General features: G+C 41.8%; 1 protein-coding gene and 1 pseudogene across 1 annotated transcript; one reads left to right on the top strand and one right to left on the bottom strand.

Moving 5' to 3' along the window:
* Window positions 1-7,120: 7,120 nt before the first annotated feature.
* Window positions 7,121-11,033, bottom strand: LOC118230172 (annotated as a pseudogene).
* A 5,716-nt stretch (window positions 11,034-16,749) lies between these two features.
* Window positions 16,750-55,831, top strand: LOC118229114 (prepronociceptin-like). Its single transcript, XM_035420803.1, has 3 exons — window positions 16,750-16,835; window positions 52,624-52,781; window positions 54,259-55,831. The coding sequence occupies exons 2-3, from the start codon at window positions 52,656-52,658 to the stop codon at window positions 54,865-54,867; spliced, it is 735 nt and encodes a 244-aa protein (XP_035276694.1). The 5' UTR covers window positions 16,750-16,835; window positions 52,624-52,655; the 3' UTR covers window positions 54,868-55,831.
* Window positions 55,832-60,948: the final 5,117 nt, after the last annotated feature.

Genomic DNA, 60,948 nt, shown 5'->3' with positions numbered 1-60,948 from the left:
GGTTGCCACAAGTGCGCCATTGCAGGTGGTCCCAAAACTGGGCAGAGAAACCAGACTTAATCCAAATGTTACTTGTTGGAACTGTGGGAAGCCTTGTCTAGTGTATTACTTTAGGCGATTCAATATGCAGTTTTATTTTGTTGTAAACTAACCTACATAATTATCCAAGAAAAGCAACAATGGGAAAAGTAAAAATAACAAATCAATGTAACCATGAAAATCACAGATAGTACCCATTTAGAGATATAAAGAAATTAGAAAATATTAATGTTTAACTACGGTAAAATTGGACAAATGGGTTAGAAATTTAATGTTGATCTTAAAGGTCTTTTCAGACCTAAAAACTAGCGCGCAAACATCCCACTGCTTTTTACAGTGAACAACTTGTTCCTTCAGCTTCAAGGTGCCACAAGGATACACTGATAATGCTAGCAGCTCTAATTAAAATGTTTAATTACCATCCAGTAATAGTAATTGGAATTAGAAAAAAAACTGAAGCAATTTTTACAGTAGTGAAAAGTAGCAGTTTTCAAATAAAAATAGTGTCATCATAAATCTAAATAGCCATTTGAAACTTTTTACAAAGGAAATTACAGGCATTTGAAATTTTGGCTGGAAGCTAATGCTAATGCTAATATAATGCAAATTTCAAGTGCTTATAACTTTTAAAACAATAATCGAGGGACTTGAAACGGACTGGGCATGAAGAGGGCACTACCATGTCGACGCAGTTGTAGATATCTCAAAAAACAAGGAAATTACAGGCATTTGAAATTTTGGCGGGAAGCTAATGCTAATATAACGCTTTAAAACTCATCATCTCATGAACGCTTTACCTGATTCCATCACCATCGCACATGTGCACTCTTGGGTATTCTCTCCATCAAGGGTGATATGGACAAGTCATTTGGTTAAAAATTGCATGATTTGTGGCATGACAAAGTTAGCACTTTGTTCTAATTCACATTCATGTTTCGAAGTAATGTTTCTCATGAACCGGAAGTTGGATTGTCTCACGCACGGGAATGTAGTTTGTCCAAAATCCTGAAATCTATGCCGCTTGGACTCTTTTCTCCTTCGCCTTGCTTTTACCCGGATTGGACATATTCGTAGGGCCCCGCATTGCTGCTTGCAGCTATATTTAGGTGTCCAAACAGCGAAGCTGGTGGAACCCTATTGTATCGGTTAGGATTATTAGGGGTCCAAGCAGCGAAGCTGGTGGAACCCTATTGTTAGGATTTGTTAGGATTATTATTATTATTCTTATTTTTTCCACTAAAAGTGTCTGAGGCTCAGCAACCATACGTCCTAGAGCAACCAAATTTGGCAGGTGGGTTCCTATGGCCCCCCACTACTCAGGCACTAAAAATCACCTATGTCAGCCCGATGGTGGCGCTATAACAGAGGGTCATGCGTAATAGGCCATAACTCTCACACCGTAGGTTATATCAACCCAAAACTTCATGGACCTATGCATCTGAACGTGCTCTACAACTTTGCTTTTGGGACCACCTATGTCCGCCATATTGTTTGTCCGCCATGTGGACTTTTTTATTTGGTGGGGTGCGGAACAGCTGGAGCTCCAAATCTAAGTGTTACGACATCTAGTAAACTACTTTACAGCAAGCGACATCCATGGCGACGCAAGTAATCCGACACCGTAGGGTCTAGTTTTTATCAGTGAGGGGAGGGTCTGAACGTCAGAGAAGCAATGGAAGACAGTGCCAGCCAGAGTGCATGCTAGGCTATTAAAGGTTTGTTAGTAAAAGCTTTTTGAGAGGATGAATACTTTTCTTTGGCATGGATCCATTTGAAGACAATATCGGGTGAGTTTGTTTAGTCTTTAAATCCGTCATTATGCTGAGAGAAATCGTATTCTCAATTTAATCTCGAAATTCACTGTAAGTTTAGGGTTGTAACTAGGTAGCTGTTTCGTAGGTGACTTAGATAATGCACTTGTCTTAACTATTGCTTGTATTGCTTGTATTGTATTGAAGACTGCGTTGTTGCTGTTCTTGTTTGTGTTAGCGTTAATAAGTTTAACCTACAGGGTCCAAGTTGAACTATGTGGTTTTTCTCTGCACTTGGAACGGTACTTCTCTCTAGGGTTTTCGACACACTTGTTCCTGATTATGATTATACACTTTGTTGTACGTCGCTCTGGATAAGAGCGTCTGCCAAATGCCTGTAATGCAATGTAATGTAATATTCCGTAGCAACAAGATAAACCCGACGTTAGCCCTAAAATATGCCAATAGCAGTGAACATGCTGCTCACTGAATAACGAAAAAAACGAGACAAATTTTCTTGTTAAATTATACCATGTCATTCTACAGTCAATATCTGGGACTAAACATAAATATACAATCTTACCACTGGTTTTACGCATAGAGATGTTCCTTTTGAGGCTGAGTGGTCATATATTGTCTTGGACAATCCATTTGTGAAATATACGTGCATTTGTGATCCCTGAGTAGGCTACCTTCAAAAATAGCTGTGCGTAATACCACACCTGTTGCTTACAGCGTTGTCGCCCTTTTTAGTACAATTTGGTTTGATTGACAGTTCATTTATTCAGTAGGTGAGAGTATAAGCTTTCTAACGATGTATAACATGTCTGATTTTGCTTTTGGAATAGCGTTTTATAGGTCAGCGTAACTGAAATTTTTCTTATCTGCCAATGTCTAAATAAATAATACGGTAGGCTACTCTGCGCGCAGCACGCAGGTCGCGAGTTAATATTTCGTCTTTTGTTTTGTTTTTTCTCAGTGGCGTATTTATTATTTGAAATGTGTATTTATGTGTTATTGTTCTATCTGTCTCTGTGGCGCTCTTAAATGTGCATTCTCTGCTAAGCTGAGCAATGGATTGGAATATGTGTCTGACGTAGTGTTGCACGGTATACCAAAACTTCAGCACTTTCTCTGTACTTTAAAAAAAAAAAAAAAGAAACGGTTCGGTATTAGAATATTCCGACGTTCGGTAGTTTTGAGTTAAATGTAAAAGCCAGGGAAAATTGCATTACTGCATTACTGATTGAAAGGATTTGTCAGAATCTTCGCTAGATGGCAGTAGTAACTAAGGTTGCCAAGTGAGGTGACCTGTGCTTGTGCATTCTCTTCGCTGATACAGCGCAAGCTTCCACTCAGTTGACTTCAGTAGCAATAGGTGTTCTAATTTGTAAATATTTTATTATAGGAAGATGCTGTATTGTTATTAAAATATGCTGTTTTTAGATCTATTTAAAAGTGAAAGACCTGTTTAAAGATAATTTAGTTTACAATTGTTAATTTTTTGAAATATATTTAATATATTTTTCTACTGTTTAGTGTTGTAACACTATAGGCCTATGCTTATTAATATGTTGAACAGGCTTCAACTTAAAGGTTGTTAATAAACCTGGTTTTTAATAAACCGTGAATTCGAAAATGAGGTCAACCCTTGTGGAGATTACGTTTCTGATCTATTAAGGTCATTTCAGTATCATTAGGTACCGATTATTGAATCAATATTGCTTCAGTATCGAGTATCGTGATACTAAACCTGGTATCGGTATCAAAGTCAAAATTTTGGTACCATGACAACACTAGTGTGACACAGTTGCGGCATGGAAGCGCTGCAGCTGTACATACAGGCTGGGCCATCTAAGTGTTACGACATGCCATCTAAGTGTTACAACATAGTAAAGGTCTTTATGGGAAGCGGCCAGGACACATCCATGGCGACGCAACTGTCATCCGACAGCGTCTCTTAGCACAAAATTGGCCATAAGTCATCAATTTTTTATACAATCATCATGATATTCAGTAGATACGTTGGGTGAAGGTATATGATCATGAGGACAAAGCCATTTTAAAATCGCTCCATAGAGGGTGCGATGGTGCCAATGCTTGGACCCCTCCCAGTGCTTATAACTTTTTACAACAATAATCTAGGGACTTGAAACGGACTGGGCATGAAGAGGGCACTACCATGTTGTACCATGTCGAAGCAGTTGCAGATATCTCAAAATTGTGGGATGCCTCCTTGGACTTGGTAGAGAGTCCTTTGTTCATTGGTGAAGATTAGCCCCACACCCTTTCCTGATTGGCTGATCTTAAATATTTCATAACTTTTGAACCGTATGTGGTAGAGTGTTGTGGGATGCCTCATTGGACTGTGTAAAGACACAGCAACCACCTAGAACTCCATAGTAACCACCTAGCAACACCCTAGCAACCGCCTAAAACTCCATATCAATCGCTTAGCAACACCCTAGCAAACACGTAGAAGACCATAGCAACCACCTAGCAACACCTTAGAAACCGCCTATAACTCCATAGCAATCACCTAGCAACACCCTAGCAACCACCTAGAATACCCTTGCAACCACCTAGCAACACCCTGGCAGCTGCCTAGAACTCCATAGCAACCACCTAGTAACACCCTGGCAGCCACCTAAAACTCATAGCAACTGCCTTGGACCCCATAGCAACACCCTAGCAACGGCCCACAACTCCATAGCAACCACCTAGCAACACCCTAACAACCGCCTAGAACTCCATAGCAACCATATAGAATACCCTAGCAATGACCTAGCAACACCCTAGCAACCGCCAAGAACTCCATAGCAACCACAAAGCAACACCCTAACAACTGCCTAGAACACCAGAGCAACCACCTAGTAAACCCGCAAGCGGCGTTGGGAGGGGTCCAAGCATTGGCACCATGGAGCAATTTTAAAATGGCTTTGTCCTCATGATCATATACCTTCACCCAATTTATCTACTGAATATCATGATGATTGTATAAAATATTCATGACTTATGGCCAATTTTGTGCTAAGAGACGCTGTCGGATGACTTAGTCCGCTACCCGTAAAAGCCTTTACTATGTCATAACACTTAGATGGCATGTCGTAACACTTAGATGGCCCGGCGTGTATGTACAGCTGCAGCGATTCCATGCCACAACTAAAAAAGGCGTCACACTAGTGTTGTCATGATACCAAAATTTTGACTTTGATACCGATACCAGGGTTTTGTATCACAATACACGATACTGATTCAATACTCGGTACCTAACAATACTGAAATTACCTTAATAGATCAAAAACGTAATGTCCACAAGGGTTGACCTCATTTTCGAATTCACGGTTTATTAAAAACCAGGTTTATTAACAACCTTTAAGTTGAAGCCTGTTCAGCATATTAATAAGCATAGGCCTATAGTGTTACAACACTAAACAACAGAAAAATATATTAAATATATTTCAAAAATTAGCCAGTGTGCCAGGGGGAAGATATTGGTCCAAGATATTGACTGTAGAATGACATGGTATTATTTAAAAAAACTTTGTCTCGTTTATTTCGTTATTCAGTGAGCAGCGTTTTCACTGCTGTATTGGCGTATTTTAGGGCTAATGTCGGGTTTATCTTGCTGCTACGGAATATTACATTACATTACAGGCATTTGGGGTCTTATCCAGAGCGACGTACAACAAAGTGTATAATCATAATCAGGAACAAGTGTTTCAAAAACCCGAGAGAGACGTACCGTTCCAAGTGCAGGGAACAACTGCATAGTTCAACTTGGACCCTGTAGGTTAAACTGATTAACACTAACACAAACAAGAACAGCAACAACGCAGTCTATGCAAAAATACAAGCAATATTTAAGACGAGTGCATTAACTAAGTCACCTACGAAACAGCTACCTAGTTGTAGAGCACATGTGTCGATCTGACTTACGGTGTGGGAGTTATGACCTTTTAAACATGACCCTTTGTTATAGCGCCACCATCTGGCCAACATAGGTGATTTGTAGTGCCTGAGTAGTGGGGGGCCATAGGAACCCACCTACCAGATTTGGTTGGTTTACAACTTACGGTTGCTGAGCCTCAGACACTTTTACGGAGAAAAATAATAATAATAATAATAATAATAATCCTAACAGATACAATAGGGTTCCACCAGCTTCCTTGCTTGGACCCCTAATAATAATCCTAACAGATACAACAGGGTTCCACGAGCTTCGCTGCTTGGACCCCTAATAATATTCCTAACAGAAGCAATAGGGTTCCACCTGCTTCGCTGCTTGGACCCCTAATAATAATAATAATAATATTCCTAACAGATACAATAGGGTTCCACCAGCTTCACTGCTTGGACCCCTAATAATAATAATAATAATAAGAAGAATAATAAGAATAATATTAATCCTAACAGATACAATAGGGTTCCACCAGCTTCGCTACTTGGACCCCTTATAATAATAATAATACTAACAGATACAGTAGGGTTCCACCAGCTTCGCTGCTTGGACCCCTAATAAAACTAACAATAACAATAGGGTACCTTCGCACCTTCGGTGCTTGGCCCCCTAATAAAAGTGACAGTGACAGTATTGCGGTCAGTTGAGTCAATAAACCGTGTGCATCTTACAGCTCTGTGCCTGTGTGGCTCTGTGGGACTTGTTACATGTAGCATAAGATGGTTATAAAGTAAATAAACACAGCCAGTGTGCCAGGGGGAAGAAAGTAACGCCCTGAGTGAAAAGTGGCAAGTAAGAATTGTTAGGAGGTCCCTGCAGTTAAATGGGGAACACCTTGCAAACTACAATTGAAAGTATTGGAAGATGCATAAAAATATACACAAACACATACACAGACATATACATATACAGACAAGTGATAAATTAAAGGAAAAACATGAATAAATGAGTGGAGAAACATAACAAATGCAGATGCTTCCATACAGGTGTACTGCATGATACACTTAAGCAATTAGCATCCTATCATTCTCTCTGGCATGTGAGATGTATTCACTGAGACACTTCTGTGTCGGTAATAAATACTTTATTTCAAACCAAGACAATGTGTGCCGCCATGTTCGGCTCTACATTCGGGTCTCAGCCCCCCACAGGGAAAACGAATCGAACCCCAGGTAATTGATTATCTAAGGTACTGCTGCAATCACCTATTGATTACACCTCACTCCCTCCCCCTAAAGCTAAACCATAACCCCAGGTTAAATGAACTCCACAACTGGATGAACCTTGTGGCAAGGAATAACTACCAAAATAACAGTAGCCAAGCATCCTCGGACATGGTAATTTAAACTGTCCCATTGAATAACAAAGTTCACAAGTCCAGGAGGTCAGGTGCCCGCCTTGCACGTTCTGACCGACGCAAGGGCTCCACCCCTGCCTGTACAGGCGGGACCCCCGGAGGTGTCTGGGGCACATGCAAAGGAGGATCCTCTGCTGCGGGTTTCACCTGAGGGTTCCCCCACAGGAGGCATGAACACCGCCTCCATGCCCCCCCCCACACAGTTTCCCCCACAGCACTTGAGCCAGTGGAATCAGCTCTCCTGATGTGATCCACATGGCGACGTGCTGTGCGTCCATCAGCGAGCCTGATGATGCAGGAAGACCCTGTCGTCTCCACCACAGTTCCTTTCAACCCGCGCAGCACTCCACTAAAGTTGTATGCGTAAACTGCATTGCCTACCTCAAACGACCTCATTATTGCTTGTGTATCATGCCACGCCTTCTGTTTGGTCTGCATTTGGTGGACCCTGTTTCTCACATCCGGCTGCAGCAAATCCAGATGAGTCTTCAATTTCCTCCCCATGAGCAACTCAGAGGGAGACTTGCCTGTCGTGGAGTGGGGCGTGACTCTGTACTTGAGAAGGAACCATGCAACTTTGGTATCCACGTTTCCTTCGGTCTGTTTTCTCATGCTGTCCTTAAACGTCTGTACGGCCCTCTCAGTGAGACCGTTGGAACTAGGATGGTATGGAGCAGACGTCAGGTGAGTGAGTGATGCCATTGGCACGCATGAATTCCTGGAATTCCTCACTTGTGAAACACGCCCCATTGTCCAACACAAGGGTAGTTGGAAGACCATGTGTCGCAAAGGCAACTCTCAGCTTACCGATCGTGGCCTCTGATGTGGACGATGACATTGGGAACACTTCAATAATCAAGAACATCTTTGACATGAATGGCCCAGCATAATCAATATGCACCCGTTCCCATGGGCAGCTGGGATACTCCCAAGGATGCTTTGGTGTCACGGATGGCATGTTAGCATTTCTCTGACAGACCTCAAAGCCACAAACTATGCACTCAACGTCTTGGTTCAAATGTGGCCACCACACATAGTTCCGTGCAAACATCTTCATTCGCACAATGCCCGGATGTGATTGCTGTAACATCTGTAGTACCCGTGACCTCCCTTGGGGAGGCACCACCACTCTACAGCCCCACAAAACCACACCATCCTGTACACTCACTTCCGCTTGGCATGCAACAAATACATGAAAATCTGGACCCAGCCCCTGTGGCCAGCCCGAGGAGACATAGCGAGAGAGAGTACTGGATCGCGGTCTGTCCACCTTGTCTGATTTCACCAGAGGTGACTGGAGATGAATCCAGGAATTCCATCAGCAGTACTGAGTCCAGGGGCGTTGGCACCTTAAAACTGGACACGGGGAGCGGCAATCGGCTCAGTGCATCTGCATGATTCATGTCTTTCCCGGCTTTGTAAGTGAAGGAGTAGTCATATGCCGAGAGAGTGAGAGCCCACCTCTGTATTTGGGAAGAGGCTAGAGATGGGATGCCCTTGGTTTCACCAAACAGTGCTTGCAATAGCTTATAGTCACTTGTAATCTCAAAATGTCTTCCAAACACCACCACCAAGCCTTCTTTTTCCAACTGCGAGTAATTCTTCTCGGCCGGTGCTAAGGTCCGAGAGGTGAAAGCTACCAGCTGTTTAGAACCATCTGGCATTCTATGGGAGAGCACTGCTCCTATCCCATAGGGTGAGGCGTCGCAGGCCAGGAGAAGAGGTTTCTTTGAATCATAATGGACCAGCACCCGGGAAGAACTCAAACGATCCTTGGAAGCCTGAAATGCCTTCTCTTGGGCATCACCCCAACTCCACTTGCGGTTCTTAGTCAGCAGCACATGTAAGGGTGCCAGGACGGTCGAGAGATGGGGCAGAAAACGGCCATAGTAATTGAGGAGCCCTAAATACGATTTCAGTTCGGTCACATCCCTGGGCGATGGGGCTTGCTTTATGGCTCTGACCTTCTCTTCGAACGGATGCAGCCCAGTGGCATCTATTTTGTATCCCAAATAGGATACCTCCTTCCCCTGGAAGACACATTTTTCCAGTCTCACTCGCATGCCAGCCTCGGCTAGGCGGGCTAACACCCGGTCCAGGTTTCCCAAGTGTTCCTCCTCAGTTTCTCCTGTAATAAGAATATCATCCAGGTAGACACAAACATGGGGAATGTTTTGAAGCAGACTGTCCATACACCTTTGAAAAATAGCAGGGGAGGAGCTGATTCTGAAAGGGAGCTGATTGTAACGAAATAGCCCTCTGTGAGTATTAATAGTGGTGTATTGCTTTGAACCTTCTTCCAATGGTAACTGAAGGTAGGCATTGCTTAAATCCAGCTTTGTGAAGGTTTTTCCCCCACTGAGGGTTGCATACAGATCTTCAATTTGTGGAATGGGGTAAGTATCGAGTTTGGCCACTTGGTTAATTGTCGTTTTGTAGTGTCCGCATATCCGTATTTCGCCATTCCCCTTCAAAACAGGCACCATGGGCGCAGCCCAATCCGAAAACTCCACAGGCTTTATGATGCCAGCTTGCTGTAGGCGGCTCAGCTCCCCCTCCACTTTCTCTCTCATCGCATATGGAACTGGGCGTGGTCTAAAAAACTTTGGCTGAGCCGGGGGATCAACATTAATTTTTGCAGTTGTGTTCTGCATAGTACCAAGTCCCTCTTGAAAAACCTCAGCATACTTTTCTAAGACTGGCCGGTGTGTGGGAGCCTTGCTGAGAAGGCAAATTTAAGCCCATTTCAATTTAAAAACCTTCAACCAATCCTATCCCACCAAATTTGGCCCATTACCTTCCACCACCACCAGTGGGACGGACGCTTGTTGATCCTCATATTGCACATTGACTTCAATGGTCCCCAAGACCGCAATTGGTTCACCAGTATATGTGCGCAACACAGCTCCTGACTTCTGAATGGGTGTGGTAGCGAATAGTCTGTCTTTGTAGGTGGTGGCATTCAACACAGACACTGATGCGCCAGTGTCAATTTGCATTTCATATGTCTGGTTGTTGATGTTAAAATTTTTCTCCACTCCAGAGTTCACATTGAATAGTGTATAAGCCACTCCACTCTCCTGGTCCTCCTCCTCCTCCACAACATTGGTCATCAAATGTGATGTTTTCTGTTGACTCCGCACCCGGTTTATCTTACAAGCCCTGGCAATGTGTCCTTTTTCCTGACATTTGTGACACTCAGCCATTTTGAAATTACAGTCATCTGGCGAATGGTTTGTTCCACGGCAGCGAAAACATACCCGGTCTCGCTTAGCCCCCTCCCCCTCGAAGCTGCTGGCACCAGGGGGCTTAAACGTTTGCTTACCGAGACGGTGGTGCTCTTTGTTTTGCAGTAATTGCACTGTTTCCTACCTCCGTCTCGACGTGCCTTCTCCAGCCATTGTTTGCATGTCCAGCACATTTTTAGCCACTACCTCCACTGCCTGCGCGAGTTCCATTGCCTTTTTAAAATCCAAATCACGCTCTGAAAGTAGCCGACGCTGTATGCGTTCATCGCTGACGCCGCACAATAGGCGATCCCGTAGCATGTCATCCAAATATCCCCAAATTCTTAATGTTCAGCCGAAAGACGAAGATTAGCTAAAAAAGCAGCGATTGACTGCCCCAGCTTACAGAACAAAGAATGGAATTTAAAACGTTGAACTAATGGCAAGGGTTTGGGATGGTGGAACTCCTTAACGGCGTCACATATTACATTGAACGTACGGTCCACTGGTTTTGCAGGTGAAACTAAAGTCCGTATAAGTCCATAACAAGACGGGCCACATGCACTCAGCAATATCGCCCGCTTCTTACCATCATCCTCAATGTCATTGGCAATAAAATACTGCTCTAACCTTTCCGTGTAGTGCGTCCAGTCTTCCGCGTCTCCATTAAATTCATCAATCTTCCCAAAAGACGCCATTTCCGAAACAAAAAGAAAACTCCTTCGCCTCCGCAGGGAGCACTGTAGAATTTTCCTCATCGCCAGTTGAGATGTATTCACTCAGACACGTCTGTGTTGGTAATAAATGCTTTATTTCAAACCAAGACAATGTGTGCCACCATGTTCGGCTCTACGTTCAGGTCTCAGCCCCCCACAGGGAAAACTAATCGAACCCCAGGTAATTGATTATCTAAGGCGCTGCTGCAATCACCTATTGATTACACCTCAGCAAGCATGTATGAAAATGTTGAGCAGGGCCTAAAGTTTGGATCAAGATGGCAAGAGGAAAAGAAGTGACGTTGAAAGAGGGTTCATTATTGTGGTACGGATGGCTAGAGCTTCAGTAACGAAGACTTAACTGGCTTGTGTTTCAATAGTTACAGCGACTAAAGTGACATCTGCATTTAGAATTATGGGAAAGACATCAGTAAATAGGGTTGGAATTGTGATAAAAAGCACACATTTGATGCATTTGATGATGCATGTACATTTGTGTGATATGTAAGGAAAAACAGAAGAGCAACTCATCCTCAGGTGACTGAGAATATCAATGCAGGATGTGATCAGATTATCAGCAAGAACTACATTGAGACGGATATTATAGTTGGGTTGCAGTGCATAAATCCTTCATTACAAAGATGAATGCACATTTGAAAGTAGAGTGGTGCAAAAACCATAGGCACTGGTCTACAGAGATGTGGAATAAAGTCATGTGGTCAGATTAGTCATCCTTCACCATATTCTCGACAAGTGGACGAGTACATGTGTGGCGTACACCAAGAGAACGGTACAGGCCTGAATGCTTGATTCCTACAGTGAGGGAGTATGGTGGCTCTGTTATGCTGTGGGGGGCATTTTCCTGGCATGGTTTGGATCCACTTGTCCCCTTAGAGGTAAGGGTCACTACAAATAATACAAAGTTATTCTTAGTGATCACTTTTATCCCATGATGAAACATTTCTATTCTGAAGGGAGTATAGTCTATTCACTTCCAGAATGACAACCCCCCCCCCCCCCCCCCCCCCCCCCCGCATCCACAGGGCACGAGGGATCACTGAACGGTTTGATGAGGATGAAAATGATGTGAATCATATGCTATAGCCTTTGCAGTCACCAGATCTCAACCTCAATAAGATCTCAATTGAGCACCTATGGGAGATTTTGGACCGACATGTTGGACAACACTCTCCACCACCATCATCAAAACACCAAATAAAGGAATATCTTTTGGTGCTCCATTTCTCCAATAGAGTTCCAGAGACTTGTAGAATCTATGCCAGAAGTTGGTGGAGTTTAACCCAAATGCCAAAAATTCCAGATTTTTACTATTAGAATCACTGGCACTGCTATTGTGATTATAGCTAATGCTATTATATGGTTTACAATGGCATAAATGTGCTGTTTAACAACTGCTTTTTGAAGCTGTGTTTAACAAACAATGATCTATATGTTATATTGTCATAACTGACTTTTATAACACTTGGAACAGTCAAATCAAGTTCCAAACATAGGCAAATGTTTTTATATTTAAACAAAACAAAAAAACATAGTTACTCATCCTTACTTTGAACTGCAGAGTATGAACTGCATGAACTCCATCACCACCCCTAACTGAGGGACACTGAAGTCAATTATAAATTGGAAAAAAAAATGTATAATTAAAAAAATAGTTCATCTTCATTATGAACTAATGTATGGTATGAACTCCTAATGAAATAAAAACTACAGAATGTAAGGCTAACATGTTTTGTTGCTTTTTGTTGTTAAAGTCGGACTGAAATTGCTTCGCTTATATTTTGTACTACCCTTGGTGGTAAAATAGGCAGTGTCAGCTGTATTATCAAATCATTTACAATTTATAATTTTTTGTTTTGAATTATAAAAATTGGTGTTTTAAAAATCACTGCGCCATCTACTGTGCTTTTTTCCCACATTTTTAAAACTTCCGCTTCCTGATTGAATGAATGTAAAAACAACCGTGAGAGTTCTATGCGCTGACAAAAAAAACTAAAAAATAAATAAATAAACGGAGAGGTGGCTTTATGGTTTTAAACACTCCACGCTTTGATGACATTATAAATAGAAGTGGGTGATTGACGAGCGTTTTTATGCATGGTAGGTTTGATCTAAATGCATTTACAGAATATAGCGTATCAAATATGGTATTTGTGGGTCAGGCACTCTTCACGGTAAGAAGAAATTTTAGGATAGCGTTTCCGATTTTGTCTTTGTCGAAAGTGCTGCGATGGCGAACAGCAACTGAGTTACCCACTAGCCATATCTGTCCAAAATGTAAACAAGTAAGGCAGTTTTCACGGTCGGGAAAAAATTTATGACAACGTTAGCCAGCGAAGCTAGCTAGTTGACGTTACATAAAGATACCTCGACAGAACTAACGTTAGTATCTAACATGGCTTGGTCAACAAAGTTAGGCTATGTTCACACGTAACGTCTTTTTCTGATGAAAACCGCTGGTCAAAGCGTTTTTTTCATAAAAACGCTTTGACCAGCGGTTTTCATCAAATACGTTACGTATATATATATACGCTGTTCCAAAATATAGTTGAGAGCGCCCAAGCCCTCTGAAAACCTAGGGAAAACCCTGCTTTACCTATCTACTGAAATGTATCCTGTCACCCTCTTATTTTATCTTGATGGCTGTCACAGTCAACATTTTCCCAACATCCGCACTTTTATTTTTTTTTTCCGCCATCGTAATTTCGCCCAAGTTCATTGTACTAGCCTACTGGGAGGGAATGCTGACTTCAGCTGTCTACTTTTCTGTCATTTTAAAATGCATTTTTAAAGTATTTTTCTGCGCGCCGTGGGAAAAACCGGTGGTCACTCTAGCGGTAGTCTCAGCCTCAGACGGTCCGCCCACTAGCTGTCACTCAAAACGCAAGGAGTACGCCCTCGACCCCACCCACACAGTATCCGACCTCCATAGTAACATGATAGTAACATTGATATGTGATATGTCCAAAAGTATAAATTTTAATCATTAAAAAAAATAAAAAAAACACTTTTTAAAAACATTTTTGCAATGGTATAGAACATAAATAATGATACAGTATTTCAAATTTCAGTCTGACTTTAATACTTTTTTCTCCCCTCATTATTGTAGTCCCACTTTACCTTTATGTTTGATTTGCATAATCTTGGATAAATTAAATAAAACATTGAAAATCTTCCCTAGGTGGAATACATCTTCAGCTATTATGCTTTTACTCAAATTTCCCCTGGTTGTATTTTGTGAAGACAAGCTCCTGCAAATGAGCTGGCAGCGGTGTCAGACGTATCCAGCATTACAGCATCGACTTATGCAACACTAACAAGTTCAACCTAATTTGATATAAGATTATGAAATAATATATTGCAAAATTATTTTCTTGAAATAAAGGACACAACTCAATCAATTGGAGTTGCAAAACCTGCTATGTTCTTTTTAGATGAGTCAAGCTGGAAATGGAATGGAAAGTACTTAAAGAAATACAAAGTGCATTATTATTTTGTTTTAAATAATTTCTTCGGTCATAACAAATTCAGCATATTTCTCCCGCCCTTCTCTTTTGTGAGACTTTGCTGGTCGTTCTCTGCACTCGAATTTGCCCAATATTATTCGGATTCTGATCTTTTTTCCCGATCTCTTTGATTAAATTTATTCAGAAGCACCAAATTTCTTAAACAAGTATACACTTGCAGGTAGACAGCGAGTGAGAGTTTCCTTTAACAATAGATAGGCCAGAGTGACGCCATTGTGCTTTGGGGACTTTGGGCAAACATGCTGCCGTCTACTCCAGCAAGCTGTTCAGTGACTGAATATTTGGAGAGAACGCGTTATCTGAGTGTTGCCGAATATGGTATTTATATTCAGCGCCATCACTAATACATACATACATGTATTGTAGAATATCCCCATGGGGGACATTTTCCTAGCAGTGTATAACATTCACATTTACAAACAGACATACCAAGAAACATACAATCATTCACACGACACACTGGGGGCATAAATAAATACAGATAAGAATGAGAAATATTTAGGTCTATTAAAAAAATATTGAATATTACGAACCTATCCAGATATTTGCTACATTAATTTACTGTATGCTTGTGGGTCCAATAAAGTTTAGTACAATTTCTTCGACAATGGAAAATTATTTTAAAAAAAGATTTATTTGTGAACGCAATTTTCTGGCCACCACCGCCATCACCACTACTACTAATAATAATCATGATTTTTATCCATGATGTGCTTCTCATAAACCCAAAACACTGGATGCAAACAGTTGTTGTGTAGCCATTTAAAAACATTTTAGGTGTAACAGTTGAATTGATTATTTGCACTAAGGGTTTGAATCTTAAGCAATCTGCCCAGTGGTGAGTACATGTTGTTTGAAGTACAGTAGAATGAAGTACAAGAAACTCTGTGAACTCCAGGTCCACCGATCAGTTCTACTAGCTTTCTACAGGTGCTTCATTGAACCCATCATCACCTTCAACATAAGAGCCTGGTTTGGTGCTTTGAGTAACATCCACCTTAATCCTCTCAACAAAATCATCAGAATGAGCAGCAAAATCTTTGGACTGGACCTAGAACCACTAAGCCGCATCTACAGCAGACGGGCTAAAATGAAAGGACTACAACTAGCCTCGGATACTACACACACACTACACAACCAATACAGCCACCTACCTTCAGGCTGCAGATCACTCCCGTTCAAGACCAAGCGGGCCATGTCAAGCTTTGTGCCTACTTACATCAGACTCATTAATGCCTGAGCTAGCTTGGGTGCTTGACCTTATTTATTAATATTTATTTATGGACATTTAAATAAAATTTTTTAAGCATACTTAACCCTATTTGCGGACATCTTAAACTGTTTTAAGCTGCACTTGTCTGTTGTCTACTCTGTGCTTGTCATTTGTTCGGTTATGTGTTGTGTATGCACTGATGCTTTTGCACAAATGAAGTTCCTAATGGATAAATAAAGTTATTTTGAATTGATTTTGATTTTGAATACAGGCTGTGCTGATACACCTTGATGGACAGCAGCCTGATGTTAGCGTTAGGGCTGATCAATTTTATTTCCTGTCGTTTGAGGCTTGCAAACATTCCACTTAAAACACAGTTTTTTGTAATTATTAAATACTAGATTTGTAAAGCTCATGATGTGCAGTTTTTGTTGAGACTGGGTCACAGAGATGTAGAATCAATTCTCTGTTCATTTGTATAGCCATAGGTTTGGAGTGTTTACCAACTATCCTTTTAAGTGTCCATCTATCCCTGTCAGTGAATGTATCTCTATTCTGTAGTTTGTTCTTGTTTTACAGATCTTGTAATATTATGTGTGATGGATACATCCGTCTGACTAATCAGTTATGCCCCTGTCATTATTGTGTTCATTTGGCTTCACAAATATGTGGTCTCTGCACATAACAATCCAACTTTAATTTTATACCCGTTCAAACATTCCTGGAACATGCAACGTTGACAACAGTCTGATACGTCAGCACTGACTAAGTAGATCTGTGTTTTCCATTTCTGTTGTTGAGCGTAGTAACTTCTCCCTCCCTATCTCTGTGCTAGAGTTGTCAAATGAGGGAAAGGGAAGAAAGGAAGATGGGCAGGGCTAAAGAGAGAGGCGTGTCTGTATAAGAAGGCAGTGTGACAGCATGCACTTAGTTGTAACAACTAGAGGCTGAGGATAGGACGAAAACTGCCACACAAACCCTGGCTCCTAAGACTCCAGAGAGCAGGTTTCCTAGCTACAATTCCAGGTAAGAAAAGAAAGCCATTGCCATTAGTTCCACACAGGGGAGGGGTCCTTGGGGGGAGGTGAAAGGAACACAGATAATTTGAAGAGGGCTTGCTTAAGCTTCTGTGCTAAGAGTTAAGAAATTGTGTTCTATTTTTTATTTATTCTCAGGAGGGCATGGGTGTATTGTGGAGGGATTCTCCTTCTTGGCACTAGTAGTCACATAATAACTTCACCTCATATTCCTCTACCCTTTTTAGTGCATCCTTACTGGTATGGTTTGAGCACTCGTATGGTCTGTGTCTTATTTTTTAGATCTAATTTCCTTTTTCATGAAGACTTTTGCTGTTGTCGCTGTAATCTTTGTATATGTTTTCACCCAATTTTGTTGTGTCCATTCATTCAACGATTATTTTCAATTAATTGTCAGATTTTTGTGCTAGCTTTGTTTCTTTTTACTTTGGATTTTTTCACACAATAAAAAAAATGAAAAAACTGAACATATAATGTGCAGTATACAAAAAAATTATAAATACCTTAAAAATGAAATGGTCAAATATTGTACAGACATGAACGTTTTGCACATTTTTCATTACCAAATGTTTACTTTGTTTTCTACAAGCATAAGAACAGTAATTTGCTTTTGGAAATTTACTCCTGAGGACAGACATGTAACAATAACTACTGCACTTGAACGGAATGATCTGCGACCACTTGGTGTTACATTTCAGCTTGCATATATCCACATGTGATCCACACATGGTTTTACCTGTGTTAGAGGAGGTTTTATATTATTCGGAGCCAATAAATATCCCCTTTAAGGACTGCTCTGACGAGGTACACCAGAGCCGGGAGTCTGGGTCTCCTTATGTAGAAAAAGGGAAAATAGTTACACTGAAATTAGAACTGTAAAAAATCTGTGAATTTTATGGTAAAAGTCTATAAAGCAAAGGTTAAAAATGGTAAACTGCTGAAACGTAAATATTTGTTTTATTTACAGTGAAACACCATACTACTTGTTAGATGTACAGCCTGCTACCATATTCTTAACATATTGTTGCCATTAGTTATATGGTAAAGTTCTCGCAACCCAGTATTTTACCATATAATGTAACATTTTTAAATAAAATTAACAATGACAGTGAATATCATTACAAAATCCATTTTTAAATTAATGTTTAATGACAAAACTAATTCCATTTCACTATCAATAATTCAATAATGATTATTTTGATAAGGATAATAAATAATTATGTAAATATCATTCTCTTGGTAAAGAAAAAAGCAGGTGCACAGTTAGAGCTTTTTGAACTTAAAAAAAAAACAGCAGTTCAAAGCTAAGTCCTTTCTCTTCGGACTTTAAATAATTTTAAGCCATGACCAGAATTTCTAATTGTTTTCACTGAAACCAAGTGGGTGGCACTATATAAAGTTTAATAAAATTTTATTTTAATTTGTGGATTGACATTAAATTACAATATACATTCATACTGATTTTTTTCTGATTTTGTGATTTGACGCACTCAGATATATACAAATTTTGCTAATTTATTTTGTTTTCATTCTATTAATAACAATTATTTTTGTTTAAACTATGGGTCCTAAACCCTTTGCCTGGTGGGCTGCAGGGTCACAGCTGGTTTTTGTTTTCACCTTAAAATCAGAAACAAAGTCAGACCAAAGAAACCATGTGAATTAAGTTAACTGTGTAATCAACTGCTTTAATTGATAAATTAAATACTGAGTAACAACAAAAACATAACAGACCATCTTGGTTTGTCTTACACTTGAAACCAAGAGTAGGACCGAGAACCTCTAGTTTAGATGTAAGTAAAAGACAAACCAAAATGGGCTGTATTCTCATCTGTACATGTTCTAATGTTCTACTAATGTTCAGCCACAGTAGCCATTTCACTGCTATACCTATGGATCCCCCATGTTTCCATCAGGAGTCAAGTGGCTGTGAAAATAAATGGCTTAGTCATATTGCTTGCGCTACTATTTTACAGTTCATTAAGTTGACATTTCTCCCAGATACAGAGCATCTTGGAGTCATATCAATAGCTTTGGATCCACTTAAAACGTAATGCAGTGGTTAGTGATGACAGATAAGATCAAATAAAGATGTATGATAAACAGACCTGTGCATTTGTCTCTGGTGTTTAGCATTTTGAAGGTTCAACTGTGAAGAAAGGGGTATTGAGAAGGGGTTCACCACTGCAGGAGGGAACTGACCCCAAACAGGTTACAGGATGTGCAAATGACAGGTCGTTGCTTTTTAACTTGACTGTAAGGATGTGAAGGAAAGGAGAACATGCAAGACATGTCCAGAAGTACAGTGCCTTTGGAAAGTATTCAGGCCCCTTCACTTTTTCCACATTTTGTTATGTTACAGCCCTATTATACAATGAATTAAATTCATTTTTATCATCAGTCTACACACAATATACCATAATGAAAAAGGTTTTTAGAAATTTTTGTAACTTTATTGAAAATAAAAAACTGAAGTATCACATTTAGATAAGTATTCAGACCCTTTACTCAATACTTTGTTGAGCAACTTTTGGCAGCGATTATAGAGTCTTCTTGGGTATGACGCCACAAGCTTGGGATACCTAAGTTTGTAGCGTCATACCCCTCCTTGATAGATAGATAGATAGATAGAAACTTTATTTATCCCGAGGGAAATTGCAGATCTCCCATTCTTCGCTGCAGATCCCCTCAAGCTCTGTCAGGTTGGACTGTAAAATCCCAGAAACTGACTGTGACAAGTTTCTGGTCATCATATTTCAGATCGCATGAGAACTGTTCCATCATGCTCATTTCTGTGGTGAAGGGATATTCTAATGCATACACAACTCTCTCTCACTGAACAAAATGACCAAACTTGTCACGGTACGGGGGGTGGGACCCAGGCGCAGAGTGTGAAAAAACACGGAACTCAAAAAAGTTGATACAAACAAGACTTTACTAAAAAAAAAAAAAAAAAAAAAAAAACAGAACAAACAAAGAGCCACAAGGGGCATAAAACGAAAACTAAAAAAATACAAAAAAACTGAACTACACCAGTACAGAAAACAAACGGCAGAAACGCACAGAAACACACAAGCGGAAACAAAGTAAGAAACACAAACAGGTCAAAAACACAGGCAGGTACATACGGTCTGAAACAAACACAAGTCGGAAACAAACACAAGGAACCAGCACCCGAGTCAAGGGGACAAAGAACTTAAATAGACAGGGGGTAACAAGACACAGGTGAACTCAAAAAACAATCAAACCAGAAAAGGAGGGGATAACAAGACACAGGTGGGAACAATGATAGAATAACGAGACAATTGAAAACAATCATACAATTAACAGGGGGGAGCAGGACACAAAACAGAAGTGCCGCCGTCTGGCGGCCCAACAAGGGAAACACAGACAGGAAAACACAGAACCATGACAGTACCCCCCCCCCCCCCCCCCAAGGGGGACGGCTCCTGACGTCCCAGGAGGCCGACCCGGGGAGGGAGTGAACAGAGAGTGGGAGCTGGAGACAGGACTCAGGACAGAAACAGGACTGGACACAGGACTCGAACGGGACGCAGGACTGGAACGGAGCTCAAGAACGGAACAGGACTCGGGACTGGACTCGGACGGGGGAACAGGACTCGGGACTGGACTCGGACGGGGGAACAGGACTCGGGACTGGACTCGGACGGGGGAACAGGACTCGGGACTGGACTCGGACGGGGGACAGGACTCAGACAGGAACACCGGGAGACCTACAAGGACAGACAAAGGGACAAGCAGGCGGGGAGACACACGGCAAGACCTATAGACACGCCAAGGGACAGACAGAGAGGGAAGGAGAGGGGTGAACTCTGACACACAATCTGACACACGGGGAGACATGACAAAAAACACGCAGACTGACACACGAACACTAGGGGGAGCACGAACACTAGGGGGCAAGGCAGGTGGCTTCGCCTGCGGAACAGCGGCCAGAGCAGGCCGCGGCGGGCCCTGCGGGACAACAGACGGAGCAGACGGCCTCTCCGGGGCTCTGGACAGCTCTGGAGGCCTCTCCAGGGCTCTGGATGGCTCCGGAGGCCCCCCCGGGACTCAAGGCGGCTGCGGAGGCCCCCCCAGGGCTTGAGGCGGCTCCGGAGGCCTCCCCGGGGCTCGAGGCCCAAGCGAAGCACGAAATTTGGATGTAGCAGGCGGCAGTGGCCCCTGCGGAACGAGGGTCAGAGCAGATGGCCCCTCCGGGACTCGAGGCGGCTCTGGAGGCCCCTCCGGAGGCCCCTCCGGGACTCGAGGCGGCTCTGGAGGCCCCTCCGGGGCTCGAGGCGGCTCTGGAGGCGGCTCTGGAGGCCTCTCCGGGGCTCGAGGCGCGGGCGAAGCACGAACAGTGGGTGGAGCAGGCGGCAGTGGCCCCTGCGGAACAACGGGCGGGGCAGGCGGACCCCCTGCAGTCTGGGCTGGGCAGGGGACTGGAACACGGACCCCAGCCATAGGGAACCCGGCTGGGCAGCCGGACGGGACCGGCGGGACCCCCGCGGGCCGGGCCCTGGAAAAATGACCAGCCGAGACCCTTCAAAAGATGCAGAGCCGGGATCCGCTGGCTGAGCAGCTGGAGGTCTGGCCGACCGGGAGGCAGCCCAACCACGGCGCCTCCGTGACCGCCCGCCCCGGGCACTGGGAGGCTCAAGGGCGAAAACTGGGTCGAGCTCCCACCACCCCAGTGGCATGATAAACGAAAAAAGAAAAAAAAAAACCCTCTGCTGGGTCCAGCACAAAACAGAAGTGCCGCCATCTGGCGGCCCAACAGGGATAACACAGACAGGAAAACACAGAACCATGACACAAACTATTTACTCCCTTATGTCTGAGGAATTGAATGGTTTTGAATAACACTTCTAGGTGCTTAACCACATATTGCAAATCCAACAGAATGTAATGTAGCTAAAACAGCTACATTTTGAATCTGTGTGTAGTAAGATACAAGGTAACTTACCCAGTTAGAAGGCTCATATTGATGACACTGTTTCCAAATGTACATTGCATTTTTTAGACTAAATGATAGCTACTTAGCTAATGGTCACAATACATTATTAAATGTACTGTTTGCCTGGACCACTCAAATTATACTACGGTCAGGCTACCTGCTCTTTGAAAATGCACGGTCAGTCTCTCTGATCGTGAAATTGGTTTGCGCATCTGAAAATAATAATAGCCTGCAAACACAATGGGCTCTGTTTTCCAGCTGGCACATCATGTGTTGTGAGACATTGCACAGGCAAAATGTTATTTTCAGCATGAATTTTGATGCACCTGTGCTGTTTGGCAATCTCCTGACTCGTCAGGCGCCGAACAGGGAGAAGAGTCACTGCTGGGATGTATCAGTCAAGATCGAGAAGCAGATTACAATTTTGGTGCAGCTCATTGCTATTTTCCGGTCCATCTGGTGTTACATTTGTGCCTTTGCCAACTGCCTGCCTGAACCAGGTCTACACCGTAAATTGCAGCCTAGCGCAAGGCAGATAGCTAGGTTTGGAGCTTTCCCATGCAATGCGTGCATGATCACAGCCTATTGAAAAACCAGTCAACGATTTTTGTGGATCATACGCTGTCAAATTTGACTTTGATATAAATCCCAGAAGCAGGAGAATTGCATACTTTGCATGTATTGTTCATTGTCTTATTTATTTATTTTTTTTAATAATTCATTTTTCATGTATTTATTTCTATTTTTAATTGTTTATGGCTGCTCATATGCATTGTGGTCCCTGAGGTACTACATTTCATTCTTTTTCTTACACCCATCTGTAATGAAAAGAATGAGAATAAACGCAACCTGAACAATATTTTAATATTAATTGATTGTAGTTAATATGATAGCTACAGTACTGGCACAAATACATAATGATTAATGCAATGTTTTATAGATATTACATTTGAAGATAATAATACGGATGAAAATATGAAGGCAGGGTTTCCCTCAGAAAAGTTGTTAGGCCCGGTGGCAAGTATCTTTTGACAGGGCCCAGCGGCCTGGCGCGGGCCGGCGGCCAAGTGTCGTTTTTGATGGGGGCCCGGCGCGGACCAGCGACAGACTGATGGCAGCATTAAGTTAGGGCCCTATAGTTTCTGTGATAACAGAATCACGGACGGAATCGCGGAATTGAGAATTTAAAAAAGCTATAACACAGATTCCATAGGGCCCTACATTAAGTCAGTGCTAAAAGCTGACTGGAGATTTGAAAATATGACTACGTAATGTGAATGTTGTTATAAATAAGTCATTTATTCAACACACATTTTAAAAAGTCAACAACTATTTACAGCATAGCAGAGTCTTACAAAGAATCTGACAACAATGTACAGTCTTGGAATGTTGCGGTTTCAACAACAACAAAAGAACTTAAATTAAATTTAAATAAATAATATCAAGATTTTTGCACTCTACAAAAAACTTGTATTCAAGTCCTAATTGGCTACTGAATCTTACAACAAGCCTTGGAATGCTGGGCACATTTAAACATTTAAAAAAACAGCCTAAGGTTTTTTGGCTTTTACGTCAGGCTACCTTTCCTCCTTGACATTATCCCTAAATGGCACAAAGTAAGTATCTGTGTTACTGACTGTTTGGCTAGCTAGCTAAGTTAGTTACATGACTACGTTGTCATAAAATTTTTCCCAACCGTGAAAACTGGCTGACTTGTTTACATTTTGGACAGATGTGGCTCCTCGGTAGCCTAAATCAATTGTCGTTTCCGTAGCAGCACTTTAGACACAAACAATATCGAAAAAATCCTGAAATTTCTTCTTATCGTGAAGAGTGCCTGACCCTTAACCGTAGCGTTTTTCCCCCCCCAAAGATGGTATTTCTAGATATAGACTAATTTTGCCGCTGTGTTAACACATTTTTACGGTTGCCGGTCAGGCACTTCACCATAAGAAGAAATTTTAGGATTTTTCCGACATTACTTTTGTCAAAAGTGCTGCAATGGAAACAATGGATTTACTATGTAGCCACATCTGTCCAAAATGTAAACAAGTCAGGCAGTTTTCATGGTCAGGAAAAATTTTATGACAACGTTACATCAATGTCATCAAGCTAACGTTATTAATAAACAAGTGAAGTTGTTATTTCGATGGCAATGAATAAGCCATGTAATGTTACAATATATCGAACGTTACATTCATGCCACGGTTTTAACGTTACCTACACACTGCTTAAGTTAATGTAAAAAGAATGTACTTACCGACGAGATGAAGTGATAACGCAGTTTGTAACGAGGTTAGTTAGCCTACTAAATAAGAAATGGTGGCTTGCTAAGTAACGTTAGCTTGTGTTAGTTGGAAGCATCAAGTGTTGAACGTCACTCTATGCACAATGAGGGTAAAGAACACTGATCTCAGGCCTGCTTTCCTACAGTGCGTTCACGTTTTAACCAACAGATGTCGCTGGTGAGCTTTTCAGCCCCACTGTAACTGTAGTTTAAAAAACATCTTTAAAATACATTTTTTTAAAAATTAGGCTTAGGCGAGGCTTGCAATACACTGTTGGAAACCCTGTAAGGCGATTTATTCAGCAGTTCAGGGTACAGAATCAGCAAACAACCTCATAATCAAAATCCAGGCAAGGGTCAAAGTCCAAAAAATCAAAAAGGGCAAAAGTACAAAAACGGTAGCAAAAACAGAGTTGGTGTTACGTCTCTCTTAGGGTCTAGGGGTAGGAGGGAGTACGTAACACAAGTCTGCTTTACGACAGTGGTCAAAAACAGTAACCGAAGGTTCTGCAATAAACTCACCTAAATCAAACGATGCCATTTTTATTTCCTTCACTATGCACAGCAGCAAATACACACACACAATACACCACCGTAGAGCTACACAACCCACCGATGCAACAAAGTACACTGCAAACACACGATTATTTACACGGAATACGCGCGATCCCGGACGAGCCCCCAATTTGTTACGTCTCTCTTAGGGTCTAGGGGTAGGAGGGAGTACGTAACATATATATATAAAAATAAAGTGTCCGGGTGAAAAGGTGTTGTGTACGTGAGGTATAAATAATCAGGGCAGACAAAGTTGCAGGTGATTTTAAAGGTGTTATTATTATTATTATAAGTGCAAGTGAGGTGATATTTACATTTGTACAATTACACAAAACAAGACACAACTAGGTCACAAGGCCAAGGGACATGGATGTAGCCAAAGTAATGAAATAAACAAAACCAAACAGCGCTAGAACAAAATATAATCTAACTATCTAAGAAAAATAAGACTATCTAGCTACTCTTACAAACCAAAAATACATAGTTGGCAACCACCCCTTTACTAATGTGTCTATACAAGTTTTCTTCCTGCGTGTGGCACCAATGTATAGAGGCCTCTGTCTTACCTGCCCCAGGGCCTTAACCACACACAGACAACCACACATACACAAGCAGGGAAAAACGTTTACGCGCACACTCACAGGTCTCCAATCTCTACAACCACACAGCAAAAACAAACAGAGATCACAACAACAGAGAGACGACGAGCTGCAGGAGCCACGTAGCTTTTATATTCCAGAGGAGGGATGTGATTGGTGGAGGCGGGACCAGGTTAATGATGATTGACAGCGGGGACAGCGAATGGAATGATGAATGGCTCTCCTGCAGTATTACAGAGGGGGAAGAAAACACACACGACGTGGAACGTAACACACCCACCAACAAGAACGAACTTATTAGTTAAGTTTGTTCATATGTACATTTGCAGTATATCATTTTCGTTCTAAAAAGGCTACTTTATATACGAGACAATGCGTCTGCCATTACATTGTCGGTACCTTTTTTATGTTTTATGTCCAAGTTGTAGTTTTGAATTATGAGGGACCAGCGCATTAATCGCTGGTTTTGGTTATACATTCTTGACAAGAAAACTAATGGGTTATGGTCCGTATATACCACGACAGGAACAGAGCTGGATCCAACGTATACTTCGAAATGTTGTAACGCCAACAGTAAGGCCAATGCTTCTTTCTCGATGGTGGAGTAATTTAGCTGAGGCTTGGTGAACTTTCTCGAAAAGAAACAGATGGGGTGATCAATTCCATCTGCACTTTCTTGAATTAACACAGCGCCAGCTCCCAAGGCGCTCGCGTCTACCTCTAATTTAAACGGTATCGCGAACTCCGGAGCGGCGAGCACAGGAGCACTGCACAATAAAGCTTTGACGCTTTCAAAGGAATGTTGACAATCGGGGTTCCAGATAAACTGTCGTGTAGAGCTGAGCAAACTAGTCAGGGGAGCTATGACCGAGGAAAAGTTCCTGCAGAAACTACGGTAGTATCCTGCTATTCCAATGAATCTACGCAATTCTCGTTTGGTCGTAGGTGCTGGAAAACCGGTAATGGCCATAATTTTAGCATTTACAGGCCTTACCCTACCCTGGCCAACCTGCTTACCTAAGTAGGTAACTGTGGCTTTCCCAAACTCACATTTGGCAAGGTTGACAGTTAACGAAGCCGATGCCAATCTGTCAAACACCATTCTGAGGATGTGTATATGTTCTGACCAAGTGCTGGTATATACAACGAGGTCATCGAGATATGCGTTGCAGTTCGGAACACCAGATAATACGATATTCACCAACCTTTGAAAGGTGGCCGGAGCATTCCGCATACCAAAAGCTAAGACGTTGTACTGAAGAAAATCGTCAGGGGTGACAAAGGCAGAGATGTCAGAAGCACGGGAGGTTAAAGGAACCTGCTAATAACCTTTCAACAAGTCAAGTTTGCTCACATACCGAGCGGAGCCAATGTTGTCAATGCAGTCCTCCATCCGCGGCAGAGGGTAGGAGTCGGGTACCGTAACTGCATTGACTTTACGAAAGTCCGTACAGAACCTGGGACTACCATCTGGCTTGGGCACCAACAAACACGGTGAACTCCAGGGACTTGAACTAGGACTGGCTAACTGGTTGGTTAAAAGATATTTTACCTCTTTTTTCATGGCCGCACGTTTGGCAGCATTGATTCGGTACGGATGCTGTCGGATGGGCGCAGAATTATTCACATCTATGTCATGCCGTATGACTTGTGTTTGAGTAGGGGTGTCATTAAAGAGCATTGGATATTCTGTGATTAACTGCGTAACATCAGATCGTTGCTCTTCGGGCAAGTGGGCCAGATGAGAAAACAGGTCTGCTAGCACCTCTGAATTCAGTAGTCTAGCGCACTGCTGTGGCGCATTTCTGAGTAACAGACCATCCTCATCCCCAGCCGGATCAAAAGAAACCACCGTGGACACGGAACTTATAGCCGAAACTGGCAAAACATTACTCTCCTCCGACTTTGGAGCTCTAGCATGATACAACTTGATCATGTTTACATGACACATACGGGAATGACGTCTGCGGTCAGGAGTACGAATGACGTAGTCAGTGTCACTTAGCTTCTCCTCCACAGTGTAAGGACCTGAGAAGCGAGCAGACAGCGCAGAACCTTGAACGGGCATTAAGACCAGCACCTGATCTCCGACACCAAATGAGCGCGCAACAGCCTTCCGGTCATAACGCTTTTTCATAGCGCTTTGAGAGGTGGCAAGCGCTTCTTTGGCAAGAGAGCAAGCCCGATGTAAGCGCTCTCGAAATTGACAAACATAGTCCAACACATTGGTGGACTTAGCAGAGCAGTCGTCAGACAGTATTTGTTCTTTAAGAACTTGAAGGTGACCTCGCACTGTGTGCCCAAAAACCAGTTCAGCTGGGCTAAAACCAAGTGACTCCTGCACAGTTTCTCGTAGTGCAAACAATGCAAAAGGTACTCCCTCATCCCAGCTGTTTCCTGTCTCCAGACAGTATTTGCGTAGCACCGATTTAAAAGTCTGATGCCAGCGTTCTAGCGCACCTTGCGATTCGGGATGGTATGCGGAAGAGACCTTGTGCTTAATTGCCAGGGAACCTAAAACCTGTTTAAAAATCTTTGAAAGAAAATTAGATCCCTGATCGGTTTGGAGAGTCTTTGGGAAACCAAAGGTAGAGAAGAACTTAGTTAAAGCCCTCACAACTGCTTTTGCAGTAATTGCACGGAGAGGAATAGCCTCCGGAAATCGTGTAGCTGCACACATGATGGTAAGCAGAAATTTGTTTCCGGTTCTGCTTCGCGGTAACGGGCCCACACAATCGGCTATCACATGAGTGAAAGGTTCGCCCATAACAGGAATAGGACAAAGGGGAGCGGGAGGAATTACTTGATTTGGCTTGCCTGTAACCTGACAACTATGGCAGGTTCGACAGTACAGAGTAACGGTGGTTTTTAACTTGGGCCAAAAAAAATGTTGCAACACCCTGTTATACGTTTTGGTTACACCCAGGTGACCAGACCAAGGGCTCTCGTGTGCCAACGATAACACCTGCTGGCGATAAGGTATGGGTACAACTACTTGGGTCACCACACCCCAATCCATGCCAGCTGCAACAGGTAACGCCCATTTCCTCATCAACAGGCCCTTTTCCATGAAATAAGCTACCGGCTTGTCTTTCGCAGCTTCAGTAGTGATAGCTGATTTAAAACAATGGGTCAGAGATGGATCCGATTTCTGAGCGATAATAAGCTGTTCGCGTGTGCCTGGCAGCTTAATCGAAGGCATGTCCACGGACAATGCTTTCTCCTTCACCTTTTTAGTCTGGCACTCAGGGACTGGAACATCGCTAGCGAATGAAGTGGCAAGGAGGGAGTCCGACAAATTCACCTGCTCGCCCCATTTTCGTGCTTGTGCTCGGGTAAGCACACAGGCAGGGAAAATATCAGGGGGAGATTTCGAGATCTCTGGCGTAGCGTGCGTCTCGGGGTATTTCAAAATCTCCAGTACAGGGTGCACTTTACCACCCGCGATATCGTTCCCCATAATGAGGTCTATCCCTGGAACTGGTAGAGCAGAACGCACGGCAACGTTAAAACAGCCAGAAATTAAATCAGAATGAATTTGTACTTGATGCAACGGAACACTAATAAAGCCCATCTCGATTCCCTGAACTATAATGTCCGCACCGCAAGAGGACGCATCTGACAAAGGCAAGATCTCCGCCAACAAGAAGGACTGGGATGCCCCAGTGTCTCTTAAAACTCGAACTGCCTTTTGGACATTCGGTTCCCCAACCAAAGACACAAAGCCCTCAAATATGAATGGCCCGTAGCCAACGTTACCTTTTTCATGGGTACTGGGGGACTGTTTGGATACGGTTCTAACAAAACCGGTAAGTTTTGGGATGTCGGACGTTTTCTTTTTAGCTAGAAAACAGTCCGCTATAACATGGCCCCTTTTGTGGCAGTAGAAACACTCCCGCTGTTCCTTAAAGCGTGAAGGGGGAGATCTAGGGGGTTTAACTAATGACGCAACAGGTAGAGCAGCATCAGCAGTTTTCCCACGGGACGGGGCTTTCTGGTAATTTCTAAATTGTTGTCTGTAAGCCTCCGGCACCAACTCATACGCACGGAGCACCGCAGCCTTCACCACCTCATAATTTAAACTGTCGGCAAGCGATAAGGTAGCCACTGCATCCTGCGCTTTACCGGTTAATATGCACAGTGGCAAGGCGCTCAAAAGTACTAAAATAAGCGTCCACCTCGGTCTCTCGAAATGGGGGAATTGCTACGTGTCTCCGCACATCATAGTGGTCAGCAAATGGTGCGGGCATACCTGAGGCGGGGGCTGTAACAGCTTGCGTAGCGGTGTTCTCCAACTCCAACTTACGCAGATTTAGCTTTGTCTCCGCCTCAATTTCTAGCGTACGTATGGCTAGCCTATGCTCAAACTCAAGTTTCTGAGCCCTTTCCTGGGACTCTCGAGCCCTCTCCTGGGCCTCCAGTTGAAGACGGGCCAAACGGACCTTCAGCCGTGCATCAACCCTCGACCCAGAGGAGCTCGGCGAGAAAGCCTCGAACCTTGGCAAGGTAGCCGGGGGATTCTCCGCCTTCACCTCCGTTTCGGCGGAACCACCAGCACTCAGCGGTGGATCGGGATCTTTCCCAGACTCCACGGACGACACGTCAAGCTGGCTGGGAGGTAACAGGACAGGCAAGGTAAAGACTCCCAACTCCACCAGCTTGTCCCATACCACGGACTTAATCTCCCTTTTAAGAAGACTTCTCGAAACCAAAACACCAAAGTGATTCGCAATTGCTAACAAGTCTGCTTTACGACAGTGGTCGAAAACAATAACCGAAGGTTCTGCAATAAACTCACCTAAATCAAACGATGCATTTTTATTTCCTTCACTATGCACAGCAGCAAATACACACACACAATACACCACCGTAGAGCTACACAACCCACCAATGCAACAAAGTACACTGCAAACACACGATTATTTACACGGAATACGCGCGATCCCGGACGAGCCCCCAATTTGTTACGTCTCTCTTAGGGTCTAGGGGTAGGAGGGAGTACGTAACATATATATATAAAAATAAAGTGTCCGGGTGAAAAGGTGTTGTGCACGTGAGGTATAAATAATCAGGGCAGACAAAGTTGCAGGTGATTTTAAAGGTGTTATTATTATTATTATAAGTGCAAGTGAGGTGATATTTACATTTGTACAATTACACAAAACAAGACACAACTAGGTCACAAGGCCAAGGGACATGGATGTAGCCAAAGTAATGAAATAAACAAAACCAAACAGCGCTAGAACAAAATATAATCTAACTATCTAAGAAAAATAAGACTATCTAGCTACTCTTACAAACCAAAAATACATAGTTGGCAACCACCCCTTTACTAATGTGTCTATACAAGTTTTCTTCCTGCGTGTGGCACCAATGTATAGAGGCCTCTGTCTTACCTGCCCCAGGGCCTTAACCACACACAGACAACCACACATACACAAGCAGGGAAAAACGTTTACACGCACACTCACAGGTCTCCAATCTCTACAACCACACAGCAAAAACGAACAGAGATCACAACAACAGAGAGACGACGAGCTGCAGGAGCCACGTAGCTTTTATATTCCAGAGGAGGGATGTGATTGGTGGAGGCGGGACCAGGTTAATGATGATTGACGCGGGGACAGCGAATGGAATGATGAATGGCTCTCCTGCAGTATTACAGAGGGGGAAGAAAACACACACGACGTGGAACGTAACAGTTGGGTAAACAGGCAGGAGTCGTAACCGGTAACGGGAATACAGAGACAGCAGGCAAAAATCGTAAAACGGAAAACAGACAGAGTTCGTAACCGGGAATCAGAATAAACACAGATAAGGCTTGAACGACACTGGTAAAACAGAGGCACGATCTGGCGAAGAACACAAAAACTGGCAGGGTATAAATGAGGGGATAACGAGCTGCAGGTGATGAAAGTGGCTGAGTCTGATTGAATAATAGTCTCAAGAGCGGGGTGTGGCAGACGGGTTGACCGGAGCTGAAGGCAGAGAGTGGGCTGGGCCAAGGAACACATGGGCTCTTAAAACAAAAAGAAAACCATGCGCTCACAACTCATACATACACACCGACAGACAGATAAACAGACAAGAAAGGGGGAGCTCAGGCCAATGTCCTGACAATCCTTAAGGACAAAGGCCGAAATGGCTGATTCAGAACAATACAAATTTAAAGTTGTTGGAAGAAAGGTTTCAATAAGTGGATAACAAATTTAGCATTGACAACCATCAAAAATAAATGTAGATGCAAGCAGCAATTTCCAGGGTTCAGGCAGCATAGTAACAGAACCGAGCACAGAGACTCAAAGCAGACATGAAATTTACATATATATGTTCAAAGTGGTGTAAATTAAAATACAATATGGTGTTCTTGAAGCAATTTTTTTCTTTGTGAGGAGGGGCACCTCCCGACATTGTTTTCAAGTCTCTAGGTCCAACAGATTTTTTAATAATTGCAATTTCAACTGTCTATTATAGCAATACCAAGTGGCTAATTGCCACCAATTTGGTATGGGGTTAATGGGTGCGACCCTCTAGCAATATCCTAATATTCATACGATTCGGCCAATTGATTGAGGAATAACTCAGAAAAGTAGATTAGTGAATATAATACAAAATGGCAGCCAAATCAAGATGGTGCTGATCCAATAAACACATCAATGTTCCTAAATAGAGCGTTTGTCATTGTAGCAAGTGTGAATCTCTGCAAAGGAATGGTTATTTTCAATGAAATTTAATTTTTTTTAAAATTTGGATACCATGTGGTCTGATTAATCTCAATGCACATTCCAAGTTCCATAACATGGAATGTGTCAATGCAATTTCATTGGCTCATCATCTGCCCATATTTTTACAGAAGTGCTAGAAAAGTAATACCTGTATGTAGGTGTGTATCAGTCAGAGGAGAATTATTTTAAGAAAATACAATATGGCAGACTTTACAGGTTCTTACGGTGAATTTGTTCCTCATGAGGAGAGTGACCTGTACACCAAATTTTGTGAATATGGCAAACGAGATGCCGGGAAAACGGAAGGCTGGGCTCATGAATGTCTAAATTTTAATATGTACTATAGCACAACCAGGTATTGAATCTACACCATAAAGGATACACAAGTTCAGCCATCCAAAAAAACCTGCTAAGTTTCGTGATTCTAGGCCATGGTTCTTTGAGGTGAAAGGGGAGGGAAAAAAAATAAAACAAACACAATAGCGTTCCAGCAGCTTTGCTGCTTGGACCCCTAATATAGAGAATCCTAACAAAAATAATATGGTTCCAGTTGCTTCTCTGCTTGGACCCCAGTTATTCTTGGACAACAATCTCATACTTAAGAATAACAAATATTAAATACTGTTACATTAGAGGGAAGTAAGTGCCCCAGGAGCTCCAGATAAATTGGCAAAATATCAGATATTGTTCACCTCGAAAAGTTCTGCTGACATGCACATTTTAACACTTCTATACCAAAGTGCGCATTTTTTCTGCATAACCACTGAACTATCAAACCTGTTCATAATCATAAATTGCTTTATGTACCTGACACCAAAAATATAAATTTTACAATTATAGCCAATAACAAGTACAACAAAGTTCTAATACTCATAGATATAGTCATGCTGTTCAGTCTATGTGTTAAACAGTTTAACACAGAAGGGTTAACAAGCTAAAGTGAAATGTGCTTGATAAATAACAATGTGCATTACAATTATTTAATTTTTGAATAAAAGCCTAAGTAAATAGACAGGATGGGCATGGGTAGACACAATAGACAAAATGCGACTTCAGGTAAACACATCTGAACCAACATTGATGGAAAAAGTGACTGCTGCAGCAGTGCAGCAATCCAACACACATACACACTCTTCACATTCACATGCCTCTGAACAAATGCATATCATCACCACTGCTTCAGATACAATTAGGATCACAGCATGTGCTAGTTAGAACCTGCTTACCATATGCAGATAAAATGAAGCTCAACTGCTTGAGGTTGCTGCCTTGGTACTGATGAAAGTGACCCTTTGTTTATCTGTTGGACATGGTGGTTTGCACTCATTATGGACATCTCATGTCTCTGAAGCTTAAGGGAAAGATTTTGCAGGTCATGCAATGTATTCTTCACACATGTCAAATTGGCGGTGAACCCCAAATTTGTGAGGCTACAGGTTGCTGTACTTCTTTTTCTCAATATCTGTGGTGTGATGTACACTCACTTGCTATTTTGAAGTATTGTACTAAAGCTAAAAAACTCTTTCTACACTGCCTTCAATATTAAAGCTTTTTGCTACCCATCTGAATATGAAGCTGCAGATCCTTTGTTGATCAGTGACAGACAGGTTAATTCAGGACAGAGTGACAGGGTGTAATTTAGGAATAAAAAGTCCAAATGACTGCACCCAGTCACTTCTATAAAAGTGTCATGCACTGCTAATTGCAAGCAATGCACAAGGCAGTTAAGTGGCTGAATTTAGTGATAATCTTGTTTCAGTCTGGCAATGAGTCCATTTGTTCTTCCAGTGAGAACAATGGGCCTCATTCACCAACCGTTCTTAAGAAGAATTTTCTTCTTAAAAACCATTTACGCAGTTTTCATGAAGATTCTGACATTCACCAACATTTTCTTATTTGGGATTTGTTCTTAGGTAAGAACAGACTCTATGCACACTCAAGAGCACACTTATGCACATTTGAGTGCTGACATGTTTGTGCAAAATAATTGGTTATTGCATGTTCTTCAATTCTACAGTTGTATAATATTATAGGATTTAAATAATGATAATATTTTTATCATTTAATATATTTTTTAATAATTATTTTCATTATTTTAAAAAGCATTAAGTTGCCAGGTTCCACCCCAGAGGGTGGTTGCCTCAGCGGGGGTTCATCTGTAAATAAATGATAAAAAACAAACTATTGTAGTGACCTTTTATTTTTGGAGGTTTCGATTATGCAATGTTTGGTCTATACTGCAAAAGCAAATGTTTAAATTTTGAATACAAACTAAGCACTTAGGTAACACTTTTTAAACACATGGACATGTTGAAGAAGAGAACACTTATTCAGAGGCGTCACTAGGGGGGTGACACCAAAATGACTGGCAATACATTTTTTGTGCAGTGTTTTGTGCAGCGACGGGTTTACTCGAATGCAGTTTACTGCCGGTTGATTTAATTAGCGGTATTAATGTGACGAGAAGCGCTTTGTCGTTTGAATGCATAACATGCAATTCCTTGCTCCCACTACCACCAGCATTTATTTTTTTTGCCTCAGATTTGACATCAAACCATTTTTTTTTTTTACTTCATCAGTTGTGCGCACTTCTCCGGATACAGCGTTCACTGAACGAGAAATAGCATCCCATGTATCTTTTTTGTGTTATTTTATATCCACTACTGGCGCTACTAAATATGACAGGCCATTTGCTGTTCACTTCGAGCAGCAAAACCTCCACTTCAGAACTACTTAAGTTTTTCTTACATGTGGAGTCCGGTGCTCCACCCTCTTTAGATTTTCGTTTGGGCATTGTCGACTTCGTTCGCTCTCAACTTTTCTTTTCGATTTCTGTGTGTGCACACGGCCCTGTAGTCTCACGCCCTTTTATGGGGATTGGCTGGGCATTTACCTATGCTAATTAGGAACAACTGGCACACGCTTTACATTTACGAGGACGATGAGATGCATCATTTTAAGAACACATGTGAACAATTCTGCGGTTTAAGAACATGTCGTGAATCTGACGTAGATTTTTCTTAGGACCTTTCTTAAGAACAAATTTAAGAAAAAACTTAGGAAGATATTGGTGAATGAGGCCCAATGTCAGTGGCAGTAGTGAAATTATGTGGCAGAAAACGATTGTCTTTTCCTCTATGCGCTCCAAAGGCTTCTTCTGTAAGTTAGAAATCGACTTTATGCCTGTGCCCAGGTTCAGTTCAACTAATTCTGAAACCACACTGTCCACATCACCCTTTCAACTGATATTGCATCATACAAAATCTTGAATGCGTGACGCCCATGTAGTCTTTTGTCTATAGTGATGCTAGTACATGAACATTTTCTGAAAAGCTGGTGCTGGAGAGCTGCAGGTTTACCTTAAATTCAGAAATTGAATCAGACCCAAGAACCCAGGTGAGGTGAATTCACTGTTTCATCAACTACTTAAACTGGCTAACATCTGAACTAATTCAAGGGATTTTACAGTTGGGTTCTAAAGCAAGATACAGCGAAGAAAGATGAACATGCTTTTGACTCAGCACTTCACTGATATTAGACATTAACACAGCTTTTGATGCTTATCAATCAACCAAACTTTATTTATATAGCACCTTTCAGGCAAATCAAATTGCAATTCAAAGTGCTTTACAAGCAGTACTTCCGTTTTGTGATTGCTACCAGAGCCAGGCAGCCCTATACGCTCACTACGCAAGTTGCGTAGGGCCCCGCAAATTACGCAAGGGCCCCGCCTCCCCCTCGTGTCAAAGCAGGTATCAATGTTTACAACTTAGATGAGAGGATGACGCGAAACTATCCTTCTGGTCACGAAAAAAGAAAAAAAACACCATGAGAGTGAATTGCGGGAACAGCAATCAGGTAAATGTGCGTTCTCTCCTCTCCAAGTTTGATGTCAGCAAATAACGGTAATGTTAAGTTGATGTGCTAGCTTGCAGTGCATCTCTCTCTGTCTGTCTTGCTAACCTATATAGCTGGGCAGTGCATCTGGTCTGTCTGTGTCTTGCTTGCTTGCTAGCCACTTCCAGGGCTGTGTTCTGTGACTTTGTGCCTGACAATAGTGAGAGTGAAATACGTAAGGAATAAACCACGACGGGCCGGCCCGTATCATTTTACCGCTGTTAAGCAAAACTCTCGATGGTAGTTTATTTGAACCGTTGTTATGGAAAAAACTCTGGTTGTTAATTCTATGAAAACAACAATTCCGTCGAGAAAAATAGTTCCTTCTCGTTTCATAACATACAATTAGCTTTTTGTAATTTTTTGCATTACATTATTTAGGAAAACTGCATGAAACCATAACTCAATCAAATTAATCTCCCCCATCTTGTTTTTTAAAATGTTGCGGTCTCACAGTGTAGACATAGCGTTTCTTCAAGACCCTCTGAAACCGGGTTTGAATGCCAGCTATCTTTAGGTTCACCGTCACTTGTCAGTGTTGTCACCTAGCCTATATTAAAATAATGGGTTTTAGGTCAGAATGGTCTCACGGCATGATTGTTATCCCGGCTAGCTAGCTAGCTAACTTTTAATTGTATTCAAAGCAGCGGTTAATATTTAATGCAATCGTTTACAAAGATATGGATGAAAATGTGTCCCGTAGCCATGACTTAAATACGGAACGCCTATTCTACTGTCAAAATAAAGGACGATTGTGTATTTTGCGGTATGGTTGGCATTCCTAAATGAAGCCAGTAACTGGCCTACAACCGTGATTCAACGTTGCCATCAATTGCGAAATTGGACATTGAAAAGGGGAGGGTAACAAAAGGCGTCCCATTATAATTAATTAATCACGGCTTGAAGTGAGCTGTTGCTTTTATAAAACGGACACAAAGTATGGCAATATGAAATAATAGACACACTCCAATTTAGATTTAGATTTTTTAAAAAGTTTTTTTTTTTTCCTCAGACGCAGAGTGATACTGAATTGTGCAAAGGAATTAGACATCATACGTGGTATGGTTAATATACCACGGCTATGAACCAATCAGATTGCTTGAATTGAACTACCCATTTTTATAATGCTTATCTAGTCTCTCAGTCAAGGTTTAATTACAACACTGGACTAATGCAAGATGGAAAGCAATGGATTGACATTGACTACTGATTAAATATTCTTATTCTTAGACTGACAGATAGAGCAAACTGTTTTAAAAGAGGGAGGACTGTAGTGGGAGCAATTTGCTACAATATATGTACAAAGTATAATGCTAATAGCAACATCTAAAAAGTGGTTTACAGTATATGGTAGTAAAACAGAGTACAGGCTTACAATCTTAGGATTCATTGCTGACCACTATTTTCTGACAGAGATTTAATGTGCATTAATCTAGATTGGCAAGTCATGCAATAGAACAATGGTATTCAAACTCAGTTCTGGGGACCCTCTGTGTATGCTGGTGTTCACTCCAGCCACAACTGTAATCCCAGAATTTTAACAAGCTGTAAATTTTTTAAAATTAGGTGTACTTTACATGTTTAGTGGGATATTAAAATTAATATTTAATTCACATTGTTTGTTGTGCAATATAGCAAGCACATATTGTGGTTTGGATGTTACAAATTTATTTAACTAATTAAGTTAAAGACTGAGGTGAATTGGCATCGTAAAACGCTCCCTTTAATCTTAGTTGAATAACTCTATTATTTCTGAATGTAGGATAATTTTTAGGGGTCCAAGCAGCGAAGCTGGTAGAACCCTATTGTATCTGTTCGGATTATTATTAGGGGTCCAAGCAGCGAAGCTGGTGGAACCCTATTGTATCTGTTAGGATTATTATTATTATTATTAGGGGTCCAAGCAGCGAAGCTGGTGGAACCCTATTGTATCTGTTAGGATTATTAGAGGTCCAAACAGCGAAGCTGGTGGAACCCTATTGTATCTGTTTGGATTATTAGGGGTCCAAGAAGCGAAGCTGGTGGAACCCTATTGTATCTGTTAGGATTATTATTATTATTATTATTATTATTATTATTAGGGGTCCAAGCAGCGAAGCTGGTGGAACCCTATTGTTTTTGTTAGGATTATTCTTATTATTTTTCTCCGCTAAAAGTGTCTGAGGCTCAGCAACCGTAAGTCCTAGAGCAACCAAATTTGGCAGGTGGGTTCCTATGACCTCCCATTACTCAGGCACTACAAATCACCTGTCGACCCGATGGTGGCGCTATAACAAAGGGTCATGCGTAAAAGGCCATAACTCCCACACCATAAGTTAGATCAACACAAAACTTCATCGACCTATGCATCTGAACGTGCTCGACAACTTTACCTTTAGCACCACCTATGTCCGCCATATTGTTTGCCCGCCATTTTGACTTTTTAGTAGGGGCGTGGAAGTTTTCTCCGCTAACATGTCTGAGGCTCAGCAACCATAAGTTGCAGACCAACCAAATTTGGTAGGTGGGTTCCTATGGCCCCCCGCTACTCAGGCACTACAAATAACCCACGTTGGCCAGATGGTGGCGCTATAACAAAGGGTCATTTTTAAAAGGTCATAACTCCCACACCGTAAGTCAGATCAACACAAAACTTCATCGACCGATGCATCTGAATGTGCTCTACAACTATTGGGACCACATATGTCCGCCATACTGTTTGACTGCCATTTGGACTTTTTTATTAGGTGGGGTGCGGAAGAGCAGTAGCTCCACATCTAAAGTGTTACGACATCTAGTAAACTTCTTTACGGCAAGCGACATCCATGGCGACGCAAGTAATCCGACACCGTAGGGTCTAGTTTTTATCAGTGAGGGGAGGGTCTGAACGTCGGGGAAGCAATGGAAGACAGTGCCAGCCAGAGTGCATGCTAGGCGACTAACAGTTTGTCAGTAAAAGCTTTTTGAGAGGATGAATACTTTTCTTTGGCATGGATCCATTTGAAGACAATATCGGGTGAGTTTGTTTAGTCTTTGAATCTGTCATGCTGAGAAATAGCTAAACCATTTTATTGGTAGGTTTTGAATTTCTGTGCACACGCGCGAGAACATGCTGGTATAATAAAACAATGATGGCAATACATGTATAGTCCGCTTTGTTCCGTTGCTACCATAACATAACAAACCATCTTGTGTTTACATCTGCCGTTTCTCGCTGCAATTTCTAATATTAAATATAAACAAAAGACGCAATTTATGCTGTAGTCTGCCAATGTCTAAATAAATAATACGGTACTCTGAGTGTAGGAAGCAGGTAGCATGGATGGCGAGTTGATATTTTTTGCTACTAAAAGTTTGTTAGTAAAAGTTTTGAGAGGATGAATCATTACTTTTCTTTGGCATGGATCCATTTGAAGACAATATCGCGTGAGTTTGTTTAGTCTTTAACCCTTTGGGGTCGAGAGCTCCGCCGGCGGAGCTTGACAAGATGAAATTAACTTTTGTTTCTATTTGGATGATTAACTTAACGTGCTGTTGTCTTACAGATGCAACAAAAACATTGACAGAAACCTTAGAATCGCGACTTTCCAAGATCCATGTGAGAAATGCCAAGTCTGCGAAAGCGGGATAGAATGTCAAAGTGTCGCCTAATTCACTTCTTTTGAGGTGAACATTTCGTTTAATTTTGGAAAATGGTCCGTCTGGAAGCCGACACTGATGAAGAGCGGTGTCATTTCGAACAGCGAACTGATCCAGCTGAGGATCAACTTCATGCGTGAGTATATTTCTTATGATCATATTGGTAAATATGTGTACTGTATTGCAATGTATCTGTGTGTTTGTAGGAACATCCAGCAATATGCGCGTTTGTAAATTCCCACACTACGAACGAATCGAACTATTGCATCTCAAAATTATAGGCTAGGCTCTCTGCGTCTGGTTGTGTTAGAAGTATCAGGTAGATTGTATGTTTTTCGATCATATTGGTAATAAATAGCCCGTGGCGTGGCTAGGATTCTAAAACTTATGTCCTCACACAATCGATATTAGCATACTGTAAGTAAATTCGGGAAATAGCAATATAATAACCACTTAGTTAAACAGACCTAGCCTACTTCAGATTGAGGCATTGTTATTGATGAGTTGCGTGTAGTTGAGCTGGAATATCTATGTTTATTGAGTTTAGCTAATGTTGTTTCGTTGATAGCTTGCATTATTTGTAAATGTGTGCTGTATTACATTCTCTGTGTGTTTGTAGGAATATTCACTAATATGCGCGCTTGTAAATTCCCACACTATGAACGATTCTAACCATTGCTTCTCAAAATTATAGGCTACCTCTCTGCGTCTGGTTGTGTTTGTTTGGTTCTTTGTTTGTATATGATGTAACCATGTCACATTTCCTAAGTTTTGTTTTCATTAGTTAGTGGTTTGCCCCTTTTTCGTAAAGCACATTTAATTTTCACCTGTTGAAGGAAATGTGCTATATAAATAAAGTTTGATTTGATGTCACATTTCCTAACAATTTTGTTTTTATCATATTTACAGAGATGCTGATCAGGAAACACAGCCTAGTTCACCACTAGCTAAGAGGCCATGCAAGCGTTGCAAGAGTACACCAGTCTCATCTCATCTTCCATGCGTATAGTTTGCTTCAATAAATGTTCTGAAAATCAAAAGATGTCTTTGTTTCTGTCTTCTAAATGGCTCACTGAGTCTTTGTCTTAGTGGTGGGGAGGCATGCGGCCAGGTGTGAATAGCCTACTTAGCTGGCAGGTCGTCCTACCCAATGCATATTCATTACAGAAAGGCCATTTGCCCTCCCATTCTCACCTGGTGTTGAAAAATAGCAGTCACAACACTAACTTTTAGCAATGTATTTTATATTTCTCATTGGATTTGCTAAAATATTTTGTCATCTTTTGATACCCAAGACCTTGATGAACACATTTCAGTGACCAAAAGTCTTAGTCACAATTGTTTAGTGTGTTTTATTACAACATTCCTGTGCATGTTCAAAACTACTGTTTACAGTTTGTGTGTTTTTAGAGCAGTTTACTATCCACACATGATTATGACCTACTTACTGCTGCCATATTATTGTAGCTGAGTCTGTGCTGAAAACAAAGATATGAAACACTTTGGAATCACTGTATATAAAGTTGATGAAATTTACACAAATGTCAGAGCATCGCACAATCACCAGTGTGCCTCATTTTACCCTTAGACCCCAGAGGGTTAAATCCGTCATTATGCTGAGAGAAACCGTATTCTCAATTTAATCTCTAAATTGACTGTAAGCTTAGGGTTGTAACTAGTTAAGTGTTTCGTAGGTGACTTAGTTAATGCACTCGTCTTAACTATTGCTTGTATTTTTACATAGACTGCGTTGTTGCTGTTCTTGTTTGTGTTAGTGTTAATCAGTTTAACCTACAGGGTCCAAGTTGAACTATGCGGTTGTTCCCTGTACTTGGAACGGTACTTCTCTCTAGGGTTTTCGACACACTTGTTCCTGATTATGATTATACACTTTGTTGCACATCGCTCTGGATAAGAGCGTCTGCCAAATGTCTGTAATGTAATATTCCGTAGCAAGATAAACCCGACATTAGCTCTAAAATATGCCAATACAGCAGTGAAAACGCTGCTCACTGAATAACGAAATAAACACAATTAAAAAAAAAAATTATACCATGTCATTCTACAGTCAATATCTGGGACTAAACATTGAATAAATATACAATCTTACCATTGGTTTTACGCGTAGAGATGTCCCTTTTGAGACTGAGTGGTCATATATTGTCTTGGACAATCCGTTTGTGAAATATATGCGCATTTGTGATGCCTATGGGTAGGCTACCTTCAAAAATAGCTGCGTAATTCCACACCTGTTGTTTACGGCGTTGTCGCCCTTTTTAGACCAATTTGGCTTGCTTGACAATTCATTTATTCAGTAGGTGAGAGTATAAGCTTTCTAACGATGTATAACATGTCTGATTTTGCTTTTGGAATAGCGTTTCATATGTCAGCGTAACCGAAAATTTTCTTATCTGCCAATGTCTAAATAAATAATACGGTAGGCTACTCTGCGCGCAGCACGCAGGTCACGAGTTGATATTTTGTCTTTTGTTTCGTTTTTTCTCAATGTCATATTTATTATTTGAAATGTGTATTTATGTGTTATTATCTGTCTCTGAGGCGCTCTGAAATGTACAGTCTCTGCTAAGCTGAGCAATGGATTGGAATAGGTATGCGTCTGTCGTAATGTTGCACGGTATACTGAAACTTAAGCACTTTTTCGGTACTTAAAAAAAAAAAGAAACGGTTCGGTATTAGAATTTTCCGACGTTCGGTAATTTTGCGTCAAATGTAAAAGCCAGGGAAATGTGTCTCCCGCATTACCGATTGAGAGGATGAAAAGTGTAATTTATCATCTTCGCAAGATGGCAGTATCAACTAAGGTTGGCAAGTGAGGTGACGTGCGCTTGTGCATTCTCCATCGTTGATACAGCTCAAGCTTAGACTCAGTTCACTTCAGTAGCAATAGCTGTTCTAATTTGTAAATATTTTATCATAGGAAGATGCTGTATTGTTATTGAAATATGCTGTTTTTATATCTATTTTAAAGTGAAAGGCCTGTTTAAAGATAATTTACTTGACGATTGTTTAATTTTTAAAATATATTTAATATAGTTTTCTATGGTTTAGTGTTGTAACACTATAGACCTATGCTTATTGATATGTTGAACAGGCTTCAACTTAAAGGTTGTTAATAAACCAGGTTTTTAATAAACCGTGAATTCGAAAATGAGGTCAACCCTTGTGGACATTATGTTTCTGATCTATTAAGGTAATTTTAGTATCATTAGGTACCAAGTATTGTATCAGTATCGTTTCAGTATCAATTATCGTGATACTAAACCTGGTATTGGTATCAAAGTCAAAATTTTGGTATTGTGACAACACTAGTGTGACACCTTTTTTAGTTGCGGCATGGTAGCGCTGCAGCTGTACATACACACCGGGCCAGCTAAGTGTTACGACATGCCATCTAAATGTTACAACATAGTAAAGGCCTTTACAGGAAGCGGCCAGGACACATCCATGGCGACGCAACTAAGTTATCCGCCAGCGTCTCTTAGCACAAAATTGGCCATAAGTCATCAATATTTTATACAATCATCATGATATTCAGTAGATAATGCTTGGACCCCTCCCAACGCGGCTTTAATTTCAGTTATGTTCCCTCGTTCTAGTAACAGAACTCAATCGGAATAATCTTTTGTAGTTTGCTTTGTTGATCCCCTTTATGAATTTAAAAGCATCGCCCCTGAGTCTCTTTTTACTAAGCTTGAAGAAATTAAGCATTTTAAGTCTTTTCGTATAGCTTTTATCTTTCATACCAGGAATCAATTTGGTTGCTCTTTTTTGAATCTTTCCTACAGCCTCTATATCTTTCTTGTAGTACAGTCCCAAGAACTGCACGCACTACTCCAAGTGTGATCTAATAAATTCAATGTATAAGATATGTATAACTTCCCAGGATTTATACTCACTACTTTTGGCTATATATACCTTAGGTATGTAGCTAGGTAAGCTGTTTATTTTAGTTTATTTTAGTTATTGCACTTGTGCCTACTTGTTTAATTATTGCCTGTATTATTTGCATAGACTGCCTTGTTGCTTCTTTTGTTTACGTTCAACAGATTAACCTACAAGGTCCAAGTTAAACTACGCGGCCGCTCCCTGCACTTGGAACTGTAATTCCCTCTAGGGTTTTCAACATACTTAGCCCTGGTTACGGTTATACACTTTGTTGTACGTCGCTCTGGATAAGAGCGTCTGCCAAATGCCTGTAATGTAATGTAATGTAACATCCTGTTGGCCTTTTAACTGCTACAACACAGTGCCTAGAACCTGAAAGGCTTTGATCAACCATTACTCCCAAGTCTTTTTCAAATTGAGCACATTCCAATTTTGTTCCTCCCATAAAGTAATCCTACCTAATGTTTTTATTTTCCAAGTGCAGAACTTTACATTACATTACATTACAGGCATTTAGCAGACGCTCTTATCCAGAGCGACGTACATCAAGTGCATTAGTTCAAGGTGCAGAGGTGCAAAAGAAACACACTAGAGTGAAGTAAAGATCGTAGTGCCAGAAGTGACCACATAGATCAGGACTCCAACCCTGTAGAGTAACCTGTTCAGCAAACAAACAAACAATTCTGCCAAGTACAAACTAGCCCTGAAATCACATTCGCCTAATCAGAATCAGACAAAAACAATCCTGCCAAATAAAAACTAACGTGATCTTATTAGCCTAACTAGGTACGTTGAGCTAAACTATAGGCTAGGGAGGGGTGGGGTAGAGATGCAGCCTGAAGAGATGAGTCTTTAGTCTGCGTTTGAAGGTAGTCAGATTCTCTGCTGTTCTGACTGCCACGGGGAGGTCATTCCACCAGCGAGGGGCCAGGACAGACAGCAGACGGGAGCGGGAAGTACAGACACGAAGAGGGGGAGGTGCCAAGCGTCCAGAGGTGGCAGAACGGAGAGGTCTGGCTGGTGTGTAGGGTCTGATGATCCTCTGGATGTATCCTGGTGCTGACCCCTTAGCTGCCTGGTATGCAAGCACCAAGGTCTTAAATTTGATGCGAGCCGTAACAGGCAGCCAGTGGAGGTCAGTGAACAGGGGGGTGACATGAGAATGTCTGGGGAGGTTGTAGACCAGACGCGCTGCAGCATTCTGGATGAGCTGCAGGGGTCTAATGGTGGATGCTGGCAGACCAGCCAGCAGCGAGTTGCAGTAGTCCAGGCGGGACAGGACCATCGCTTGAACCAGGAGCTGGGTTGCGTAGGTGGTGAGGAAGGGGCGGATTCTCCGGATGTTGTACAGGAAGAACCTGCACGTTCGACTCACCGCCGTGATGTTCTGGGTGAGGGACAGTCTGTTGTCCATCACCACTCCGAGGTTTTTTGCGGGGGGTGATGATGACACCACAGTGTCCCCTAGGGAAATGCAGATTTCATTTGAGTATTTTAAATTTCATTTGCCAGGTTTCCGCCCAATTCTGGATTTTATTTAAAACTTCTCGGATTACTTTAGTAGATTCCAAACTATTTGCTGGGCCTCCCAGTTTTGTAGCATCTGCAACAATCCAATACAAACATTCGGTGGAACTCGACTGTAACAGGCTACCCACAACTTTTGACCAGTTGAAATCCTACAATTCAAGTGTGCACTCTCCATTCTGTGTTATAGCAGCTAGCTACTACTAGCTACTGCTGTTTAAAATAGAAGTGACTTCAAAAATAGATAGAAATGTGGGAGGTAACTCTGTAATTTGATTGTAGTATAGCGGGTGCTCCCCACGGTTCCTAGCTAATTATAGTTTGTCATCTGCGACAATATTGGCTCCTTTTCATTGTTTACAGGAAAAAAGTACAATATAGGCAAAGACAACCTTTTCATTTGATTTGGTATACTGTAATGCTGTTGGTCCTACTATCCTGAACTCTGGTACTGACATGATCTAAGCAGCACAAGGTAGAAATTTTTCAAAATATCATTGCCTAGTGCTGATAAAAAACCGTCCCGGTCAATTGTGTTTTATGTCCGTGTGTTTTTTAAAATCATGAAATACACGCTAAGAGATGGCAAGTCCACAGAAAAATGAACATTCTTATCCTTTGAAAAGCAGTGAGTAGTCTGGGATGATGGTTGGTCTATCACAGCACACAGGTAAATGTTTGTATTATTTTATATTCATACAATTGTCATCTTTGTAATTGACATGTTTGTCATCTTCATCATCTCCACATCACCTTAATCAGCACCATAGCATTATCTGAAAAATAATTTAAGAGCAAATTAAATAGAGCTATTCTCATTTTTTAAAATTTATGTTAGTGTTTTTAAAAAACTTAAGGTAGATTAGAATGCAGTCAATTTGACTACCCCTCCACCTCCCATCTTGCAAAATGATTGGATAGACTTTCAATAACTTGTTTAATTGTAAATAAAGCCAAAGGAGGCCATTTCGAGGAAAGTCGTGTCTAAGATTATTTTTTAAGCAAAACTCATGTTTTTCTGTTATTGTAGGTAGAAATAAAAAAAAACAAAATTTATACTTTGGTTTGTTATTTAATAAATTTGCATGTATTAACTGAATTCTTCTCGACCTTAACTGTTTTTAAAAACAAGTGGCCTAATACTTTCAGCCTGTACTGTATGTACATACAGACGGGTGACAAATTAAAGGAAAAACCATTTTTATTTAACCATGAATAAATAAATGAGTGCAGAAACATAATGAATGCAGATGGTTCCACACAGGTGTCCTGTATGCTACAATTAAGCAGTTAACATCCTGTCATGCTTTGTGGCATGTATAAAAATGTTCAGCAGGCCCAGTTGACCTCAATTTTGGATCAAGATGGCAAGACGAAAAGATCTAAGTGACATTGAAAGAGGGTTGATTATTGGGCATGGTTTGGGTCCACTTGTCCTCGTAGAGGGAAGGGTGTCTGCAAATCAATACAAAGTTATTGTGAGTGATCACCTTTATCTTATGATTTCTATCCTGATGGGAGTGGTCTCTTCCAGTATGACAATGCACCATCCACAGGGCATGAGGGGTCACTGAATGGTTTGATGAGTATGAAAATTGAATTGTATGCTATGGCCTTCGCCAGATCTCAACCCAATTGAACACGATTTTGTACCGATGTGTGTGCTCTCCACCACCATCGTCAAAACATCAAATGAGAGAATATCTGTTCCATCCCTCCATTAGAGTTCCAGTAACTCGCAGACTTGTAGAATCTATGCCAAGGAGCATTGATGCTGTTCTGGTATATACATATATATATGTGTCGGACAAGCAAGGATTAATTAAGAATATGTTTATTTTCTGAATCCAGCAGTTCCAACAGTCAATTTCCCTGTTAAAATGTTCAGCACTCTGAATACTGAACCGTGATATTGCATGCTAGAACCCCTCACATAACCTACATGTGAAATATATTTTATTAGATTTAATTTAATAATCATGTTTAAAATTAGAATTATCAATTAAATCACCAAATTCTTTGATAGGTCAGTCTACAGAAAACTGGTGAAATCAACCAACAAGTCAAAACAAGCTGTATATCAGGTTTTCAGATTAAATAATTGAATTCAATAAGAAGCAGTCAATTATATTAATGAATTGAAACCATACATTCTTTATTGAATGCAGGCACACTACTTCCAAATTACCAGAAAATATAGAGAGAGAGACGGATAAGAGAGAGAGAGAGAGAGAAACGGATCGGCCAGACCTTGCCAAAGTATCACCCACTTCCAGTATAAGCGCCACAAGGAAACCAGCTAAAAACACACAACCAAGGAACCACCACCAAAATAAAAAGAGGAAAACTCTTCTTCTTCCAGGCTCCGCAACCAAATGCAACACAATAACTTTTTCCTGTGGCAATCTTAAATACCTTACCCAGCATGGCTTGAGGATGTTTGCCCTGATTGGGTGATACTGGGTTAAGGTTTAAGAGAGAAGGGAAGGGGGGTCAGACTAATTTATGGCAAGGGCTGGTCTACCTAAAGATTGCATTCAAACTAAAGTAATGGGAAATGTTAGGCATGCAGGGTTCACCCCCGATATGGTGTCCTGTGTCATATGGTTTGTCTCTTCTGAGGAGGTGAGACCCATAGATTGTTAGCCTAGATTAGGGCATCAGTGGAATTTAAAATTGCCCCAATCACATTTGCTTTGATGCTTGTGATGGGGAGGCCAGGCCACATTCTTATTCACTGTTTCCCTCTCTAAGGCCAAAATCTATAACACTACATATCCTATATATATGCACTCACCAGCCACTTCATTAGGTACACATGTTCAACTGCAAACTGCACCCGTTAATGCAAATATCTAATCAGCCAATCATGTGGCAGCAACTCAATGCATTTAGGCATGTAGACATGGTCAAGACGATCTTCCGAAGTTCAAACCAAGCATCAGAATGGGGAAGAAAGGTTATTTAAGTGACTTTGAACATGGCATGGTTGTTGGTGCCAGACGGCTGGTTTGAGCATTTCAGAAACTGCTGATCTACTGGGATTTTCACGCACAACCATCTCTAGGGTTTACAGAGAATGGTCCGAAAAAGAGAAAATATCCAGTGAGCGGCAGTTCTCTGGGCGAAAATGCCTTGTTGATGGCAGAGGTCAGAGGAGAATGGCCAGACTGGTTCGAGCTGATAGAAAGGCAACAGTAACTCAAATAACCACTCGTTACAACCGAGATATGCAGGAGAGCATCTCTGAACACACACCACGTCAAACCTTGAAGCAGATGGGCTACAGCAGCAGAAGACCACACCGGGTGCCACTCCTGTCACCTAATGAAGTGGCCGGTGAGTATATATATATATATATATATATACACACAGTACCAGTCAAAAGTTTGGACACACCTGCTTAAACCAGTGCTTTCATGACTAAAAATGCTTTAAACTGTATAAACTTGTCTATTAACACTTAATATTTCATTATCTGATACCTGTACTTATATAAGCAGATAATCATAAGTGAATTGCATTCAAAAGTTTCATTTTTAAATGAAAATGGAAATCTTGTAAGCTCATTGGGAGGGGGGGTGCATTGTTTTGTTATTTAAATGTCTTGGTACGTATTGGTGTTCATGATGACGTCTATCTTAACAGGTGCTCCAAAACCTGTAGAATTTTTCATATTTCAAAAAAAATAAAGACCACCTTCCATATTTCAAAATGCGTGGGATTTATTCCTACATCAGTTTCACCCTTCTACCCTCCATTGGAAATATATGGTACTGCATGTGGTGAAAATTATGTATTTTGAAATATGGGGGGTGGTCTTTATTTTTTTTTAAATATGAAAAATTCTACATACTCACCAGACATGTCACCCATTGAGCACCCATTGAGTTTGGGATGCTCTGGACCGGTGCATACAACAGCGTGGTCCAGTTCCAATATCCAACAACTTCACACAGCTATTGAAGAGGAGTGGTACAATATTCCACAGGCTACAATCAACAATTTGATCAATTCAATGCGAAGGAGATGTGTTGCGTTGCATGAGGCAAATGGTGGTCACACAAGATACTGATCGGTATTCTGTTCATTTCATGGTATCTTCTTTTTTGGGGAATCTGTGACTAACAAATGCATATCTGTATCCCCAATCACATGAAATCAATAGATAAGTGCTTAATGAATCTATTTCAGATGACTGATTTACGTTTATTACCTTTGAACTTAATAAAATCGTAGAAATTGATAAGTAAGAAATTGATATATAATTGATATATATAGATTTGTAATTCAAATAATTCACAAGTGGTTAATGTGCACATTTGAAAAAGAGATATTCTGGCTCCTTGTCCGGAAATCAATCCCTGCACAGATGTTGTCCTCAATGGGCTCCTCTGAGTCTGATGATTCAGTGGCAGCTGTGGCACTGTGGAACTCTCCGACTGATGAGTTTAGCCCCTGAAAACTGGCACAAGCATGCAGGTGCTGTACTCTTCAGATGTCAGATGACTTGAAACATCAGTACTTGCGCATGTGTGTACCTGTGCTGCTACAACAGTAAGAGTCCAGAGTGATTGGTTTAGTGCATCAAATTCATGCATGATGCATTAACCCAATGCAGTGCATCAAATCCTAGTTAGAAGCATTTCACTGTGAAGTAACCTGAAATGTTTACTTCTTTCACTTACAGAGTGCCTATCCTTGCTTTAATGTTCATTGTTTGGCACACTTCAACTAAACAGAAAACGTGTTCATTCTGTGTTATTTAGACTTGTGTGCAATACTGGATTTAAATCACAAGATGGATATTCATACATTTCCTAATGCACAAAATTGCAAATTGGATATAATAATAATAAGCCAAGTATCCATAATTCATAAAATGTAAAGTTCGCTGGATAAGTTACTTCCTCCAATATTAAGGTCATTGGTCGATCAGAATTGTAAATGCCTGTGAAAAAATCTTCAAAGTATTCTTGTTTGGTTATGATGCACATATAGCAAGTACTGGAAATTATTTTCAGTTCCATCACTTGACTACTTGCCCACTGTGCTCCCGTTCACACAAGTGAGTGTACCAGCATAAGAAATATCTTTTCATTTTATGAAATACATTTTTAAATTATTAAGCAACTTTAAAAAATGGTAATAAAAACCAACCAAGGATATTGATGCACGGCATTTAATAGGTGTGAAAACGTATTTATTCTTTTTTTCCCTGGAATAGGTTGACCGTTCGATCATTCCTATCCCTGCAGAGAAATGAAAAACTGCTATTACAATCAGAATAAATAAAAAGACCATCCACCCTAAAAAAAGAAATCCTGATATGGTTATTTTCTACATTTTCATGAATGGAAATGAATGGAAACGGATTTGAAAGATCTTAATGAGTTGTCATTGTGTGCTTTTTGTATTTTCTCTGGCTGCAATCTGTGTGGTGACTAATGCACTTTACGGGCAATGTGACTCAATGCTTGACAACCCGAACATCTTCGTCCTCTTTTCAGTTCCCACTCATTACGCCACAAGCACTAATTCATACATCAATTAAGGCCGGTGATGAATTTTGCTAATGAACTTCACTCAGAATTCAGCTCTTTATATAAAGCAGATGTTCTTATTGTGTGGGATATATATACTTTGCCCCCTTGGACTCAAGGGGTGAGCAGAGACTGAAGAAGGGACAAACACCCTCTTTCTACAAATGAGGGACTGCTTTGACTCGTCTTTCACTCGAGCTGTGACTTATGACTTCCCTTATAGGTTCAGTGGTTAAGATCTATGAGTTCTCCGACTTGTGTATTTTTAGCCATTTGGAAGAGCTAGACAGTGAACGTGCACAGTATATGATTAGTGTACAAAGCAGTAATTTCAGTAATGTACATGATGTATAATTTAAAAAATGTCTTAATTAGGGAGCTAAACACAGAAGTAAAATATTTTTTCCAAAGATTAGAATACAGTACATTTGGATTTGCAATCTCTTATTTGACAATGGGGTTTATTTGTATGGGACATTTTTGGACATATTCAATTTTCAAAGCCAACTCAAAGAAAAACATGAGGGAAATTAATGCTCTCTGCCTTAAACATAAGTCACACTAATGTTAAAAATATTTTTCCTTTTACTTATAATTCTGATGTGCATTTTATGAAGCACATTCTTGCTGTGTTGTAGTAGGTAAGACTCTGTACCATCTTTTTTTCCCAAATATTCACTGTGGAAATGCCCTTTATCTCTAGTTTGGAGATAGATAGAGGAAGTCCATGGCATGTGCATTTTGCATTTCTTGAATTCTTGAAATGTTGTCCTTTAGCCATAATGTACACTACAAGGCCAAAATTATGTGGACAACTGGCATCTAACATTAGTGAGGTTGAGCACTGATGTTGCACATAATGCCTAGCTCGCAGTCAGCATTCTAATTCATCCCAAAGGTGTTTGATGGGGTAGAGGTCAGCGCTGTGTGCAGGCCAGTCAAGTTCTTCCCCATGAAACACAGCAAACCATTTCTTTATGGACCTTGCTTTGTGCACAGGGGCACTGTCACGCTGAAACAGGAAAGGGCCTTCCTTAAACTTTTGCTACAAAGTTGGAAGCGCATAATTCTGTAGAATGTCATTGTATGCTGCAGCATTAAGATTTCTCTTCACTGGAACTAAGGTGCCCATCCCAAACCATGAAAAACAGCCCCAGACCATTATTCCACCACCAAACTTTACAGTTGGCACTATGCACTTGGGCAGGTAGCATTCACCTGCTATCCGCCAAACCAAGATATGTCCGTTGGGCTGCCAGATAGTGAAATGTGATGTTATCACTCCAGAAAACGCGTTGCCACTGAGTCCAATGGCGATCTGATTTACACCACTCCAGCCGACGCTTGGCATTGCACATGGTAATCTTAGGCTTGTTCGGCCATGAAAACCCATTTCATGAAGCTCTTGAACAATTTTTGTGCTGACGTTGTTTCCAGAGGTAGTTTGGAACTCTGTGAGTATTGCAACCAAGGACAGATGACTTTTACGTGCTGCATGCTTCAAAACTCGGATGTCCCATTCTGGGAGCTTCTGTGGCCTACCATTTTGCAGCTGTTGTTGCTCCTATACATTTCTACTTCACAATAACAGCACTTACAGTTCACTGGGGCAGCTCTAGCAGGGCAGAAATTTGATGAACTGACTTGTTGGAAAGGTGCCATGTTGAAAGTCACTGAGCTTTTCAGTATGACCCATTCTACAGCCAATGCATGGCTGTTGGCCAGATTTTATGCACCTGTTACCAATGGGTGTGGCTTAAATAGCCAAAACTACTCATTAGAAGGGGCGTCCACATACTTTTTTGAGAAAAGACATGAATAATTTCAGTTGATAAATGCAAGGTTAAAGATCTATAATCTGTCATTAAAAAGCCCATTAAGCCTGAATAATCTATATATGACTGTGAGCCAGGATAAAAAAATCTGTATGATTGAATTTGCTTTATATAATTCTAGAGGGAACAGATTTTGCATAATCATCATGCCTTTGTTATATTGCAGTGTTGTCAGAATTGTGTCAAATTTTATGTCTGTGGGGCTTCATAAAGTCTTAGTGGTCCCATGAGATATTTGTTGCCAAAGCCCAACAACTAAAGAAAGAAAAAGTTAACTAAGCTCTTTGTTTTTCCTTTTTTCCCCACCCCTGGACCTCTCCCCCAGGCTTTCCTCGTCCATTTCCCACTCTGTAAGACATGAAGACACCCCTGTGGATCCTGGTGCTGTTGCTGTGCCTGTGTGTGCCAGGACACAGTGACTGCCAAAGAGACTGTTTCTCCTGCGGAATGCTCCTTTCCCACCACCACACCTTCAATGTGCTGGTGGGGCTCCACGTGTCCTGTCCCCATTATGCACTACCTTCAGTCCACGGGCATCTTGCCTGCTCTTGTAAAATAGCCAAACACACTTCTGCCTTTTACACAGCATATGCTTCCACATCTTTTACCCTTTCATGATGTATATCACATAGAAAAATGTGTGTACCTGGTACTGTATGACACAAGGATTCCTCTCACACAAAATATGGCATCCCCTTACACAACTAACTGCTTGATCTTACAGTGTTGTGTAGTACCTCAAAACACACAGCCTTACTGCCTCCCCTCACATAACACTGTTTATCCCACACAACACACCACTCTACGTCACACAACATACAGCCTTACCTCACAAAACTGACTGCCTCCCCTCATATAACACTACTTATCCCACACAACATACCACTCGACCTCACACAACATACAGCCTTACCTTACATGACAAGTCACGCTTCTACATTCAAACAAAATGTGACTGCTGCCTCTCCAGTACATATTAATTTGCTTGTCAGTACATGTTTCTTTCAGCCCTCACTCTCAATTTGCATTAACACCTAACCCTTTATCATATCTGTTGCTTCTTCTTGCTCTTATCTGCACCCATACACAACAAAGTCGCAACCAGACATTAAACGTATTCCTTGCAATTGATTGTATTAGGGTGCATTTATATTCCTGTTGTAAACCGAATTCCCAGAAAATTATGAGGAAGATAAGTTTTCTATGAAGTATTAAATGTATGGGCGAAGTCAGGAAGCCTTCATGGAGAAATAGTGCTGATTCTTTAATGATTATTCGGGCCCAAACAGCTGTAGCTGGCCCAATTCAGTAATCTCTCCACACATATATGCTGAGTGAAATATCAGCTGGTGGTGCCATTGGCAGTAATTGACATAGAGAGGTTGGTTTTGGTTGAATATAGGCCGGTTTCCCTAGGGTTTTTTCCTTAATGAAATGATCTAGTAAGGCTGTGTTCCCTGCCTCTGCACCCCTCCACCAGTCCCCTGTATAATGCCAGCTTCTAGAAGTCCCCCTGGCATCCTTGTTTCATTTGTGCCAGATAATTAATTTCCAACAATAAATAAGCTCTGCTCTTCCCTTCCTGTCTTTTGGCACATTTCAGTGACCAGTTGATACATTACAGAATGCATTGAAACTGAGAAATCTGATGTGAGCATAAGCCTTTATATTGCGTGTCCTGCAGGACAAGCTTTTGCTCCAGAGGTGACTACCATACCTACTCCCCCAAGAATATTGATCCACACTCTGCGAACCCCGTTCTGCATATGCTAATTAAACAGAATAGTGCCTCAGGCCTGGCACAGTGGCACCAGGGGACTTCACGAAGATTGTCAGTATCACAGGCGTAGCAGGATGCAATTATCGTTTTACACAACATTGTTTTAATGGGCTGAGACACAGAGACCCACTAACAGTTCTCTTCTGCGTGTCCCTCTGCTGCTGTATCCTCTGTGGGCAGGTGTGTCTGGTGGAGTGTAAGGACAAGGTCTCCCCAGGGATTACTTTGGATCTGTGCCGACAGGCCGCTGATCAGCTGCAGTTGTACTCCCGTCCAGCAGAGGGTGAAATTCTGATGACAGACAAGGAGGCGGATGTACAGGCCCTGCTGCCAGCAGACCTGGGGGATGGTGGGTTGCTGTACTCGAAGGCCCTGGAGCTCGAAGGTCCTCATGTGGCGCAGGCCCTGAGTGCTGACCTGCCAGGAGGAGATAGGCAGATGGCCGAGATCAGCTTGACCTTCCACTCCCAGCGACTTGGGTCTCATGAGGAGGAAGGGGTGGAGGAGCAGGAGGAAGAGAAGGAGGAAAGGAGGGTGGGTGCTAAGCACGAGGGGGCTGCCATGAGCCTTTCCAAGCGTTTTGGGGGATTTCTGAAAGGCAAGCATGGATACAGGAAGCTGATGGATCCTGGACGGCCCCTGCGCAAGCGCTACGGTGGCTTCATTGGGATCCGCAAGTCGGCACGCAAGTGGAACAACCAGAAACGCTTTAGTGAGTTCCTCAAGCAGTACCTGGGCATGAGCAGCCACTCCAGCAAGTTCAACAGCCTCTCGGCAGATTTTACCTGACAGGACGAAGTGTAACAGCCAACTAGAACCCCCCAAAAGCCCCTAATATCCCCTCCTTACATCAACGCAACTGCAGACACACTGACATGAACAAAAAACACAAATACACAGATGTTAAGATGTTACAATTGTCTTGTTTTTGTTTTTTTAAATCCAACCAATTTGAAAATACTGCAAGCTGCAAGCAAGCTTTCTGCCACAGAAGATATTGGGAGTCAACACTAGCATTATGTAGAGAAAACGGATTACTTCTCTGATCTGGTGAATAATTACATACAGAATTACATTAAAAGTGGATCATTATGTTTAATATTCCATAGTTTAGTTATTAAAATATGGTGCAGCAAGGAAGTTATTCTCCATTTCTTCATAAAACCAAATAAAATCATTTAGATTTTTATCATTTTGTTACTGATTGGCCTACAGAAAGATGACCAACTTGTACAAACCCCCTCTCTCAGCTCCGGTCATGTCAGGTTTTTTTTTTTTGTTCCCTTGTTAATGCTGCCCTCTGGTGTTTACATATAAAATATCTTCCTTAATTCATTTTATCTTGTGGATTTGTACGGTTCATCAAATAATAAACCACAAAAAATAAATATTTCTGTTAATGGAGCTGTCATTTCAACCTGAATTTTACAATTATACTCATAAATGATAGTGTGTTTACCTGTAAATATACAAAAACACTGGAGTGTGCAATGGACTGAATTTGGCCTAAGACCAAATTAACCAATTCAAAAATAATTATACTAGTGTCTTACAATACAGCGTACTCTAGAATACACAATTTAATAAAGCATAAGGAAGTATTGGTTTAAACCAGAGACAGTAATGGAATGGAATTACTTTTCATCAACCAATTTCAGTGTGATTAGATAAGTAAGAGCTCCTTTCCTGAGTAAGAAGTCACTTTCACATGCTGTTTAAAAAAAAACAAAAAAAAAACAACCTTTTTGTTCATGATAAAGCATGCACATAGTAAAGGTGATGTTAAAAGAATTAACATATTAGTTTACTGCCCTGCGATAGATTGGCGGCCTGTACCCCCCATGACCCTGCTCAGGATAAGGGGGTATAGATAATGGACGGATGGATATTAGTTTACTATTTCTTATGTGGACTCCCATTCAGAAGTTGACTGTTTTTACATTTCTTTTTGGATTGCTATGCAGAATTTGATTGTGTTCTTATACAATATATATATGTTTTCTCATTGGTTGAACATTCATGAAGGGGCATGGTTGAAATCTAGCCACAACTAGCAATACAACACAGAGAGCCCCAGAAACTTGTCTTACCAACCAGAACGTCTGAGAACAGGAAGTATTTGGGATAGAATACTGGTGCTGTGTCTCTGGTCAGTACTACAGAATAGCTGTGCAACTAATTTACAAATGATATTATTCAGTTTCACATGAAAATAAATCCCAGCCTTACATTATCTAAACAGGCTGTACTGGGATGAAAAAGATTCTGCAGTGAAATTCCTGCAGGGGAACATGCATTCTGCAAATGATTCAGTCATAAACTTGTGTTTCAAATCTCAGACAAAGTGGAATGATTTCACAAAATGAAGGTCTTAAGTTATATTTAAGCTTTTTTTTTTTTTTAAATAAAAAATAAATACATCTTGACATTGTCTACTCAGATATGCTTTCAAAAAAGAAAAGAAATTTCCCAAATTTCCATTAAAAAATACATACATTTTCCTCTTGCAAATAAATAACACCGTTACAAGCTAACACATAGAAAACAACTTTTATAAACACATACACATGTTGGAACAGAGGTTGGAACAAAGCTCTGAGGCAGCCAATACAACTTCACTTTTTGAAACTGCATTTCTCTTTGTCACAGCATCTGGTGGTTTGGTTGTTACTCAGCACCTCAGTGATCAATTCACTTGAATACGCAGTTAAATTAAGTCATCTAGTTTCTTGAGTCTGAATTGGTTGCTGTGAAAACAAAAACAGAAGAATGAAAAAAACAGAACTACACTGCAGTTCTCCAAAAGCTAGAGTGAATGTCAAAACTGTATAAAAATAAAAGAAAAAAATGCATTTCCCTATCAAATGGAGCATCAGCTACAACATTCGGAGTTGATTACAGAAAATTCTGGAACACCATTTGGCTTTGGCCTGGTCAGTCTCTCTCCGGTATATGGTCAGGCATAAATGGGAGGAGCGGACCCGAATGCTAGCACCACAGGCTGAGGTGCAAGGGACACAAAAATGCAAAATTGTAACATTAAACCAGTAGGAACAAGTATAAAAGTTTAAAAAAGAAAGAGAGAGGCTCCCGTTGTGCTGAGTCCATCTTTTTTAAAGAGGTGATTTTTCCTCTGTTGGGGAGAATTCTGGGACATTCTAGGGTTCTGTCTACAAGGCACTGACAGGCCTTCTTCCAGCGACAGGCCGAGCACCACTGGTCCCGGTGCTCAATCCCATACACCTTGCGACACTTCTTAGCTTCCCCTCAGACCCTACTGAGACAAATAAAGAGAGGGAGAAGAAGGGAACTAGTTTGGGTACCTTTTATGATTCTGATGTGATATCCAGAATGATCTAATAAAGATACCATGTCACTGATACTAATATGTCTCAAACCAGAAGATGTTGTTCCCCAGGAACAACTATGAATACCATCTTTCTGTGTCAGTATTTACTCATTAAAGTAATCATTATTGTGTTTCCTCATTTTTCTTTTTCTTCTTCTACTTATTTTTCCTGCCTGATTACATCATCACAATGCACCAAGCCCACAAACAATTTATCTCCCCATTGATCATTTAGCTACACCAGCCAATCAAAACATTACATACACCAAAGCAGCAACAGCCCCGTGGTCACAAAACAGGCTAGGGTCGAAAATCCAAAATCCAAACAGGCGAAAGTACAATGCAGGAGCAGAGGCTAGGTCAGGTAAACAGGCAGGAATCAAAAAACCAGAAATGAGAATACAGAGCAAGCAGGCTAAATTCGTTACCAGGATAAACAGGCAGAAGTCGAAAACCAAGAAATAAGTTAAACAGAGTAGTAAGGCTCGAACGGCACTGAGAAAAACAGAGGCACGATCTGGCAAAGACTACATGAACAAGCAGGGTATGAATAGCTGGTGAAATAATAAATAGATGAGCTGCAGGTGGGGACGGTGGCTGAGGCTTGATTGAATAATCGACTCCTGAACAGGAGTTGGCAGAATGGCTGGCAGGAACTGAGGGTGGAGCGTGGGCGTGACCAAGGAATACATGGGACCTGTAAACAAAGCAAAACCATGCGCGCTCCCACACAACTCACGCATACATACCGAAAACAAGAGGAAACTCCGGCAGAAATCCTGAGAGTACCCCCCACCCCCCCCGATGGACGCCTCTTGGCGTCTCTGAATGCGGGCGTTGGTGGTGGAAATCCCGGATGAGGGACCAGTCCAGGATGTTGCGGGCAGGAACCCAGCTTCTCTCCTCCGGACCATAACCCTCCTGTGGTGATTGGCCGGGGTTGGCCGGGGTTCCGCCAGGCAGCTGGGAAGGTAGGGAGGGTGATGTGTGTGCTGCTGTCAGCGGTGACGCGGGGTCGTCCGACGCGGCAGAGGGGGAGCCGGCACCAGTGGAGCCTCCGGTGGAGACTCTGCAGGTAGCGGTGTTTCGCCCCATGGAGGATTTCCCACTCGAGCAGTCTCGTGATGACACCCTACGCTTTGCCTTTGACCGTGTGATGTACATTGATGGTCGGCAGGTGCGCCCTGATGCAACACTCACTCACCCGTATTTTGTAATAATTCGGGATAGGTTATACAGAGTGTGTCGTGACACTCAGACTGATGAGGAAATCACCCAATTGCTGGTGCCTAAAAGCTCTCGGGAAATGGTTTTTCAGACGGCTCATTTTAACCCCATGGCTGGTCATTTAGGGTATGAGAAAACACTGAACCGGATAATGGCTCGTTTCTATTGGCCGGGCATTTGGGCCGACGTGCGTCGGTGGTGTGCGTGGTGCCCTGAATGCCAACTAGTAAATTCCCCAGCTATCCCAAAAGCGCCGTTGCGCCCCCTTCTGCTAATGGAGGTCCCTTTTGAGAGAGTGGGGATGGACCTCATCAGGCCATTTGATCGGAGCAAGCAGGGATACCACTTCGTGTTAGTTCTGGTGGATTATGCGACACGGTATCCCGAAGCAGTTCCTTTGCGCAGCATTTCGGCAAAAAGTGTTGCGCAGGCATTGTTTCAAATAATCTCCTGAGTCGGAATCCCGAAGGAGATTCTAACTGACCAGGGCACGCAGTTTATGTCACGCACACTACGCGAGCTGTACGGGTTATTGGGCATTCAATCTATTAGAACCAGCGTGTACCATCCCCAAACGGATGGGCTTGTTGAGAGTTTTAATAGAACGTTGAAGTCTATGATCCGGAAGTTCGTTCATGAGGATAGCCGTAATTGGGATAAGTGGTTATCTCCTCTGGTGTTTGCAGTGCGGGAGGTTCCCCAGGCCTCCACGGGATTTTCTCCCTTTGAACTACTGTTCGGTAGGAAACCCCGGGGGATATTGGACCTAGTTATAGAAAACTGGGAGGAGGGTCCGAGTCCTAGTAAAAATGAATTACAGTATGTGCTGGACCTGCGAGCAAAACTCCATACACTGGGTAAGTTGTCACGGGAGAATTTGCTCGAGGCGCAGGCACGTCAGCAACAGCACTACGACAGAGGAACTAAACTACGTCAATTTTCACCAGGAGATAAAGTCCTTGTGTTACTCCCTACCTCTAGTTCTAAATGACTCGCCAAGTGGCAAGGGCCCTTTGTGGTCACACGGCGAGTTGAGGAGGTTGACTATGAGGTAGAGCGTACTGATAGAGAGGAGGCAAAACTGATTTATCACCTCAATCTCCTGAAAGCGTGGAAGGAGGTGGTGGCTGTCTCTCTGGTTACGGTGGATAAGGAGAGAGATGAGCTGGGGCCGGAGGTACCAAATTCATCCAATCAGATCTCAACCCTTTCAGATGACCATCTCTCACCGAATCAGAGGGCAGACCTTGCCTTGTTGCAAAAGCGTTTTGCTGATGTGTTTTCCCCCATACCAGGACGCACGCACCTCATACACCACCACATTGACACTTCCCCGGGGGTGACGGTGCGGACCCGCCCCTATAGGTTGCCGGAACACAAAAAGAAATTGGTTCAGGCAGAAATAAAGGCAATGCTGGAGCTGGGGGTAATAGAGGAATCCCACAGTCCCTGGAGTAGCCCCATTGTGCTGGTAGGTAAGCCTGATGGGTCTATTCGCTTCTGTGTGGATTATAGAAAAGTAAATGAAGTGTCACGGTTTGATGCTTATCCAATGCCTCGGGTCGACGAGCTCTTGGATCGGCTTGGCACGGCTCGATTTTTTTCGACGCTGGATTTAACCAAGGGCTACTGGCAGATTCCCTTATCTGCCAAATCTAAGGAAAAAACGGCTTTCTCCGCTCCGGATGGTTTGTACCAATTCAGGACACTTCCGTTTGGGTTATTCGGAGCCCCTGCCACCTTTCAGCGCCTAATGGATCGGGTATTGCGTCCGCATGCTGGATATGCTGCTGCCTATCTGGATGACGTAATCATCCATAGCAGCAGTTGGGAGCAGCATTTGCAGCATGTGGGGGCAGTGCTCGAATCCTTAAGGCAGGCAGGGCTCACGGCTAACCCAAAGAAGTGTGCTATTGGCCGAGCGGAGGTGCAGTATTTGGGGTACCACTTGGGAAGTGGACAGGTGCGGCTTCTAGTGGACAAAACCGCTGCGATTGCAGCCTGTCCCCGACCCAAGTCAAAAAAAGAGGTAAGGAGGTTCTTGGGGCTGGCCGGCTATTACAGAAGGTTCATCCCAGCATTTTCGGAGCTAACCAGCCCCCTAACTGACTTAACCCGAAAAGGTGCCTCAGATCCGGTCCAGTGGACGGAACCGTGCCAGCTGGCGTTCGAGAGGGTAAAAGAAGCTCTCTGTGGGGAGCCGCTATTGTTCACACCTAACTTCTCTCTCCCTTTTGTTTTACAGACCGATGCGTCGGACAGAGGGCTGGGGGCTGTTTTGACCCAGCAGGTGG

This window comes from Anguilla anguilla, chromosome 6 (genome assembly GCF_013347855.1).
Source record: "Anguilla anguilla isolate fAngAng1 chromosome 6, fAngAng1.pri, whole genome shotgun sequence".
Lineage (NCBI taxonomy): Eukaryota > Metazoa > Chordata > Actinopteri > Anguilliformes > Anguillidae > Anguilla > Anguilla anguilla.
This window is presented reverse-complemented; position numbering and strand designations above follow the sequence as displayed.

Coding starts and splice junctions, on each gene's coding strand:
- LOC118229114 (XM_035420803.1), top strand. CDS start 52,656: ATGAAGACACCCCTGTGGATCCTGGTGCTGTTGCTGTGCCTGTGTGTG. Junction 52,782..54,258: donor ACCACACCTTCAATGTGCTG/GTGGGGCTCCAC, acceptor CTCTGTGGGCAG/GTGTGTCTGGTGGAGTGTAA.